This window comes from Conger conger, chromosome 4 (assembly GCF_963514075.1).
Source record: "Conger conger chromosome 4, fConCon1.1, whole genome shotgun sequence".
Lineage (NCBI taxonomy): Eukaryota > Metazoa > Chordata > Actinopteri > Anguilliformes > Congridae > Conger > Conger conger.
The window spans coordinates 59,800,095-59,865,803 of NC_083763.1; the positions used below are offsets into that span (position 1 = coordinate 59,800,095).

At 41.7% G+C, this 65,709-nt stretch overlaps 5 protein-coding genes across 9 annotated transcripts; all 5 read left to right on the top strand.

Annotated features, from left to right (window-relative positions):
• Positions 1–3,418: 3,418 nt before the first annotated feature.
• LOC133126669 (serpin B6-like) lies at positions 3,419–8,283 on the top strand. The gene is made up of 4 exons (XM_061239008.1): positions 3,419–3,800; positions 6,979–7,121; positions 7,533–7,700; positions 7,876–8,283. Exons 1-4 carry the CDS (start codon positions 3,419–3,421, stop codon positions 8,281–8,283), a joined length of 1,101 nt encoding a protein of 366 aa, XP_061094992.1.
• A 1,204-nt stretch (positions 8,284–9,487) lies between these two features.
• LOC133126670 (serpin B6-like) lies at positions 9,488–28,967 on the top strand. The gene is made up of 11 exons (XM_061239009.1): positions 9,488–9,558; positions 10,779–10,956; positions 14,266–14,355; positions 15,056–15,193; positions 17,264–17,381; positions 18,264–18,406; positions 23,719–23,811; positions 24,401–24,538; positions 26,302–26,419; positions 27,142–27,284; positions 27,738–28,967. Exons 2-11 carry the CDS (start codon positions 10,789–10,791, stop codon positions 28,143–28,145), a joined length of 1,557 nt encoding a protein of 518 aa, XP_061094993.1. The 5' UTR covers positions 9,488–9,558; positions 10,779–10,788; the 3' UTR covers positions 28,146–28,967.
• A 226-nt stretch (positions 28,968–29,193) lies between these two features.
• LOC133125902 (leukocyte elastase inhibitor-like) lies at positions 29,194–45,903 on the top strand. 4 transcript variants are annotated; one of them, XM_061237625.1, is made up of 9 exons: positions 29,194–29,704; positions 33,547–33,631; positions 35,139–35,316; positions 40,574–40,663; positions 41,183–41,320; positions 43,377–43,494; positions 44,220–44,362; positions 44,837–45,004; positions 45,180–45,903. In XM_061237625.1, the coding sequence occupies exons 3-9, from the start codon at positions 35,149–35,151 to the stop codon at positions 45,585–45,587; spliced, it is 1,233 nt and encodes a 410-aa protein (XP_061093609.1). In that variant the 5' UTR covers positions 29,194–29,704; positions 33,547–33,631; positions 35,139–35,148; the 3' UTR covers positions 45,588–45,903. The 4 variants fall into 4 exon arrangements, with proteins under 4 accessions (XP_061093609.1, XP_061093607.1, XP_061093608.1 ...); XM_061237623.1 differs by having other exon boundaries at positions 29,194–29,629; XM_061237624.1 differs by lacking the exon at positions 33,547–33,631.
• On the top strand, positions 44,373–55,742 carry LOC133125904 (leukocyte elastase inhibitor A-like). Of its 2 annotated transcripts, none has more exons than XM_061237626.1 (3): positions 44,373–44,728; positions 54,674–54,938; positions 55,115–55,742. In XM_061237626.1, exons 2-3 carry the CDS (start codon positions 54,744–54,746, stop codon positions 55,547–55,549), a joined length of 630 nt encoding a protein of 209 aa, XP_061093610.1. In that variant the 5' UTR covers positions 44,373–44,728; positions 54,674–54,743; the 3' UTR covers positions 55,550–55,742. The 2 variants fall into 2 exon arrangements, with proteins under 2 accessions (XP_061093610.1, XP_061093611.1); XM_061237627.1 differs by lacking the exon at positions 44,373–44,728 and adding an exon at positions 54,271–54,384 and having other exon boundaries at positions 54,771–54,938.
• Positions 55,743–58,278: 2,536 nt separating this feature from the next.
• On the top strand, positions 58,279–59,457 carry LOC133125906 (serpin B6-like). The gene is made up of 2 exons (XM_061237629.1): positions 58,279–58,473; positions 58,864–59,457. Exon 2 carries the CDS (start codon positions 58,879–58,881, stop codon positions 59,269–59,271), a length of 393 nt encoding a protein of 130 aa, XP_061093613.1. The 5' UTR covers positions 58,279–58,473; positions 58,864–58,878; the 3' UTR covers positions 59,272–59,457.
• Positions 59,458–65,709: the final 6,252 nt, after the last annotated feature.

Consider the following 65,709-nt stretch of genomic DNA (forward strand, 5'->3'; position numbering starts at 1 on the left):
GGCGATGAATGGAAGACCGCCTTCAACACCTCTCTCGGACACTTTGAATACCTGGTCATGCCATTCGGCCTCACCAATGCTCCTGCTGTGTTCCAGGCCTTGGTGAATGATGTTCTTCGGGACTTGTTGGGTCGCCATGTGTTCGTCTACCTGGATGACATCTTGATCTACTCCACCAATGCCAAGGATCATGAGCACCACGTCAGGCAAGTTCTACAGAGACTCCTTGAGAACAGATTATTCGTCAAGGCGGAGAAGTGCGTCTTCCACTCCGACACAGTTGAGTTCCTGGGGTTTATCTTAGAGAGGGGATGGATCAGGGCGGATCCCAAGAAGATTCTAGCAGTTACCGACCGGCCCACACCCACCTCACGTAAGCAGCTCCAATGCTTCTTGGGATTCGCCAACTTCTACCGAAGGTTCATCAGATCCTATAGTCAAGTGGTCGCCCCCTTAACCAAGCTCACGTCCCCTGCGGTGCCATTCCGGTGGAGCCCCGAAGCTGAGACGGCCTTCACCAAGGTCAAGAGACTGTTCTCTTCCGCTCCCATCCTGGTACACCCCGACCCTACCCGCCAGTTTGTGGTCGAGACGGATGCTTCCGACACAGGAGTGGGAGCAGTGCTCTCTCAGGTGGCGGCCGCTGACAACCGACTACACCCCTGCGCCTTCTTCTCCAAGAAGCTGTCCCCTGCAGAGAGGAACTATGACGTTGGAAACCGAGAGCTGCTGGCAGTCAAATTGGCGCTGGAGGAGTGGAGACATTGGCTGGAGGGGGCCGAGAAGCCGTTCATCGTTTGGACCGACCACAAGAACCTGGCATACCTCCAGATTCTGGTGGAGCTCCATGATCCCTGACACCAGGCGCTTCATCAAGGCATGTACCACCTGTGCCAGAAGCAAGGCCTCCCACCAAGCCCCGGCTGGTCTACTCCAACCTCTGCCTGTGCCCAGCCGACCCTGGAGCCACATCGGCGTGGACTTCGTTACCGGACTTCCCCCTTCCGAAGGTAACACCACCATCCTCACTGTGGTGGACCGATTCAGTAAGGCGGCCCACTTCATCCCCCTGCCAGGGTTACCCACTGCCCAAGAGACTGCGGATGTACTTATTAAGGAAGTGTTCCGCATCCATGGAATCCCCTCAGACATTGTATCCGACCGGGGCCCACAATTCATTTCTCAAGTGTGGAAAGCTTTCTGCCTGGCCCTCGGTGCCACAGCCAGCCTCTCATCCGGCTACCACCCTCAATCCAATGGGCAAACCGAGAGGGCCAACCAGGATTTGGGAGCCGCGCTACGTTGTGTCTCTGCCCAGAATCCGGCTTCATGGAGCAAGATTCTCACCTGGGTTGAGTACGCACACAACACCTTACCCTGCGCCGCCACCGGGAAATCTCCATTTGAGGTCTCCCTGGGCTACCAACCTCCACTGTTCCCTGACCAAGAAGCCGAGATCGCTGTTCCCTCCCTCGCCATCCACATGAAACGGTGCGCCAAGGTTTGGAGGGATGCCAAGGCTGCGCTGCTAAGCACGGCAGACCGTAATCGGCGTTTTGCTGATCGCCACCACACTCCAGCTCCGGCCTACAAACCAGGTGACTCCGTCTGGCTGTCCACTAAGGACATTCCCCTCCAAGCCACTTCCCACAAACTGCAACCCCGCTTTATTGGTCCCTTTAAAATCCACAAAATCATCAATCCTTCCTCTGTAAAATTGTCACTCCCGGCTTCCCTTAAGATTCACCCCACATTCCATGTCTCCTGTATTAAGCCTGTATCCTCTCACCCCATATGTCCCTCGGATCCCCCACCACCTCCCCCCCGCATTCGTAAGAGGGGCCGTGGGGTTCAATACTTGGTTGATTGGGAGGGCTATGGCCCTGAGGAGCGTTCCTGGGTCGCTCCCAGTCTCATTCTGGACAAATCGCTCATCAAAGACTTCCATCGTGACCACCCTGATAAATTCCAAGGACCGCCAGGAGTCGGTCGTTAAGGGGGGGGTCCTGTCACGTTTCAGGTCTGTCTCGCCATGTTTTATGTTTATTCATTTTGTATTAGTCTTGTATTGTCTCATCATGTATTATGTTAGTCTAGGTTCGTCATGTTGTTTTGTTATGTTTCGTTACGATTTATTTTCTTGTCATGTTTAGTTATGTCTCGTTACGATTTATTTTCTTGTCATGTCTAGTTATGTTTTCGTACGATTATATTACCTGGTTATGTTGAGTGGTCTTAGTTTCTCTTTGTGTTATGTTTTGATGCATGTTTATTGTTACGTTTACTGGTCGTTGTTTATGCATACACTTTTACATGTTTTTCCGCAAACCTTGCGTTCTGCCTTTTCTCTCTCTCTCTCTCTCTCTTTCTGTCATTCACTCCCTAATTGTTTCCATTTGTCTATTTACTAAAACTACTAACACTAGATCAGGATTGGGTAGAAACTAACAAACTAATCATGTGTTCATGTTACCTTACGTTTCTCGTGCATGTCATTTACTAATTTACTAATGCTAGGGCAGGATAGGTTTATAAAAAATTTATTTATTTATTTATTTATTTATTTTTTTTGTTTGTGTCCCCGGTATCTTGGGCAAGCAGTATGATTGATCTGGGTGCCGTGTGTTTTGGGGCCAGTTTGATCTATAACAGGGGAGTATTGGTACCCTTGTATTCTTCCAGAGGTGTCAGATGTTCCCCCTGTTGCTTATTTCATACTTTATTTAGGCATATGGGGATGGGATCTGAGTTGGGGGGGGGGGGGGGTGGAGTAGCAAGTCTTCGTCTTCGTCTTCTTCCCTGAGTAGGCTGTTACTGCTCTCCTCCCCCACGCCACAGATTGAGGGGGGGGGGGGGGGGAGTGGCATAGGAGAGGGGAAGGGAGGGGGACACAAGTGATGGGGAGAGACACCAAACATAACAAGACATACGTTCAAGACAGTACAAAGACAACTACAACACTAAAGACTTGGCTGTAACAAGAGAAGAGGTTAGCATCAAGATGAACCAAATATTCACTAAAGTGGTATGTGTGTATACGCGCATGTAAGTGGGCGTGAGCAGGTTTGTCACTTCCTGTGGAACGTTGGTGGACGTGAGGGGCGCGACAGGGCGCGGCTGGCCCCGCCAACCTGTGGCCCCCAAGCATCGGGCCCCCCGCGCACACCCCGGCCGGGTCCCGGGGCCCCCGCCCCCAGGCGGCCACACGCCCGACCACGCGGGGCCGGCGGGGCAGGCAGACGGAAATGCCACCCCCCAGGGCCCGGCCCAATCCCCAACCACAACAAGCCGGGCCGGTACCCGTCTGACTGACGTGCAATTAAAATTGGGGGGAGTGACCAGGGCAGGGGGCTCCCACCGCGGTTGGGCGACAGAGAGCTAGTCTGCCCCATCCCTCCCCCCGGAGCCCTAGTGACATATGGTGAGTATTGTGTGTTACGCACCCCCACCACCGCAGGACCCAGGGCGCCCCCCCCCCAGGCACCGCAGCGAGCACCGCCCTGCCCTGCCCAGGAGCCGGACCCGAGAAGCGCAGCCCCACCGCAAGCGGGCAGCCACGCCCCCAGGAGCCAACACGGCCACCACAGCCGGCCACAAGGGCGAGACGGGCCCCAAGGCCCCCCGGCCACCCCAACCCACCCTCCCCAAGCCCCCACCCGCCCAAGAGGACAGCGCCCCCAAGGCCACCGACCCCCCCCACGCCACCCCCATAGGGCCGGGCACGCGCCCCCCCGGGGACAAGCGCCCCAGGCCCCAGCCGGAGAGCCCACAAGGAGCCCACGCCCGGAGGCCAGGGAGGGGTACCCCGCCGAGCCCCCCACCCTATGTGATGTAATTAATTATCGGGGCCCAGGTGTCTTCAAATGCTGCCAATTGGTTTTTCCTGCATGCAGACATTCTCTCCATGGAAACGTGTTCTGACAGTAGATTTTTGAATTGCGTTAAATTCAGATTTTCTTTGGACTTCCAGTTCAGGAGGATAGTTTTCTTTGCGATAGTAAGGATTGTGAGGAGCCGGTGGGATTGTTTTGTGTCCATGTTAAGGTTAGTGAGGTCACCAAGTAGGCAAAGGGAGGAGGAGGCCGGGATGGGGTGTTCTAGGTGCAGAGATAGGTCTTCACAGACCCTTCGCCAAAATGCGTTAACAGGTGTGCAGTGCCAAGTGGCATGTAAATAGTTATCTGGCAGTTTGTTTCTGCAGTGTGAGCATATGTTAGTATCACTGATACCCATCTGAAACAGTCTTTGTCCTGTATAGTGTGTTCTGTGAAGAATTTTGTATTGGATTAGCTGTAGGTTTGAGTTTTGGGTCATTCCAAAGGTGTTTTTGCAAATTTGCAACCAAAAGTGAGGGTCAGGGTTAATAAGTAAATCTTTTTCCCATTTATGGGTTGGGAGTGAATGGGATGAATCATACTCAGATAATCTTATATAGATTTTGGAGAGTATTTTTTGTGGTGGGAGTTTTAGAAGGTTTATTATATTTGGCGGGACTCCGAGATCCAAATGTTTAGTTTTGAACCTGGTTTGAATTATAGATTTCAGCTGGAGGTATTCTAAATATTTGTTTTTGTCAATACCATGGGTATCTATTATTTGGGTAAATGGTATGAAGTGGTTACCTTGAAAAATGTGCTCCAGATGTCTAATTCCCTTATCATACCAAGTTGTAAAGTTAATTTTTTTTAAATTTTGTAGTATGTCATGGTTGTTCCAGATGGGTGTGAGTCTGCATGGGACCAATGAGGACCTGTTTAATTTAAGAAGTTCCCACCATGCTGTCAGCGAAGAGCTAATGCTGATACTCTTGAAGCAGCAGTGATGTTTGATGATGGGACTGATGAATGGTAAATCCTGTATTAGGATGTCATTACATAGTGATTGTTCAATATCCAACCAGCCACAATCTTGTTGATTTTGCGTCATCCATTGTACGATATATTTTAGTCTATTGGCCAAAAAATTATTATAGAAATTGGGAAGCTCAAGTCCACCCCTATTTTTTGGCCTTCTGTAATGTTTTTATGCTTATCCGCGGTGGTTTAGAATTCCATAGGAATTTAGTCATTGCGGAGTCTAATGATTTGAACCATTCCCTAGGAGGTTTATTGGGGATCATTGAGAAAATATAGTTGATTTTTGGTAGAATTGTCATTTTGATTGTAGCTACCCTTCCCATGAGTGATATGGGCAGAGAGCTCCAGCGAGTGAGGTCATCTTCTATTGTTTTGAGTTGGGGAGCGTGATTTAAGCCTATTAAATCAGATAGTTTGTCTGAGATGTTGATGCCCAGGTATTTGATGTTCCCAGATTTTAGTGGGATGGCTGCGCTTAAATGGAAGTCGTGAGCAATAGGAAGGGCTATTGATTTGTTCCAATTTATAGAGTAGTCTGAGATAGATGAGAATTTGTCTATGAGTGATAATGTTCCAGGTAGAGAAGTGTGTGCGTTTTGGAGAAAAATGTATACGTCATCTGCATATAAGATAATTTTATGGCTCGTGTTTGCTGTTTGAATCCCTTTAATGTTCACATCCTGTCGAATTGCGGCTGCCAGTGGCTCAATAAATAAGGCAAATAATGAGGGAGAGAGTGGGCATCCTTGCCTGGTGCCCCTCCCAAGGTTGAAGTTTGGAGAGGTTTGGTAATTTGTTTTGATACATGCCCTAGGTGAATTGTATAGTATTTTAATCCAATTTATGAAGTTGTAACCAAACCCGAATTTTTGTAAGGTATTGAAGAGGAAGTTCCAGTTTACTCTATCAAACGCCTTTTCTGCATCCAATGAGACAATTACGGCTTCTGTATTTTTAATGTTGCAGTGGTCTATCAGATCATTAGATTAGTCTCCGTGTGTTGTTAGTAGATTGACGGCCCTTGATAAATCCAGTTTGGTCTTGGTGTATTAAATGAGGTGTTACTTTTTCGATTCTACTTGCCAGTGCCTTGCAAATAATTTTCAGGTCGGCGTTTATGAGTGATATTGGGCGGTAGCTAGATGGGAGTGTAGGGTCTTTGTCTGGCTTAAGGATTTATATTTGCACAGTTCATGTTAGGGGAAAGTCTGGAGGTTTCTTTAACTTTGGTAACCATTCTATGGAAGGTTGGTGCAAGCATAGGCCAGAATGTTTTGTAGAATTCTGCTGGGAAGCCGTCTGGGCCTGGGGCTTTCCCATTGGGCATGTGTTCGAGGGCCTCCTGGAGATCTGTTATTGATACCGGTAATTCCAGCATTATATTTTGCTCATCATTAAGTTTTGGCAAATTGATAGTATTCAAAAATTCTTCTATGTCTGTATTGGAAGGATTGATATTGGAGGATAGGTTTATTACTAACGATTACTAATCTCCTTGTTAAACTTGTCATCCATCGCACCTGTTTTCCATTTCCTTGCTACGCTCTAACTAATTGTCTGCACCTGTCTACACCTGCATTTATAGCCCAGTCGCGCAACTGTTCTTCGCGAAATTGTCTGCCTCTGTTTACCACGCAACTCTTGAGCATTTACCACTATTGATTACACGTTACGATCCAAGCCTGTTTACCGACCATTGATTATTGATTTCTGTTTTGTGACCATCGTTTGTTTTTTGACTACGTCCTCGCCTACCGTTTTTGTACTTTTGCTTCGCTGATTGTTTCATGGTTTCGACTCCCGCTTCGCCCACGACTACGCCTCTGCCTGCCGTCCGTCTGTTCATCTGCCCCGCTGACAGCTCTCCTGCTACCGGACCTCCCTGCACGTCTACCGACTACGAGTTTGCCTCTTCCCTCGGCACCGTGCTTTTTGTTTGTTTACTTTTTGTTTGGCTGGATCTACGTGTATGGACTTTGCTTGTGTTGACTACTCTCCTGGGATTCGTCCCGAATAAAGCCCTGAGGGGTCTTTATATTACTATTGTTTCTGAGTTGTGCATTTTGGGTCCAACCCCCACGCACCCGTCTCAATATTTCCGCTTTATTGCGCTTTCTTGTAGATAAAATCAAGAACCTGCTGTCGAAAGGGGCTGTTAACAATATGACCAGTCTGGTGTTGGTGAATGCTATCTATTTTAATGCTGATTGGGACAAGAAATTCAAAGCAAACTACACATTTGAGCGGCTATTCAAATTGAATAAGGTAACATGGCCTGTGGCCTGTACTGATGCATGGAAGGTTTTTACCCTCTGTGCTGTTCAGTCACACTTTTGTAATCAGTTTATTAGAGCATGATTGCTCTCCTCGTTTGCCCGAGTGTTGCAGTTCGGACAAAGATCCAACTTTGTCTTGAAGTGAAATTCGTCTTTATTTTGTGTTATTTTCTGTGTTTAATTTTAGAAATGTATCTTTTGCAGTGGTATGCAAAAGATTGGGCATCCGTGGTGAAACTTTGTTGTTTTTTTATTAAAGGAGGTTTTAACAACCCCTGTCAGGTACCCACTTACAGTAAGCACAACATACTTCTGTAATAGCGTGAGTATATCACCACTTTAATATTGTACATGGATTGAAACATATATTTAAATGATCTGTCACATCTTTAATTTTCAGAATGAAATTAAGCCAGTTCAGATGATGGAACAGACAGGCAACTTTGGTTTGGCATTCATTCCGGAGGTCGATTGTCAGATTCTAGAGATGCCTTACATTGGTAAAGAGCTGAGCATGCTCATTATTCTGCCTAGTGAGATTGAGGATGACTCCACAGGGCTTGAGAGGGTAAGACAGAATTTGGGGTACAATAATTTAATGGCTTTGTCAACTATAATACTGCCTCCAAGGCAATCGAGACAACACCTACTGGGTTCAAACTTGGCAGAGTATCGTATATATATATGAAAGAGTTGCCTAACTTTTGAGAATCCCACACTTGCAATTTTCTTTTTTCCTACAGTTGGAAAGGGAGCTCACATACGAGAAATTAATTCAGTGGACACAGCCTGACATGATGAAGAGTGTTGAGGTAAATGTGGCTCTGCCCAAGTTTAAGATGGAAGAGACCTATGACCTGAGAGATATTCTGGTCAGTATGGGGATGGAGGATGCCTTCGATGAGTCAAAAAGCGACTTAACTGGCATTTCTTCCAGCACTAACCTAGTGGTGTCCAAAGTGGTGCACAAGGCCTTTGTGGAGGTGAACGAGGAGGGCACAGAGGCTGCTGCTGCCACTGCTGTCACCATGATTCTTCACTGTGGCAGGCTATACCAAAATCATTTCATCGCAAACCATCCCTTCCTGTTCTTCATCAGACACAACCCCACTCAGAGCATCCTCTTCTGTGGCCAGTTCTGCTCCCCTTAAACTCTGCAGTTTCCAGTTATATGCAGGAGTCTAAAGAATGACTGTCTGCGTGTTAAATAGCTCTGCAATGATGTTTTCCTTAAAATAATATTTCATTGTTATCTGCTTCTCAGAGCTTAGACAATCCTGCTGCAGTGCATTGTTTTCATTCATGTCCATTGTATCCTCTTTGAAGATTAATACTGGCTTAAGACCAAAGATGGTTTCTGTTCTGTTCATTATATTTTACTCAACACTGAAATGGCAAAAAACAAGAAGCAGTAACCAAGATCACATTTCTTATTTGTGAAAATAAAAGTGCAAAAGTCTACTCTGTTGGTTGCTTTTTTCACTTCGCTGCTCAGTCATTGCATCAGAGAAGTACATTTCATGCACTGCTGGTACATGCAGAATGCTGGTGCCCAGTCAATCAAATATTTTTTTGTGTGACAATTATTCCAAGGAAAAAGTCTCCATATCTGGTCATCAATTCATCTCATCTGCAGTCAAAAAATAAGTTAAATGGGGCAAACACAAATGACTGATTTCCATACTGGCAGTTTTCCAAGTTTAGTGCATGTACAGATCGTACTGTACACTTTGTGATGTGGGTGTGCCTGGCTAAGAAGTACTCCTTGTGAAGTTGCAGCTTCACTCATTGTCTGTGATTGACTAGACACCACTCCAGTAGGAGAAGAAAATAGGAATAGGAAGAAACAATAAGAAAACTAGGTGAGTACTCAACCAGCTTGCGTGGTATCAACTTTCAGTGAGATATTCTTTAGGCATGTCTTTCACGTAGTATACACTGCACTAATCCTGGAATGGTAATCCTAATATCAATTAGCCTATACGATTAAATGATAGCCGTATTTATGAAGGCTTGTATGTTACAGCCAAGATGATTTTAAGATTTTAAATCGAGTGTGGTAATACTATAATTCTGAAAGTGACTGGCACCAGTAGCACCAATGTACCATCACTCTACCATTAACATACTTTTGGAGGGCAATGTGCTTGAATGCAATTGCTATTCATAAAAAAGTGGAAATTATATATGGGATTCTCATCATAGTGAGCCTTGTCTGGAAATACCAGTTTTGGTAAAGGTATAGCAGCCATAGAAAAGTGAAAAACTGTTTTCCTTCTTAACCAACAAGCAAACGTATGTGTAGAATGTGGGACTTTAGGACCCAGAGGCGAATAGTAAGGGCTTAAATGACGAGGTGTGCATAGGGGCAGGATTCTTGCGTCATCAGTCAGCTGCTTAGCCAGGGGAGCGGAGTGGAAAGTGCGGTAAATTGGAATTGTTTGGCATGCATTATACTAGGCCAGCATTAGCTGCTTTATAATAGAGTACGACGCTTATAAGTATGTGGGTTCTTGTAGATTACCGACGGACGTAGGTAAATAGAACGATTCTTAAATCTCCGCTAGTGATTCCCTCTTAATCGCAGTAAGGGATATATGATAAACAAAGCATCGAAGCGGTGCCCTGCTGTGCGCGCTGAGAATATTCATATTTAATGTCTTTCAACCGATCGTGCTGGTGTTAAGAGCGTTTGCCTAATTGCTGCTGCGTGCGGGGGAGCGGATGGCCTGGAAACCGGCTTGTGAATAAACCCCGCCACTCGTCGTTTTTGCCATTTGGTTTGGACAGCTAGCCACTGTTTTCCCATATGTGAAGTTTGTATATGTTTATTTATATCATGTCTATGAAAATGAGCTCTTAATCATTGATGTTTTACTATTGATGCAACTTGTTGTGTTTGGGCAGTGTGCAGTACCAAGGGTGGGCTGTACTATTGTAATCAACCATTATATGAGAGCAGTGTGCAATATCAAGGCTGGGACAGCTCAATGTGTTACGGGGACCACCCGTGTGGTGTGATTACGATTGCTGTGTATTGACCAAGCCTTTTATGGTTAACCTGGTGTCACCTTGGTTGCAGTGCTTGGGGTGTTGAGTCACTGGGAAGCCCTGTACTTATTGTGGATCAAAAGTGGGTTGCCTGTGAATATTGAGCATTGGGGTGCTGCCCAACATTATTTATTGGAATCTTGCATATAAACTTGTCTTGATGAGAACTCATGTATGTACCCCTAATACACTGCTGTAAGTAAAGGTTGGTCCTTTGCACAACAAATATTTGAATTACTCTGAACGAATGGTATAAATAAAGTATTACTGTGTTGCTTTTGATACATCAGCCTCCAATCCTTTCATTCATTTGAATAACCCTAGCATGGGGAGGGATCTTTACTGTAGAGTATCAGTGGGTTCTCCCATCCCTGTTAAATAGATGGGAGTGGCGTAATCGTAACATATGGTAGTATAATGGAACTGGGTTGTTGTCGCTAACGGCCACATATGTAAAGAGTATTTAAAAGAGTGAGTCAAGTGTGTATAGTTATAGCTTTCTAGAACTGTATATTGTATATTATTCTACTGTTGCAAAAACATATATCATTCCCATTGCATGATGCATTTCTTTCTGAAATGATTGCCCTTCCAGGAGACCAACAATGGAGTCACTGAGTGCTGCAAATACCAAGTTCTCCCTGGACCTGTTTAAGAACATAACTGAACATAAGAAAATGGACAACATCTTCTACTCTCCACTCAGCATCTCCTCAGCTTTGGCCATGGTGTACATGGGCGCCCGGGGGAACACAGCTACACAGATGGCTGAGGTGAGTTCGCCCAGACAGTGTCACTCTCAGACGTCCCAGCACAACACAACTGCATTAATAAGCTACGGAGGGATCATCCATGGAAGACTTACTGAATGTTGTTACAGCCAGGGCTTGTTACTGACCAAACACAGAAAAGTGAGATTGGCGGATCAAAAGTGAAATTAAGATTTATTTTTGGTAAAAGAGATTCACACACAAACTGTATTGAAGAAGCATCAGTACGCCAGTTCCAGTGAGCCATTCTGTACGAGAGAACAAATGTCCCGCTCAGGTGCTGTCAATCACCTTAATCAGTAGGCTACCTGGGAAAAGGACAGGTAAGAAAGTAAGGAGACAATGGCTTTCATAATGGCATGTGCTCCCACCAGGACTGGAGGGGTGTAACATGTCATTATGTACACCTTATGCAAAAACACCTTTTTAAAAATCATATCCACTCTGCCAACTTGTGGTTGAGTCGACGTGTCAAATTATTGCGTTCATATTTATATCATACAGAAAAACTGTATATCATACACAAAATGCCAGATTTGTTAAAAAGACTTCAGTTGCGAAAACAGCAGTTTAGATTCTCATCAGCCATATACTAACAATCTTTGATACCATTTCTCTAGATCAAAGAAATCATGTTCCAATATGACAGTTGAAGTTTACTGAAGTTGAAGTTTATTTTGTTATCTACTTTTTTGTTGAGAACTCTATTTTTGCTGCGACTATACCTAAGCAAATGCCAGCTTGAACTACTTATTCTTTTTGCGTAAATGCATTGCTAAATCATTTCAGTACCTCCTTAAATGGGCCAGTTTCATCAGACCAGCCCTTACGAACTGGGCCCCTACACTGGCCAAAATCAGAGGAGGCAGATTTTTTGAAAGCAGTTCTTCCACTGTCCATATGGTTTTGTGTATCGTCCATGCCCACAACACAGAGACTTAAAAGTGAGTGAAATCAGCTGTGTGTAGGCTCTAGCTCCACTAGGAACAAGTGCAATTCCAGCTCTAGACCTAGTCTCTTTCCAACTGACATCAATTTCATAAAGGAGCCTCCTGTAACCGGAAAGCCATGACACTCTAGGCCCATGAGCCCCTGTACTCCCTCCTGCAGGGGCAGATATAGCACCACTGCCCTAAGCCTGTGCTGCCCTGACCAGAAGAAATGAACCATTGCTCTGAATGGAGGAATCCTTCAGGTGGTGTTGGCCCAGCTAACTGGTGCCACTAGCTGATGCCATTAAGTTATTTCAAATCAACACCCTACCTCTAAAAGATACCTGTGAAGGAAGCCACCTAGACATTCATTTTTGCACAAGCCTTATCAATCACACCTTTCTAATTTATTTTCATGTTTTGCAAAGTACCTAAAAACACGCCCAGCACTTTCAGCTCTTGCTGCTTCCAGACCAGACTACCTAGCAGTTTGCCCTGGCAGTGCAAGCCTGCTGATACAGGTACAGCCAAGGGTAAAACACTTGGGGCTCTGTTTTACAGCCAGCATCTGGCGTGTTTCCAGCTGTTTTGCTGTCGATCTAATATTTTCCAGATGATCCCGACACCTCTGGTAATTTTGAGACTAACTACTCGCCCAAGTGGGAGGAGAGTCACTGCTCGGGGTGTGTCAGTCAAGTGGAAGCAGCTCATTGCCATTTTGGTGCCAGGATTAAGGTGCAAGTCGCAGCCCAGTCTATGGTGTACTGCTAATTTGCTGATGATCAGCCTACTCAAAACCGTTTTCTAATATTTTGGAACCCTTTTATTAATGAAGCCAAATGAGATTCATAATTTCATTTACAATCAATGAAAAAAAAAAAGAAAAAAAAAAAGATAAAACCTTTCTGACCTCTGTTGTGAGGATGTGCCGCCATTGTGTAGGCTGCACAGTCAGTAAACAGAGGCAGGGAAGAAATAATGTTTAATGCAGTGTCTGTTCACTCTGGGAAATGGGAGTAACATATTACACAGGACACAGCTGGGGCATTGCTGGATGTAGGCTGCATTGGCGGTTGTCTTGCAGCCCATCTGTGGGGGACTCCATACAAAGTGAAGAAAGTAAAATTTAAATCCAAGTGGATGCACTGACAAATTCCCCTCTGCAGTCCACAATCACAGCATCAACCACCCCCATCCCCAGTCTGAGATCTCCTCAGCTGAGGGGGACACACCAACATGGCTGCATACATTTACATTTTAGTCATATGGCAGATGCTGTACTTATTGTAATCTCGCCTTCTGATTCTTACTACCGATGAATTGTTTGCATCTTGTGGTATAGCCTTTATATTGCTGCTCTCTAGATCTTCTCCAAACAGTTGATTAAGATACCTTCACCTGATCAACATGTTCGATGTCTGTTGCTTCGTACACCAGCGGTTTCTTTCTTTTTCAGGACATTCCAAGTTGTTGTACAAGCTATCCCCAATGATTTCCCCTCTTTTCTCCCAAAGAGAGTTCTCTAGTCTTCATGTTGGTTCATCTTTTCTAACACAAATGCAGTCTTCACAGGCAAAACCTAAGCCAAAAACCAAGAGTAGATATTGAGAACTATTTATTGTTTAACCCATCAATCTAACAGGACACATCTTGGAAAAAAGAAACGCCTGTTTCACATGTAAAGTCACATGTTCCAATACTTTTACTCACCTAAGAATTGGGTGGTCTGATACAAAAGGTGATATGCACTAAGTTGTTTTACAAAAATACCAGTCAATAAAAGCTGAAACTCAGATCTGTCATCTCATGTACGTATTTTGACCTCAAACTCAATTGTCTTCAGTGTATAGCAAAAACAAAGGAATTGAACATGCTGTTCCAATACTTTTGGACTGTACAGTCTGAGCTTGCTCCAAGAGAGCTATTAAATATGCTGGATTTATACAGTTTCTCAAATATATTTACCTTTATTTGACTAGGAAGTCATATTGAGATTAAAACCTCTTTTACAAATGAGACCAAGACGGGGTCAAATAGCAACATAAAATTATAGAATCGCAATCACCAGTACAATACAGTGCTATCCATAATAATGTAGGTATATACAATTTCAAGTGCATTGCAATACATACAGTATGACAGAACATAACACATGGCGGTGAAATGAACACATCAGTGTTCCAAATGTTAAATGTTCTCTATTGCCAAGTCTTTCCACTATGGCCAATCCACAGTGAAATAAAAAGTTTAAGAGTATGTTGACACAAGGCTTGATATGATGTTCGCAGGATTATAGCCACACTGTCGTTTGATTTTCAGTGTCTCCTAAAGATGTCTATGTGCATGTCATCACAGTGTTAAAATGTTGATGATGCTATAGGTGCTTCGCTTTAGAAAAGAGAAGAAACCTGAAGCTCCTGGACTGCAACAACAACAAGTAAAAAGTCAGCTTCCGCCAGGGGTGCTAAAGGTGAGAACATGTAACTGAAGCTGAATTTACTAACCACAAGGTTGGGATGTCTATAAATTGTGTTAACAATGGGTTTTGGGTGGATGAGTGGTGAGCTGCAGTATCACTGAGGTATCTTGGTCTTTTGCTTTTCCAATTTGCAGAATTTGTCTTTTCCCTTCACAGTACTTATACTTTTGTTTACTTTCTATTGGACATTTAAATACATAAAAATGACATTAGGTCTTTAAATGTAAATCTCAAACCAAAATTCTTGTCTTTTTCAAAATGTATTAATCAGTATTTTTCCTTTTTTTATTACTGTCTTCCTTTTCTTCCTTTGGTTTGTTTAAGGTACCTGGTTTATGTCCTTTATACAAAAAAGTCAATCTTCCCAAGTATTTTAGTATTCTACATAGATCTTATTTAAATTTGTTGATGAATAGGACAAAAAGATGGGACAATTTATTGTCAGGAAAAAGTAGTTTAAAACAAGCTCTTTCAGATTGTACTCCTAAGAGATCATTGTTAAGACAAGCTTTTATATAGTGCTAAATCTTATATAAAATTTAGTTTCATAAATTGTTTTGTTATAATAGAAAGTGCTAATGGGATCATCAAAATGATTCATTAATCAGAAGAAATTGAAGCATGATATGCCTTGCTTGCTTTTCTGTAAGGAAATCTGTGTCACAAAGTGCTTGTCTTTGCCTGTCTTCAGTCTCCCCTTCATGAAGCTGATGATGACATTCATGCTGGATTCAACAAACTAATGTCTGAACTCAACAAAGAGGGTGCACCGTATGCACTGAGCCTGGCAAATCGCCTGTATGGGGAGCAATCTTACGAGTTTGTGGAGGTAATGTTTTGTTGATGAATAGCACAGATTTGCGAATACATTTGCCAATACATGCACATACTTCGAAAGGAATGTATGCACAGTGGACAAAAGACATGGGTAAAATTGATTATTGCGGGATCAAATGAGTTGAGAATGAGACATTATGAGTGTTGAAATCAGGTAGTAATTGCACTGTGATTTGTGATAGGTTCTCAGTAAGAGTTTCTGTGTTCTAAGCCTCCAGCCTGTACTCACTTATGCTGACCTAATGGATCATACTTTTAAGATTGGTTTTATTTATTAGCAAATCTGGCACAGTATCAAAAATAGTTTATTTTATGTTACTAAGGAGGTGAGCATTTAGTGAAAAACTATTGTAATGCAGCATTAGGGCTGAAAAGAGTGTGCAGGTAGCGCTCCAAATCCACTCACCGAACACTTTATGAGGAACATTTTTACTTTATTACACCTGTTACAATGATCTAATCAGCCAATTGTGTGGCAGCAGTGCAATGCATACAATCATGTAGATACGGGTCAGGAGCCTCAATTAATATTCACATCAACCATCAGAATGGGGGAAAAATGTGAGTCAAGCTTTGACTGACTGGTCAAAGCTGACAGGAAGGTGACAGTAATGCAAATAAGTAAGTGGATAGGCTACAGCAGTGGAAGTCTAAAAAATAAGCTCAATAAATACCTAAAAGTGTTTGGTGAGTGTATATGCATTTAAGGAACAAAAATGAATGGCTACAGCGGTTTTGCACCATTTTCTTCCTGCACGTGTATTTCAAACACCCAAGATACCTTGTGTAAATTAGACAATGCACAAAAATGAAAATGTAATTGAACATCTCGTCAGAAAGTCGTGAAAAAGGTATGTTTCCCAAAATGTTGGTGTATTCCTTTAACATTTTTTTTCATTGAAAATACATCTATCAGTTTGTTCAATGATTTGTGAATTTTTGCATCTTGTATGTAGGCTTTTAGTCCCTGTTTCCAGATGGACAAAGTAATCAGTTCTTTCTCTTACTCATAACGCATGTTCACGCATGTGTGTACATGGCAATGTAACATTCAAAGGGTACGCTGTTTTTCCACACAGAAACATGCAAACATAAGGGAGATGGTTGTATCATATTTTTGACTCTGCCATAGGCCCAGTATGTTTTTTATACATTCTTCATTTTTACCAGATTGTAAAATTTTATTCTGTGCCCCTGCCCTAGACCACGCCTTCCAGATTGCTTTTAACACTATGTAATCTGTACTTGAACTTCATATAGCCTTCAATGCAAGGAAAATGAAATGACTGGTGTTTTCAAAGACTTGCTCCATCTATCTCTATATATATATATATATATATATGACTAACTCAGCTCTCTGGTCTACAGCACATCCCATGGATATCACCTTAATTGCAGTGACCTGGTACTTTTTAAAGTCCAGTGACTGCACTGGGCAGTTGGAGGAATGAACAAAAAGACCTTAAACTTGACATGATGATTTCATGTCAATTTGAATATGAACACATAATTCATGACGCAGTGACTGGTGTGCTCCTGCTTTGAATCCCTATTTTATTTTGTATTGTATGTTATTGTCATTTTAATTTTGAGATGTTGACCTCAATTTAAAGATAAAAAATTTAAATTAATTGATTACGGATGGTGCAGTGGGTAGCACTGCCGCCTCACAGCAAGCAGGTCCTGGGTTTGAATCCCAGTTTGCAAGTTTGCAAGTTCTCCCTGTGTTTGCGTGGGTTTCCTCCCTCAGTCCAAAGACATGCAGGTTAGGCTGATTGGAGAGTCTAAATAGCCCGTGGGTATGAGTGTGAGTGAATGTGTGTCCTGTGATGGACTGGTGACCTGTCCAGGGTGTATTCTTGCCTTTAGCCCAATGTTTGCTAGGATAGGCTCCAGCCCACCTGCGACCCTGTTCAGGATAAGCAGGTTAAGATAATGGATGGATGGATGGATGATTTTCTCCCAAACATTGATAAGAACTTGATATATTCCTTTGGAAATAATCATTTTTTCGGTGAAAGCCAGACACAGCTAAGCATTCACTGTCTTTGTAAATCTGTAGAAATACATTCAGGACACAAAGAAGTTCTATCAGGCAGAGCTGGAGACTGTTGACTTCAAATCAAAAGCAGAGGATGAAAGGATGAAGATTAACAGCTGGGTGGAGAAGCAGACTCAAGGTAACCGCAGTTAGACATCTACAGGTTCAGGAGACTCATTTGAAATCTGCAGATCCTCTGTCCTACGTATTCCACTGAAATGATCAAGAAGTGGACAGCTGCTTGCTGTTATCGGTTTCCACTGTTTGGCATCTGATAAATGATTATAATTGTGAATGCTTTACAGCAGTGCTTTTTAAACTGTGACTTGAAACTGAAAATTGGTCGCATGAGTGCAGGCTGCAACGTGGGTCCTGGAATGGATCTGTAGTCCACTAGACTGTGCTAATACATTGGAAGGGCCCCTGAAAGGCACAAAACCTTTAATTTTGGTCCTGATATTAAAACATTGAAGAACCAATCAATTGACCGCAACAATCAATCATTGTGGCGGCCTGTAGCGCAGTGGTTAAGGTAAATGACTGGGACATGCAAGGTCGGTGGTTCTAATCCCCACACAGCCATTGGGCCCTTGAGCAAGGTCCTTAACCCTACATTGTTCCAGGGAGGATTGTCTCCTGCTTAGTTTAATCAACTGTATGTCGCTCTGGATAAGAGTGTCTTCCAATAATGTTCCAGACTAAAGTATCTTCATAATTGCTTGACATGTAGTTTGTTTTGTAATACTCTAAACATTGACTTCACGCATATTTCATGAAGTAATATTTTTTACAGCATATTTGGCACCTGATGCCTTTCTTTGTTGTTAACTTTATGTTCTGCATTTTGTAGGTGTTGAATTTCTGAAGTTCTGTTTCTGCATGTTCCACACCTCTTGAAGATTAATTGCATCTGCATTATTCAAGACATGCCCAGCTACAGATATAATGCAGTATCTTAATTAATGTACTTGTGTGACACCATCCCATCTATACATTTCCGCTTTATTGTGCTTTCTTGTAGATAAAATCAAGAACCTGCTGTCGAAAGGGGCTGTTGACAATATGACCAGTCTGGTGTTGGTGAATGCTATCTATTTTAAGGCTGATTGGGACAAGAAATTCAAAGGGAGAGACACATATGAGCAGCTATTCAAATTGAATAAGGTAACATGCTTACTCACTTTCCAGATTACTCCGTGACTGCAAAATAATTGTGAATAATTGTGTTATCCTCTGTGCTGTTCAGTCACACACTTGTTATTTCTTGACATCAGTTTGCTGACTCGCACTAATAAAGTACGGGGACCAACTAAGGGGGGTCTGCTACTTACAGAACAGAGGCTGCTACAGACGATGCCACATTCAGATGACAGAACCTGGTGAATGCCAGTGAAGAAGTCCAACCAGCTGCTGCACAAATTTCCTCCATGGAAGCACCTCTGCCCAAACTTCCTCCAAGGAAGCACCACTGCACAAACTTCCTCAGGAGGTTGCCATCCCTCTGGTCGAATGAGCCACCACTCCTGTCGAAGGGGGCAACACACCACTACTATTGCACTGATCACCCAGCAAGCCAGTTGCTGCTCAGAAACAGCCTGCCCTTGCACTGAATCCCTGAAACAGACAAAAAGCTGTTTGTTTAATCGAGCAGGTGTAACTCCTCAGTGCCCATAATGGGCAGCCCCCTCTGGTGACCTGTGACGAGGATGATGAAAAGACCAAAACCAAAGTCCAAGCCACAAAGGAGTGAGGCAGAACCCTTGGCTGGAATGCCAGGCTATGGAGGAGAGATGGCCTTAGCCTTCACCTCCCAACTGCAAACATGCTGGATACACAGACAGAGCATGTCATCTTTGGTGGGCATAGCCTCTGTGCACCCATAAGAGGCAGCTGAGAAGGGGCTGACAGCCCAACGTCAGGCCATCAACAAGTTTCTGGCAGCTAGATATAGCCAGGGGGAACCCCTCAGCATCCTACCCGCCATCCTGGACTGATGAGACACAAGCAGCACCCCTTGTTCAATGAGAGGATCAATACTTATGTACAACCCTCAATGACAGCCCTGAGAGAAAAGGCTTGCAAGCCCTCCTGTGAGGAACTGTCTGTCAGGGACCTTGGCAGGTAGTACACCAAAGCCTGAAAATCACCTCCAACTCGAACAGGTTCACGTGAACTCCTCTCCAGGAGGCATCTGTAGTTATTGGAACACTCTGGAAAACACTGGAACATTCTATTGAAGGCCCGCGGCCAAAAGCCATCATTCCATGGCTGGCCAGCAATCTGGGCCCAATGAGAGAAGCCACTGCCCATTCCCCAAGGGTCTCACCCTGAGCTGCGATTATCTAGTCAGTCAATCATATTGCAGCATTGCAATGCATAAAATCATGCAGATATGGGTCAGGAGCTTCAGTTAATGTTCACATAAATCATCAGAATGGGGAAAAATGTGATCTCTGTGATTCCTACTGTGGCATTATTGTTGGTGCAAGATGGGCTGGTTTGAGTATTTCTGACTGCTTATCTCATGGGATTTTCACTCACAAAAGTCTCTAGAGTTTAGTGAGTGGCAGTTCTGTGGATGGAAATGCCTTGTTGATGAGAGACATCAGTGGAGAATGGTCTGATTGGTTCAAGCTGACAGAAAGGCTATGGTAACCACTGCTCACCACAATTGTGTAGAATCCAATGCTTAGCAGGATGGCCTATCTTGCAGTCAAGATTTCTCAACTTTAATTCACAACTGAATATCTCCATATAATTCGAAACTCGAATTTTCCCACTCGAAGGGCAGCCTGTAGCATAGTGGTTAAGGTAAATGACTGGGACACCCAAGGTCGGTGGTTCGTTCCCCAGTAAGACACAATAAGATCTGTACAGCCATTGGGCCCTTGAACAAGGCCCTTAACCCTGCATTGCTCCAGGGGAGGATTGTCTCCTGCTTAGTCTAATCAACTGTATGTCGCTCTGGATAAGAGCGTCTGCCAAATGCCAATAATGTAATGTAATGTAATGTAATGAAACTGATGCATTGACGAACATGGTGCAATCTCCACACCCAATGTGGGAGGAGCATAGACTAGCACACTCTCCTCTGAAATGTGTGGTTGCCTGCTGCTTCTTTCAGATCACCTCTTGAGGCACAGAGATGAAATACAGTTTGACATTCAATAAACATTTACATAAATTCAAGCAGACAACATGCACATCACAGCATTATCTATGTGAGTGATAATGAAGGATTATTACGTACAGTGCCCACCAAAATCATGGGAGGGAAAAAGTCTTTTTTATGTTATTATAAATTTTTACTATATACAGTGTGCCATGACAGAGTATTTGCCCCCTTCTTGATCCCAGAGTTCGACATCAGAGTGACCATTAAACATTTACATACATTCAACCAGATACCATACATATCACAAAATTATTTGTGAGCAATAGTGAAGGATGCCACACTGAATGGTTACAGATTTTTTGATAAGATGTAATATTAGACAAAGGCAACCTGAGTAAACACTAAACACATTTTTGTATTTATTAGCTCATGAATTGATTGAAAAAAGTTTTCAATACCACCAATGTGAAAATGTAATTGCTATTGAGAATTAATTAAATTAATTAATAGATGCACTACCTTTATCAGCAATAATTGCAACCAGACGCTTCCTATCATTTGATATCAGCCTTTCCCATCCCTCTGGACAAATTTTAGCCCACTCTAATCTGCAAAACTGCTTTAATTGGTAGGTTTTGGAGCATGGCCACAACAACTCTATTTCGTTTTTTTTGTTAAATAACCAAAATGAATTTTTTCGGATTACTCTGGTTCCCTTTGTCTAATACATTTTGTCTGGAACCATTCAGTGTGACGAATACAATAGGTGAATGGAGGAAATCAGCAAGGGGGGATTTTTTACGGCACGGTAAAAAATTGTTGTCCTGAATTGAAATTCTTTTCTGTTTAATTTACGTAGGCTAGTACTATTAATACCATTAAATCAATCAATTTTCAAAGGTGGGAAATTACTCATACTGAAAATGTATGTTTCAGGGAAATGGTTGCGTATGTATTTAATATGTACGTATGGACTTAGTATGTATCTTGTGACGGCACTGGTGTATAGGCGAGTGACTATGGGGTGCAGGTATCCTAGGTTGTCTATGTCTGTTAGGACTCTAAACTGCTAAGTGTGCAGTGGTGCGAGCCAAGAGGATGCAGGTTCAATAATACAATTTATTAAACAATGTGCATTGCAGAAATAGAATGGCAATGTGTTACAAGAATTACAAGTTGTAATATGAATGGCTATACGCAAATAGTGCGCAGGAGATCATATTAGCGAGTCTCCTCGAACCATTCCATGTTCCCCTATATACCCAGGGTTTACAGGAAAACAACAAATCATCAAATAAAGAGTCACAAGACGGCGCTAACAATGGTCCTGCTGATGTTATCGCTGTATGTCCAACAAACCTGGTTAACCTTTGTATTACAGCTGGATGCTGACTCACAGGTAACTTACATTACCTGTGGTTTATTCCTACAAGATCTTTATTCAGCAACCAGTGTACTACACCACCAATGACACCAAACTATTTCCTACATCATTCGCTATCTAAAGACACCAAACACTGTATGTGGAAAACCCAAGGTTTATACAGTGCTATTTCAACTCATCAGTTCTGGGAGCATTCCACTGAGGTGGCAGAATTGCGCAGAGGCAGCACAATGATGGGAGCAATAGTCCTGTATTGATGAGCACTGTCTTTTCATCAAACCTTGCTGACCCTGTGTCAACATGGTCAACACTATCTGTTTCCTTTTGGGGGTCTGCAGAAAGGCACACTTATGTAAAATGCCCTACATTTTCCACAAGATATTGAAAACATTCCTTTGAGATTCTGTTCCATGTATATATGATTGCATCACACAAAGGTGTTCTATTGGATTCAGATTCGGTGACTGGTTAGGCCACTGAAGAACATTGGATTAATTTTCATGTTTTGAGATGACTTTCGCTTTGTGACATGCATTATCATGCTGGAAGTAGCCATTAGATGGGTTTATTGTGGCCATGAATGGATGCACATGGTCAGCAACAATACTCAAACAGGCTGTGGCATTCAAGCGATTATTATTATTAATGGGCCAAGCGTCCAGGACACAAAATAATGTCTTTAAATTATTGTACTATTTAGAGATAAATTGGGAAATTCAGTGAGTTTTGACAAATTCAGTAAAAGCAGCAGTGCACTATAAAATAAATTGGGTTATCTTTTTTCCATATGCATTTGTATGTGTTTTACAACAAAATTAATGTTCTTAAATTCCAAAAGTGGCTTGTTAGAGGCAAAATGTGTTACATGTGTCTATGGATGTGTGTATGTTTGGATAGTGCTATGGAACTTTCATAATTGTAAGTCAATTGAAAATGTTTGTTTTTGTTTCTGTTCCTCAGCTAAATGTGTTCTAAACAGAGTTTTAGGTAAATTACTCTATTTCCTGCTTTCATGGTTTGTGTGGGTTGTCTTAGAGTCATTATTATGGTGGTCCGTAGGGCTCTCTCTGAAATATAACCTCGTATAGTAAAAATTATAATAAAGAAATACAGTCTACAGCAGTGGACCTCACTCCCGGTCCTGATCTTGTTGGCACTTATTTTCTTCCATAGCAGTGCAACAGCCAGTTAACTAAAAGTGAAAAATTCTAATATATTAATTTCATAGTTTAAAAATTGAAATCTGTTATGTAATTAGTGTTTAAATTTTGTCTATAAAACTACAGTATAAATTGCTGAAAGAAAATCTAATATATTGAATTAAAATTTTAAAATGTAAACGTTTAAACATTTTTTGAAGCTGACCTTTCCTAGCGTGTCCTATCACGTAACAGCTTAGTATGAAGCAGGCAGATGTAGCCTAAGCTACTAGCAACATAGAGCCGAGGCTTGTTTGGTCCTTCAAACCAATATATTTAGTTTTCACAAAGTTTTCACAAAGTGGCACAATTTAGCTTTTCTAACCACAGACAACCTACTATCACATATTGTTGTGGTTCAACAAAGTAACGGCTTCCTGGATGGATGACAACAAGTTTCAACAACTAGCTGCGCTTCATTCTTCCCATGTGTCGTCACCATGTTACTTGGTGTTGAATGCAGCATATGATTCTTGTCTTGTCAGCGCAGCTTAAGCCTTCCTAAGTCTTCCTAATGTAATGCCTAAGTGCCAGTGTGGAATTCAGGTTATGTGTTCAGGGCTGGGCAGCTATTGTGTTTTGTGCAGTAATGTTTACACAGTAGGCTATGTACATGTACAGATGACCCCTGTACTTGGGGCTTCCACAAAGGCAGCTACTAAATGTCCAAGAATCATACTCTGTCTCTCAAATATTCTCTGTCATTTGAATTTCCAGAAAAAAGCTTTCTCTTCTAGAACTTAATGTCATCACAGTGTTAAAAATGTTGATGCTGTAGGTGCTTGGCTTTACGAAAGAAAAAGAACCCGAAGTTAACTCTGGACAGCAACAACAATTACAGAGACACCAGCTTCCACTGGATGTGTTGAAGGTGATGAAACAAGTTACTGCAGCTGGGGTTACTAATTGGATGCGATGTATTGTATATACAGTATGCTGCATTAACAATGGGTGTTTGTTGGGTGACTGGTGAGCTATGGTGATGGTGTCTTGGTCTTTAACTTTACCAATTTGTTCCAGAGTTTGTCTTTACCCTTCGCCATAGTCATATTTTGTGAAAGTTATATTGAAATTTAAAGACGTTAAAAAAAAATGCTAATCTGAAGGTTTGCTCATAACTATTGTCTGATAAATACAATACACAAAGAAAATGTGTTTTAATACTCAAACAGACTAAAAGAGAAACTCTGGCCTCTTTCCTTTTTATTGTTCTTTCTTGCTTGCTTGTTCAGAAAAGACAAAGATTTACTGCACAATTGTTATATTAAATAAGATACTTCTGTTATAATGGAAAGTGCTTATGGTATAATCAAAGTTTCTTTTCAGTTGGATTTGCACATTTAGATAGTAAGATAAAGGGATTTTTTCTTAATCAGAAGAAACTGAAGCAGTTTTGTGTCTTGCTTGTATTTTCTGTAAGGAAACAAACCCAAAAAGTGTTTGTCTGTACACGTCTCTAGTCTCTCCACTCCCAAACTGATGATGACATTCATGCTGAATTCAGCAAGCTGATGTCTGAACTCAACAAAGAGGGTGCCCCGTATGCACTGAGCCTGGCAAATCGCCTGTACGGGGAGCAGTCTTACGAGTTTGTGGAGGTAATGTTCTTTGTTTAATGACCTTGTGTTTTGTACACATTTGCCAACACTTGTGAATGAATGTATGGCTAGTCAACATAACTTTGTACCAGTTGATTCTTGCATGCTCAGACACTCTGATTAGTGTTGAAATCAGGAATTAATACTGCTATAATGTCTCATTACTGCATGCCTCAGTAATAGTTCCTGTGCTGTAAGCCCCTGGCCTATACTGATGCTGACCAAACAGATCTTAAGTACTTTTCAAGATTGGGTTCATTTGTATACAAATCTGGCACTCCAGCACTCCATATGGCACTCCAGTGTAACCACTATAAATGCTTTCTCAATTTTCTCAACCAAAGCCAAAACCCTCTGCCTGAGTGTGCAGGAAGCATTGAAATGTACACAATAGCAAACCATCCATCTGTTTCAGGAGAGCCCATTAAATAGTTTTACCATTCTGTCGAAAATGTGAAACCCAGCCATGAGGGTTTTGGATGATCATTAACATTGCAGAGACATTCCATGCCAACTCCAGGAGGTTGCACCACACCAGCTCTTGGATCTTTCTCTTTCTCTTGTGTTTTGCTAGACAATTATGAGATGTAAAATTCCTGAAGACTTGAACTTCAACCTCCATTTTGTTTTCCCGGTAGAGTCATTTAAGGTTTGCTGGGGGTTGCAATGAAAAATGGGCAATGGCACAAAATGTGATCTGCCAATCATGTGGCAACAACTGAATGCATAAAAGCATGCAAACATGGTCAAGCGGTTCAGCTGTTTTTTAGACCAAATGTCAGAATGGGGAGGAAATGTGATCTAAGTGACTTTGACTGCGGAATGATTGTTGGTGCCATACAGGGTGGTTTGAGTATTTCAGAAAGTGCTGACCTTGGATTTTTAAGCGCAACAGTTAATTGTTAATGAGAATGGTCAAAGCTGACAGGAAGGTGACAGTAATGCAAATAACCACACATTACAGCAGTGGTATGTAGAAGAGCATCTCTGAACACACAATGCATACAATAAGTATAATACAGTACAGGTGCTATATAAATGCAACAATAAGTCAATGGTCTGCATTTATATAGCACCTTTATCCAAAGCACTGCACAATTGATGCTTCTCACACAATGGTGATTGGCTGCCATGCAAGGCATCATCCAGCTCATCAGGAACAAATGGGGGTTAGGTGTCTTGCTCAGAGACACTTTGACAAACCCAGGGCAGGATCAAACCGACAACCCTCCGACTAATGTACTATTTACGAAGGTTATACACGACCTATAGAATAATTGTATAATATGTTTGAAGTAGCATTTGAGGTGATATTAAAACAATAAGCCAGTTAACAGTTTTTTTTTGCGACAGTTGATCAAGAATGTATGCAGTAAATGATTACACCCCAATTAAAAAGTGGAATAATCCACAGTGGCTATACAGGTAAACATAGTCAGACTCCATTTAAGATAATAGAGGTTTTACAGGTCTGTAAAGATGTTTAAAGTTAGAATGGTTGGAAGTGTTGCATTAATAAAACCAACTTAGAACCAGAGCTAATTATTTCTAGAAAAGTTGATTAGGGATGTAACTTCAACATAGAGTGTCAGGTGACATTTCTCATTGTGGCACCTGCCAAACTTTAAATGGCTCTCCTGGGAAAATGAAGCTCAAGTTTCAGGAATTCTACATCTCTTTGGAAAGCACTTTAAATAAAATTATTATTTATTGTAATTAGTAGTGGTAGTAGTATTAGAATTTCACTGTCTCTGAATCTGTAGAAATTCATTATGGACACAAAGAAGTTCTATCAGGCAGAGCTGGAGACTGTTGACTTCAAATCAAAAGCAGAGGATGAAAGGGTGAAGATTAACAGCTGGGTGGAGAAGCAGACTCAAGGTAATTGCAGTTACAGACACATCTACAGGTTCAGGAGACTTTCATTTGAAATTTGCAGATCCTCTGTCGTACGTATTCCACTGAAATGATCAAGAAGTGGACAGATTGCTGTTATTGGCTTGCATTGTTTGGCCTCGGATAAATGATTATAATTGTGATTGCTTTACTGCAGTGCTTTTTAAACTGTGACTTGAAGCTGAAAATTGGTTGCAGGTGTGTAGCCTGCAAAGTGGGTCCTGGAATGGGTCTATAGTCCACTAGACTGTGCTAGTACATTGGAAGGGTCCCTGAAAGGCACAAAACCTCTAATTTGGGTCCTGATATTAAAACATTGAAGAAGCAGTGCCTTACAGCAACAGTCAATCATTGTATGAACGATGTACCGGAGTGAAATATCTTCAGACTTGCTTGTCATGTAGCATGTTGCTTGTCAACATTGACTTGAATTGAAAAAGATAGATACTATCACATTTCTTTCATTCTTACGATACAGGATATTTGGCACCTGATGCCTTTCTTTGTTGTTTAAAGATTTATGTTCTGCATTTTGCATTGTAGGTGTTGAATTTTCTGTTTGTGCATGTTCCACACCTCTTAAAGATGAATTGCATCTTGATTATTCAAGGCATACTGCATTATATCTGTAGCTGGATATCTTAATTAATGTACTTGTGTGACACCATCAAAACTATATATCTCCGCTTTATTGTGCTTTCTTGTAGATAAAATCAAGAACCTGCTGTCGAAAGGGGCTGTTAACAGTATGACCCGTCTGGTGTTGGTGAATGCTATCTATTTTAAGGCTGATTGGGACAAGAAATTCAAAGGGAGAGACACATATGAGCAGCTATTCAAATTGAATGAGGTAACATGCTTACTCACTTTCCAGATTACTCTAAATAATTATGAACTGTTGCCAACACTGACGCTGGAAAGGTTTTTATCCTCTGTGCTGTTCAGTCACACTTTTGTAATTTCTTGACATCAGTTTGCTAAAGATGGGACTCCAGAGCATAAGTGCTCTCCTCTTTAGTGTTGCAGTTAGGTCACTGATCCAACTTTGTGTTGAAGTGAAATGTTCTCTCCATGACAGTTGAATGATAAATTCTGCTTTATTTTCCTGTGTTCAATTTTAGAAATGTATCTGTTGCAGTGGTATGCAAAAGTTTGGGCACCCCTGGTGAAATTGTATGTTTTGTAGATTTGTTTAAATTAAAGGAAACTTTCTAGAGTATAAGAATGTGTGATAATATGTGGTAAGGAGTGAACAAGCCTTCAGAAATCCACCACTCTCAACTGGATTAATGGCTTCCTGCAGTTGGAAAAGGAGCTCACGTATAACAAGTTCATCGAGTGGACACAGCCTGAGAAGATGAAATATACTCCTTTAGTTTTGGCTGTGCCCAAGTTCAAGATGGAAGAGAGCAATGACCTGGAAGATATTCTGGTCAATATGGAGATGAAGGATGCCTTCGATGTGTCCAAAAGCGATTTCTCTGGCATGTCTCCCAGCAATGACTTGGTGTTGTCCAAAGTGGTGCACAAGGCCTTTGTGGAGGTGAACGAGGAGGGCACAGAGGCTGCTGCCGCCACTGCTGCCACCATGATTGTTGGATGTTCCAGGCCACCCCCAGATCAGTTCATCGCAGACCATCCCTTCCTGTTCTTCATCAGACACAACCCCACTCAGAGCATCCTCTTCTATGGCCGTTTCTGCTCCCCTTGAAGTCTTAAACTCTGCCAGTTTTTAGCAGGAGTCATAAGGAGGAGTTATAAGACTGTCTGCATGTTAAATAGCTCTGAAATGCTGTTTTCCTTAAAATAATATTTCATTTTGATCTGCTTCTCAGAGCTTAGACCGTCCTGCTGCAGTACATTGTATTCATTCATGTCCATTGTATCCTCCTTGAAGATTAATACTAGCTAAAGACCATTGTTTCCTTTTTGTTCATTATATTTTTCTCAATGCTAAAATGACAAAAAACAAGTAATAAAAACAAGAAGCAATAAAATTATTCTTTTATTTTTTTTACCCCCACCCCCTTAATAACTAGCACATTTAGCAGAAATAGTTGGTAGGTTTTCAAGCATGAACAGAGTCCTTGCTGAATAAATGGTTTTGATTTATCTGTCATGGGTGGGTATATGCAATGTATACACATACATGTTAAACACTCATGAGTGTACACAGATATAATTTTAAAAAAATGTATTGGTTGCTTTAAGTTTAAATGTTGAAGAGTGGTTTTAATCTAAGAGCTTTCAGCTGTTGAAGTAGTATGAATCCCTTCTGCTTTTATTGAAGAAAGTAGAGAGGTCTTCGTATTGGTGTGTATGAAAAACTATATGAACCTGCCAGTTGTATTTGTTGAACTTTTTAGGTTTAAAAAACTACTGTATATACAGGGGGTATATTTTCACCTTCCATTGTATTTTTACTGTATTCTTACCAACTGGTCAACTATATTTGAGGAATGAATTTGGACTCCATGCAAATTGTTGATTTGTTTACCTGAAATTAACTGCAATAAATAAAATACACCACCAATGTTGTAATCTGTGCACCACCGACAATATTACTCCAAAGTTTTCTTTCGTGGCATGTTGTTCGATAGATTCACAGTGCGGGGTTGCGAGTGAATAAGAAAGCAATAAAAAAAATTAAAAAAACGTGAAATAGCCTCAATTGTTTAGGCACTAGAAATCTAAATAATAATTATTGGAGTCTTGAGGGTTTCCTTCCTCTTTCCTCTATCCCGGAAACTGGTTTTACAACGGGTCTGGGGGATTTTTTTCTCTGCTCCAACCAATAGCGGAAGCTTGGTCCCTTCTGGTTAAACTATACCTTCTGGTCTATTTGTAGCTAGCTAATCAGAATATAGGAGCTAGCTAAAGTTGGTTACAGTGACTGGCCACCTTAGTGCAGCGTTGCTAACATTAAACGACATCAAGCTTTAGCGAAGTAAACATACCGTAAACGGAGTTCTCAGCCTTGCTGATAAAAATTGTGAATGACGCAGCTTGAATTTGACGTAGCTAGAGAAAAGCAAATGAAAGCGATGTTGTGTTCACTCTCTCCTTTCATGTAGACTACAACTTTTGACTATTTTACTTCAGTCCTTAAGTGTTAGATGCGTTTCGCCTAGATACTATAATTCACCTTAAAGAAGGAGCGTTTTCCTGTCGGTTGCACCAGTTTTGCAATTTAAGGTATGTGAAAACAGTTTTACCACTGGTGTTGAGCATCCTCAGTGGAATCTTCGCATCCGTTGCTTGTGCCAGCAGGTAGGGTTGGGTTTGATTACCCACGAGTTTGCATTGAACAAATGCATCGCTCGTAATGCAATCTCATGTCTCATGTGTTGGTTAACCTTCGATATTCTCATTACTGTGACTAAATGTAACTAGCTAACCTACTGTATGCTTTAGAAGCACATGTTTTATTTTAGCATCTGACTACGTATGTGCATGTGGGAAGAATTCAGTAGAATGTTTGCATGGCTCTGCATTGAAAATGCTTGGAATTGCTGAAAAAAGGAAACGGGTTCTTCCCACCCAATTCTGCAACAGTGTCAACTTTTGGTCCGTAGCTATATTATCAGGTTTGACAGGCAAGGGCAAGCTGTTACCCGCAAAGATGGCATATGTGTCTCAAATTATCTCTTGAGAGGTGTGACTTCTAAATGTTAACTTTGCATTTTTAATATTGCTACTAAACGTTACTAAAATCACTTGAAATGTTACTGAAATAATTTATCCTCATTTGTGTTTGGCGATCTTTGGCTTGCGTTTAAAAGCCGGCTATTAGTCCTGATCTTGTGTCGGTTTTAAATGAACTTACGATAGGGACATGAGAAATATGTTCCTTCTAAAGTAAGTAACAATAAGTCATAATTCTCAAAGAACGCAAGAGAAAAGTGTCATTTATTCTCACTTTGAGCAGATACAAGAAAATAAAGACAAATGTAAAATTTGCCACACGCAGCTAAATTTGCCACTCCAACAGCACTGAAAAGGTGCAACCCAGATAGCAAGCGACTCCGGTCTGGATCTGCACTTGTTCCGCCTGACTTTTGGTCATATTCAGCGCAGATCTGGCCCAGAGATACTTGCTATCTGGGGGAAATAATGAAAAATGTCGTGAATTTAATATGATTCGGTTAATTTCTTAAGGTTCCATGACTTTGTCCACACAGGACAACACACAAAATAAAATGTGACAATTTTCATTAAAATGTAGGTATTTTATTTAACTTTTCTATACCTGTGGTGTTCCTGGTCAAAAATGACTGGACTAGAAATTAAAAGGTAAGACTACATCTAGTGTTTATGGACACACTTCCTCTCGCAGACCCCCATATGCATGTGTGATTTAGCACACACACACACGCATATGCACACACACACACACACACCTCACTCCCCTTCCTGGCTTCCTTGGAAACACCCACAGGATCCTTTCGCCAATAGGATCTTTCCCCCATAGGAACCACACCTGTTGGCATTCTCACATATAATCACAACATTGTTTCAATAATATGTAGAACTTTTCTTGCAGCTCTGGTAAATAAAGCTTTTTTGCGGCCTTGCTCACAATGTGGCAGCACAGTGACCTAACGATAGACTGTATTTATGGGTCTTGATCTTATCTTTGATCAAGACACTGGTGAGGAGGAGAGAGGCCAGGAAACTGACAATGAAAATGCATGAGAGGAGGAAGTGTCAGAGGTTGACGACAATGTAGAATATGATCTAGACCAAGAGACAACCGATGTGGAACAATCCAGTGATGAGGAAGAGGGCCCAGCTGAGTCTATAGAGTAAATGTTGGTACATTCAGTTCAAAGAATGGGGATTTGTCCTGGTCTTCATCCCCACCTGTGAGGAGAGGTTGGCTGTCGGCTGAAAATGTTATCAGGATGACCCCAGGGACAACGAGATATACCATATCTGGGGTTGATGACATAAAATCCTGTTTCAAACTGTTCCTCACAGTCTATCAGAACAATCGTATTCCACATGACCACCTTGGAACAAATGGAAATGCACCAAAAGATGTCAAAATATGTCATAGTCATATTGTATAGTCATATCACCTTTACAAACACAAACAAACACACCTGCACAAATAGGCTACAGGCGCACATGCACAGATGTACACACAAATTCAGTCTCCTCAGACACACAGCCACACACACATGTTCAAACAAGGAGTCTAGTTTTGTAAATGTAATTTGTGTGTTTTCATGTAATTGCTGTTGTGTTAATGTTATTTCAGTATTTTCTTTTGTTAAGCACCCACAGATCCACCATTTATTTATTTATTTTTGCTGTCCAATATCACTGGCCATTTTTAGTGGAACAGGTGGCCCATTTTACCTGATCACAGTACACTTGTATTGGAGGGGAACATCTGATACTTAAAGTTTAAGTATCAGTAGATTTTTATTACATAATTCCAACACAGAATGATAGAGGAGACTTCCTTAATAAATAATAAACATATTTGAAAGTTGAGCATTGTGTCCATAGCTATTTTCCTATCGTCATGTTGTCTGCAGAACAAACCATAGCCTAGTTTAGTGCAAAATAACTCTTATGTGTGTGGAAGGCACATTAGAAGGAAATATCAAGAAAAAAAAACATGCTGTTAGTAAACAGTCATTATATACAAAACCTGCACCATCCTCATGACACTCCCTACTTTTATTCATAATTAATTACAACACATATCACTGGATATATAATATGAATTCTAGACATTAATCAGCATTTGAAGAACTAACCAAAATTAGCGGCACCTAGTGGACTGGGACAAAATTTAAGGTCAATCACGTACAGAGACCCTGACTGAACCGGTAGTTTCACCATGGAGGAGCCTCACAAGAACAACGACAAGCACTAACTAGCACAAACATATAAAAACTGAATGTTCCGAGGACAGGCCAATATGCAGAAATGCGACCCCACCTCATAAAACACTCACCCCCAATTCAAAAGCAATAATTGGCTGGGTTTTCTAGTGGCCTACCATCAGTCCCTAAGGATCTAAATTTATATCACACTCATCTCTCAACCTGCAGTCAGGGCCGTTGCCTCACATCCATTACATCGGCAGTCAAAGTGGAAATGGAACATGGAGAATGCACTGTGGAGGCCGAGAGGCTCCACAGCTCATCTGAGTTCTGGTAGAATATCTTGATGCATGGCATCAATCAAAGAAGACCATAACATGATATTTTCTGAATTGGCACCATGCATATGGGCCACTGCCAATATTTTGCTGCTGTAAAGGCAGCCGATAACCACCGACACTGACTGATGGTCAGTTTCAACCCAGTAATCATTTAATAACAAAATTGCAGGGGAATATGGAACAGCGACTTCCAACACTACAGATGTTCTTCTAGCAACTATACTCCAAAATACTGAAGCTGCCACTCATTCCCAAACAATATGAATAATAACAGCATAATTCACTTTTGGGATAAATTCATCTGAATTAATTTACGGGGAGTACAGTATAGTCTGTGTGCATAGTTGTAATGCATCATTTGATGATTTGGGTTTGGAAAGACTCCAACGGGTCTAAACTTGCAATGGTTTCTCTGCAACAATACAATTGTGGGGTCTCAACTCAGTGATAGGGTGACTTTTGAACCTGAGGACAACAGGAGGATTAATTTTATGATGTTGTAGCATATTCTATCATTTTTTAATGTTTTAATTATTTGCAACTGTTTAATTTCATTATTATTTTCATCTGAATGCATTCTCTTTTTCTTTATCTCCCAGAGTAATTATTCATATTTAATTTTTTTATAGTTACTTAAAAATAATATGTCACATTTTAATAACACTTTTTTTAAAAGTCTGTATTTACCTTTGGTCAGTCACTCCACTTTTTCTGCGCTCTAAATTTTTATGTCACTAGCTCTAATTGGTCTCATTTATTGGACCACTTTATTCAGCTTTTTACTAGACCACAACACTTAATAAAAGAGGGGGACTGATTTTCATCGAGGCAGATTTCCAAGTTTAGTGCATGTACTTCTGTGGACAGATCGTACTGTATGCTTTGTGATGTGGGCGTGTCTGGCTAAGAAGTACTCTTTGTATGGTTGCAGCTTCACACACATCTCTGATTGACTGGAACTTGCCACTCCAGGAGGAGAAGAAAATAGGAATTGGAAGATACCATAAGAACACTAAGCGAGTATTCAACCAACTTGAGTGGCAACTTTCAGTGAGCTATTCTTTATGCAGGTCATTGACGTAGCTGACGCTGCACTAATCCCAAAATGGAAATGATCTATTAGTTAGCCTTAATGCATGCCTTTATGTTACAGCCAAGGGCTGCGTTTCCCGAAGCCTTCTTAACGCTACGTCATTCGTAAATTGTACCTTAAGCTCTACCTTAACGTTTCAGCGTGTTTCCCGAAACGTTCTTAATTAAGTATACCTTCTGTACGTCATACTTTTATAAGGTTGCTCTGGATCACTCTGAGCTATGCCTTATCGATGTTGTCAGCTCACTCCGCTAGTGGCCACCACTTTTACGACTGCGAGCATCTGAAATCAGCTGTTGCTATTCGTTACATCTCAATCTGTTAAGATTCATTCATTATCCTAACCCGCTTGTTTGTGCGCTTTTATTGAAAACCTCAGCTAATAATAGAAAATAGTAATAATGAATTACAGTAATGTGATGGTGCTCCTGGCAAATGAATACTGATTGCAAAGTCATTTAAGGCACCATAACAAAAATATTAAAATAATGTTAAAAAAAAACATGACATGCCAAAGAAGGTGTATTTCTAGGTGGTGTTGCGGGACAGGCGTGATACCACAATCTGATATCACAAACCGTATATATAGTTTGGCAATAATTACATACACGGTTGGATGATTTAGTTTGTAATTTAATATAATAAAATTACAAATTAAAGCTCCCAACAGTCATGAATTCAATATTTTTTTAAGAATACAACTTTAGTAAGGTATACCTTTCGAGTCTTCATAAAATGCAAAGAGACACGATTATCGGTGAACGCAGCCAAGCTCATTTTAAGATAGCATGCCAAATCAAGTGTGGTAATACAATAATACTTGAAGTTACTGGCACTAGCGCCACCAATGTAAAAACTTCTAAGTCTAAAGCCCTGTCACTCTACATTAACATGCTTTTTGAGGGCAATGTGTTTGAATGCAATTGCTATTATATGTGGATAAAGTGGATATTATATGAGGGGTTCTCATCATAGTCAAACTTGTCTGGAAGGCCCAGTTTTGGTAAAGGTATAACAGCCATAGAAAAGTTAAAAACTATTTTTCTTCTAAACTAATAAGAAGTATGTAATTAAAAGTATTTAAAGAGAGTGAGTAAACTGTATGTAGCTTTAGCTTTCTAGAACTGTATATTGTATATACGGCGGCTTGTAGCGTAGTGGTTAAGGTAAATGACTGGGACACACAAGGTCAGTGGTTCGAATCCCGATGTTGCCACGATAAGATCCTCACAGCCGTTGGGCCCTTGAGCAAGGCCCTTAACCCTGCACTGCTCCAGGGGAGGATTGTCTCCTGCTTAGTCTAATCAACTGTACGTTGCTCTGGATAAGAGCGTCTGCCAATAATGTAATGTATATTATTCAACTTTTGCTAAATTAAATATCATTCCTATTGCATGATGCATTTATTTCTGGAATGACTGCCCTACCAGGAGATCAACAATGGAGTCACTGAGTGCTGAAAATACCAAGTTCTCCCTGGACCTGTTTAAGAAGATAAGTGAGAGTAAGAAAACGGACAACATCTTCTACTCTCCACTCAGCATCTCCTCAGCTCTGGCCATGGTGTACATGGGCGCCCGGGGGAACACAGCTACACAGATGGCTGAGGTGAGTTCACCCAGACACAGTGCCACTCTCAGACGTCCCAGCACAACACAACTGCATTAATAAGCTATGGAGGGATCATCCATTGAGAAGACTTACTGAATGTTGTTACAGCCCGGGCTTGTTACTGACACAGAAAAGTGAGGTGGGCGGATCAAAAGTGAAATTAAGATTTATTTTTGGTAAAAGAGATTCACCCACAAACTATTTAAGGAGAATAAGGAGAGGCTTGTGCTCCTACCAGGACTGGAGTGGTGTATTATTATATTATTAGTATTATTATTATTCTTGTATCTTATGCAATAAAACATTTTCTTTTTAACCCTATCCAGTCTGCCCCCATGTGGTTGAGTTGTCAACGTGTCAAATGGTTGTAGCCTTTATATTTATATTTAAAAAACCGTGACATAATAAAACCACAAAACGCCGATGCCAGATTGTTAAAAAAATGGTCCACTAGCTAGAACAGAAGTTTAGATTCTTATCAGCCTCTTATTTGCAAATCAGGGCAAAAAGATTCAGCGCCCCCCTTCCCATGCTCACTGTTTACAACCCACACCTCGCCACAGACAATAAAAGCCTTATACTAACAATCTTTGATACCGTTTCTCTACGTCAGAAAATCATGTTCCAATATGTTTGGTAGAACATGTTCATTATGTTTGGTAGAAATATAAGTTTGTTTTTTGCAAATTATTCAATACAGACATATTTATGGAGCCAAATATGGTTATGAAGCTTTGACTGTTTTCTGACTAGTTTTTTTATCCATTCAACCATTTTTGAGAACTATATTTTTTCTGGGAATATACCTAAGCAAATGCTATCTTGAACTACTTCTTCTGGTTGTGTTAATGCATTGCTGAGTCATTTCAGTACCTCCTTACATAGGCTGGTTTGGTCATGGATCAGAATCTTTCCATAGCATGCAAATCCTGCATATCTGTCATTAATCAACTTAGAGGTTGACTTTGCACAACCTCTAAGTTGTGCAAAAAAACCCAGAGGACCGAGGTTCGATTCCCGGTCCTGCCAAAAGCCAAGTTTGGCCGGCTCACGCGGAGTGGCATAATTGGCTCGCTGCTCCAGAGGGAGGGACTTGGCAGGGTTCGCTGATCGCCACACAATAAGCACCTCGGATGCCTCGGAATCACGGTTACGATTGTGAGACGAGACGGCTTGAAGAACGCGTGTCGTTCTCCCTCGGGCCGCCTAGGGACGGGTGTGGATGGTGTATCTAACACTAACTCTAATTGGCGTAGAAGGGGAACAATTGGCTACCAAATTGGGAGAAAAAGGGAAAAATCTGAAATAAATTCATATTAAAAAAAACAAAACTTAGAGGTTGATTAATGGAGAGGTGAAATACACTTTATTGATCCCACACATGGAAATGTAATTGTCGAATTTGTCAGGAGAATGATGACAATGGAAGCTGTTTTGTTGCCTGTGAAACCACAGATAATACAGAAGTACATGCACTAGGGGCTCTATTTTCCAGCCAGCATCTGGCGTGTTTTGAGCTGGTGTGCTGTCGATTTAATATTTTCCAATGATCCCAATGCCTCTGGTAATTTTGGGACTCACCACTCAGGGTGTGTCAGTCAAGTGGAAGCAGCTCATTGCCATTGTGGTGCCAGGTTTAACCCCTTCCCCGCCAATTATTTTGGGAAAAAAACTGTCATTTTCAGACGATTAAAAAAAAAAAATGTATATAGTATTTTTTATGCTGATTATGAAAAATAACTTGTATTTCATTTTTTTCCCCATTTTTGTGGTTGAAATTTTATTTAGATGTTTAGACTTGTTTACTCGTCTGTGACTGAAAAAAACACATCCGGTTAAAACATACTGTATATAATCGTCTCTGCCGGGGAAGGGGTTAAGGTGCAAGTTGCAGCTCAGTCTATGGCGTACTGCAAATTTGCTAATGATCAGCCTGCTCAAAACCGTTTTCTAATATTTTGGAACCCTTTTATTGATGAAGCCAAATAAGATTAATAATTGTAATATTTTACAATCAAAGGATTCTCTCCTGCTTAGTCTAATCAACTGTACGTCGATAAGAGTGGCTGCCAAATGCCATTAATGTAATGTAATATAATGTAATGCTCCTCAGGTCTGACAATCAGTCTGAGGATTTTAATCCCCGTACCTAACACAGCGGTCAGGGTACCGTTGGCTATGACATGGAGGTCCGTGTGACCCTCCAAGGATATCCCTCCCCAGACCATCACTGAACCACTGCCAAACCGGTCATGTTGGATGATGGCAGCATAACGTTCACCATGGCGTCTCTAGACTCTTTCACGCGCTCAGTGTGAACCTGCTCTCATCAGTGAAGAGAACAGGGCGCCAATGGCAGACCTGCCATTTCTGGTGATCTCTCACGAATGCCAATCAAGCTGCACGGTGCTGGGCTGTGAGCACAATTGTCTGTGGCCACCACATGCAAAACCATGACCTTTTTGGGGGTTGTCTTGCTTTGGCATCTCCATTGCACCTGTTGTCACTCATTTGCACCAAAGCAGGTGAAACTGATTCACAATCACTTCCAAAATGGCCAGATTGACATCCATGAAGTTTAACTGACTTAATTTTTTTGAGCAGTGTATTACACAGAACACGGGTGGGACATTGCTGGGTGTAGGCGACATTGGTGGTTGTCTTGCAGTCCATCTCAGGGGGACGCCAAACAAAGTAAAGAAAGTAGAATAAAAATCCAAGTGAATGCACTCACAAATTCCCTTCTGCATTCCCACGATCACAGCAGCAACCACCCCCATCCCCAGTCTGCAATCTTCACAGCTGAGAGGGACACACCAACATGGTTGCATACATTTTAAGATAAATGTGGCAGTAGTGCATTGACAAGCTCATTTGCTCCATTGACAAGACTAATAGTGAACTTTAAATATTCATGTTCATGATACAGTAAAGATACTTGCCAGTAAAGATAGTTCCTTCCATTTCTCTTCGATATGACTGGTTTAAATTCTTATATCCAGTTATTTGCTATTTTATACACCTTCTAAATCTATGAGATTGAACTAAAATGTTATTGAGCTGGAAGTCAAAGTCAGCTGCGTGCTAGACTGCATGTTGCAACACAGTCATAAGGGGAGTCTTCCAACATGCTAAAAATCTGGTTATGAAATGGGTGTGTTCAGGGTTGGGCCGCTCTTGTCCTGTGCAATAATTGTGCAATAATTTTTACACAGTACTATTTGAGATACAGTCCCCTCCAAAAGCATTGAAATAGCAAGGCCAATTCATTCAATGTGCAATACGGTGAATACATTTGGGGTTGAGATGAACAGGAAGACAAGATTCCAGGATTTCAGCTTTTATTTCCTGGTATTTACACCTAGATCTCTTAAACTACTTAGAACATAGCACCTTTGGTATCAGTCTGCCCATTTTTTAGGTGAGCAAAAGTATTGGAGTATTTAAGTAAATACTCCAAAATAAATAACACTTTATATTTGGTAGCATATCCCTTGCTTGCAATCAAGCCTGCGACCCATTGACAACACCAAACTGTTTCATCATTCTTTTGTGATGCTTTTCCAGATTTTTTTCTGCAGCCTGTTTCAGTTGTTGTTTCGGGTGGTTTTTCCCTTCAATCTCCTCTTGAGAAGATAAAATGAATGAAGGCCTATGTTGTGCTGGCAGTGTGTTTTGGGTCAATGTCTTTCTGCATGATAAAGAAGACTACTGAATTCATCTTGCTGCTACCATCATGAGCAGAAGCAGTCATGCAAGCCTAAGCCATGACACTTTCTCCACCATGCTTCAAAGATGGGCTTGTATGTTTTGGATCATAGCATATCCCTTCTTTCTCCACACTTTGGGCTTTCCATCATTTTGGTAGATCTTGGTCTCATTTGTTCCAGAACTTTTGTGGCTCATTTCTGTACTTCTTTGCTAATTGTAATCTCGCCTTCCGATTCTTACTACCGATGAATTGTTTGCATCTTGTAGTATAGCCTTTATATTGCTGCTCTCTAGATCTTCTCCAAACAGTTGATTAATATACCTTCACCCCTGCCCTGTGGAGATTGTGATGTCACTGGCTGATGTTTTGGGGGGTTTCTTCACAGTTCCCAATGATTTCCCCTCTTGTCTAAGCTCCAAAATGGCTTTTCTCCCAAAGACAGCTCTGGTATTCATGTTGGTTTATCTTTTCAAACACAAATGCAGTCTTCACAGGCAAAACCCAAGACTAAAACCAAGAGTAGACATTCAGAACTATTTATTGTTTAACCCATCAATCTAACAGGACACATCTGGGCAACAACACCTGTTTCACATGTAAAGTCACATGTTCCAATACTTTTACTCACTTAAGAATTGGGTGGTCTGATACAAAAGGTGATATGTCCGAAGTTGTTTTGCAAATCTTTATAAAAATACCAGTTAATAAAAACTGAAATCGGATCTGATACAAAAGGTGATATGTCCTAAGTTGTTTTACAAATCTTTATAAAAATACCAGTTAATAAAAGCTGAAATCAGATCTGTCATCTCATGTACATCTTTTGACCTCAAACTCAGTTGTATTCAGTGTATAGCAAAAACAAAGATATTCAACATGCTGTTTCAATACTTTTGGAGGGGACTTTACATGTACAGTCAGAGCTTGCTCCAAGAGAGCTATTAAATATTAATTAATTCATTCATTATCCTATCCCGCTTATCCTGAACAGGGTCGCAGGGGGGCTGGAGCCTATCCCAGCATACATTGGGCGAAAGGCAGGAATACACCCTGGACAGGTCGCCAGTCCATCGCAGGGCTGGGGACACACATCATTCACTCACACCTACGGGCAATTTAGTGCTACCCACTGCACTATCCTTGCCGCCTCAGTTGTTAAATATGCCGTGCTTACACACTTTCTCAAATATATTAACCTTTATTTGACTAGGAAGTCACATTGAGATTAAAACCTCTTTTACAAATGAGACCAAGCCAAGACAGGGTCAAATAGCAACAATAAATTATAGAATCGCAATCACCAGTACAATCCATTATAATGTAGGTATGTACAATTCCAAGTGCAAATGTTAAATGTTCTCTATTGCCAAGTCTTTCCACTCTGGTCAATCCACACTGAAATTAAAAGTTTAAGAGTATGTTGACGCAAGGCTTGATGTGATGTTCACAGGATTATAGCCACACTGTCGTTTGATTTTCCGTGTCTACTAAAGATGTCTACGTGCACGTCATCACAGTGTTAAAATGTTGATGATGCTATAGGTGCTTCGCTTTAGAAAAGAGAAGAAACATGAAGCTCCTGGACTGCAACAACAAGAAGTAAAAAGACAGCTTCCACCAGAGGTGCTGAAGGTGAGAAAACATGTAACTGCAGCTGAATTTACTAACCACAAGGATGGGATGTCTGTAAATTGTGTTAACAATGGGTTTTGGGTGGGTGAGTGGTGAGCTACATTATCGCTGAGGTGATTTTGCTTTTCCAATTTGCAGAGTTTGTCTTTGCCCTTCACTGTACTTATACTTTTGTATACTTTGTATTGGACATTTAAATACATTAGAAAATGTGTTTAGAAATATTAATTTAAAGACATTAGGTTTTGAAATGTAAATCTCAAGTTACTTGTAGACAAAAACCCGAAAGTCTTGTAGATTTTATTTAAATTTTTTGATGAATAGGACAATTTCTCTTGTCAGGAAAAAGTTAGCTTGAAACAAGCTCTTTCAGATTATATATATTTTTTCGTTATAATAGAAAGTGCTAATGGGATCATAAAAATTCATTAATCAGAATAAATTGAAGCATGATATGCCTTGCTTGCATTTCTGTAAGGAAATGTGTGTCACAAAGTGCTTGTCTGTGCCTGTCTTCAGTCTCCCCTTCATGAAGCTGATGATGACATTCATGCTGGATTCAACAAACTGATGTCTGAGCTCAACAAAGAGGGTGCCCCGTATGCTCTGAGCCTGGCAAATCGCCTGTATGGGGAGCAGTCTTACGAGTTTGTGGAGGTAATGTTTTGTTGATGAATAGCACAGAATTGACAATACATTCGCTAATTCATGCACATACTTGTAAAGGAATGTTTGCACAGTGGACAAAAGACGAAATCTGTGTTGTAAGCCTCCAGCCTGTACTCACTGATGCTGACCAAATGGATCATACTTTTAAGATTTGGATTTATTTATTTTATATTCCTCAGTTGAAGGAGGCGAGCATTTAGTGAAAAAATATTGCAACTATTGTAATGCAGCACTAGGGCTGAAAAGAGTGTGCAGGTAGAGCTCCATATCCACTCACTGAGCACTTTATTAGGAACATTTTTACTTCATTACATCTGTTAAAATGATCTAATCAGCCAATTGTGTGGCAGCAGTGCACTGCATACAGTCATGTAGATACGGGTCAGGAGCCTCCGTTAATGTTCACATCAAGCATCAGAATGGGGAAAAAATGTGAATTAAGTGACTTTGAACAGGGAATGATAGTTGGTGGCAGACAGCTTGGTTTGAGTATTTCAGGAACTGCTGGGATTTTCACAGACACTAGTCAAAGAATGGTGCAAAAAACGAAAAAGAATCCAATGAGTTGCATTTCTGCAGACAGAAACACCTTGTTAATGAGAGACGTCAGAGGAGAATGACCAGACTGGTCAAAGCTGAAAGGAAGGTGACAGTAATGCAAATACCCACACATTACAACAGTGGTATGCAGAAGAGCATGTCTGAACACACAACGCATCATGACTCTTACTGGATAGGCTATAGCAGTAGAAGTCTAAAAAATGAGTCTAATAAAGTGCTTGGTGAGTGTATATGCATTTAAGGAACAAAAATTAATGGCTACAGCAGTTTTGCCCCATTTACTTCTTACTTACTTACTTCACATGTATTTCAAACACCCATGTACCTTGTGTAAATTAGAAAGCTTTGGAGTAACGTGTATTTCTTCACTTTGAAGGAGGTAGGCTTCTGACTGCAATAGGTTTCAAGTCTTTATGATGAGCTAAAACACTATGCTAACATGGAAACTGAGCCAGTGAATGAACAAAAATGAAAATCTAATTGAACATCTCGCCTAAGTCTGGGTAAGTCGGAAAAAAGGTATATTTCCCAAAAAGTGGGTGACATGGCTCAGGCAGTAAGAGCAGTCGGAGGGTTGCCGGTTCGATCCCCCGCCCGGGCTGTGTCGAAGTGTCCCTGAGCAAGACACCTAACCCCCAAATGCCCCTGACGAGCTGGTCGGTACCTTGCATGGCAGCCAATCGCCGTCGGTGTGTGAATGGGTGAATGAGAAGCATCAATTGTACAGCGCTTTGGATAAAGGTGCTATATAAATGCCAACCATTTACAAAATGGTGTATTCCTGTAACTTTTTTTTTCATTGTAAATACATCTATCGGTTTTTTTCAATGATCTGTGAACTCATTTTTGCATCTTATATGTAATCTGTTGTAGTCCCTTTTTCCAGATGGACAAAGTGATCACTTTTCTTTCTCTTTCTTATAATGCATGTTTTCCGCATGTGTGTATATGGCAATATAACATTCAAAGGGTACGCTGTTTGTCCACACAGAAACATGCAAACATAAGGATGGGTTGTTATGTATCATATTTTTGACTGTGCCATAGGCCCAGTATGCTTTTTTATACATTCTTCATTTTTACCAGATTGTAAAATTTAATTCTGTGCCCCTACCCTGGACCACACCTTCCAGATTGCTTTTTACACAATGTAATCTTTACTCCTTGAACTTCATATAGCCTTCAGTGACTCCACTGTGCAGTTGGAGGAATTAACAAAAAGACCTTAAACTTGACATGATGATTTCAGTCATTGAAAATGAACACATAATTCATGACACAATAACTGGTGTGTTCTTGCTTTGAATCCCCATTTAATTTTGTACTGTAGCATGCAGCATTTTACTTAAAAAAGTAAAAATAACTTATTTTCTCCCAAACATGGATAGAAACTTCATATAACCCATTGGAAACAATCAATATTTTTTAATGAAAGCCAGACACAAGGAACAGCTAAGCATTCACTGTCTTTGTAAATCTATAGAAATACATTCAGGACACAAAGAAGTTCTATCAGGCAGAGCTGGAGACTGTTGACTTCAAATCAAAAGCAGAGGATGAAAGGGTGAAGATTAACAGCTGGGTGGAGAAGCAGACTCAAGGTAACTGCAGTTACAGACACATCTACAGGTTCAGGAGACTTGAGCAGATCCTCTGTCGTACATATTCAACTGAAATGATCAAGAAGTGGACAGCTTGCTGTTATTGGTTTGCATTATTTGGCATCTGATAAATGATTATAATTGTGAATTCTTTACAGCAGTGCTTTTTAAACTGTGACTTGAAACTGAAAATTGGCTGCAAAGTGGGTCCTGGAATGGGTCTATAGTCCACTAGACTGTGCTAGTACATTGGAAAGCCTGAAAGGCACAAAACCTCTAATTTGGGTCCTGATATTAAAACATTGAAGAAGCAGTGCCTTACAGCAACAATCAATCATTGTATGAACGATGTACCGGAGTGAAATATCTTCAGACTTGCGTGCCATGTAGTTTATGTTGTGTAATACTCTAAACATTGACTTGAATTGAAAAAGATAGACACTATCACATCGTGCATATTTCATGAAGTAATATTTCTTTAATTCTTACGATACAGGATATTTGGCACCTGATGCCTTTCTTTGTTGTTAAAAGATTTATGTTCTGCATTTTGCGTTGTAGATGTTGAATTTTCTGTTTGTGCATGTTTCAAACCTCTTAAAGATGAATCGCATCTGCATTATTCAAGACATACTGCATTATATCTGTATCTGGATATCTTAATTAATGTACTTGTGTGACACCATCCCATCTATATATCTTCACTTTATTGTGCTTTCTTGTAGATAAAATCAAGAACCTGCTGTCGAAAGGGACTGTTAACAGTATGACCAGTCTGGTGTTGGTGAATGCTATCTATTTTAAGGCTGATTGGGACAATAAATTCAAAGGGAGTGACACACATGGACGGCAATTCAAATTGAATAAGGTAACATGCTTACTTAATTATGAACTGTTGCCAACACTGACGCTGGAAAGGTTGTTATCCTCTGTGCTGTTCAGTCACACTTTTGTAATTTCTTGACATCAGTTTGCTAAAGACGGGACTCCAGGGCATGATTGCTCTCCTCTTTAGTGTTGCAGTTAGGTCACTGGTCCAACTTTGTGTTGAAGTGAAATGTTCTCTCCATGACAGTTGAATGATAAATTCTGCTTTATTTTCCTGTGTTCAATTTTAGAAAAGTATCTTTTGCAGTGGTATCCAAACGTTTGGGCACCCCTAGTGAAATTGTATGTTTTGTATAATTTCTCTAAATTAAAGGAGGTTTTAAAAACCCCTGTCAGGTACCCACTTACAGTAAGCACAACATACTTCTGTAATAGCGTGAGTATATCACCACTTTAATATTGTACATGGATTGAAACATATATTTAAATGATCTGTCACATCTTTAATTTTCAGAATGAAATTAAGCCAGTTCAGATGATGGAACAGACAGGCAACTTTGGTTTGGCATTCATTCCGGAGGTCGATTGTCAGATTCTAGAGATGCCTTACATTGGTAAAGAGCTGAGCATGCTCATTATTCTGCCTAGTGAGATTGAGGATGACTCCACAGGGCTTGAGAGGGTAAGACAGAATTTGGGGTACAATAATTTAATGGCTTTGTCAACTATAATACTGCCTCCAAGGCAATCGAGACAACACCTACTGGGTTCAAACTTGGCAGAGTATCGTATATATATATGAAAGAGTTGCCTAACTTTTGAGAATCCCACACTTGCAATTTTCTTTTTTCCTACAGTTGGAAAGGGAGCTCACATACGAGAAATTAATTCAGTGGACACAGCCTGACATGATGAAGAGTGTTGAGGTAAATGTGGCTCTGCCCAAGTTTAAGATGGAAGAGACCTATGACCTGAGAGATATTCTGGTCAGTATGGGGATGGAGGATGCCTTCGATGAGTCAAAAAGCGACTTAACTGGCATTTCTTCCAGCACTAACCTAGTGGTGTCCAAAGTGGTGCACAAGGCCTTTGTGGAGGTGAACGAGGAGGGCACAGAGGCTGCTGCTGCCACTGCTGTCACCATGATTCTTCACTGTGGCAGGCTATACCAAAATCATTTCATCGCAAACCATCCCTTCCTGTTCTTCATCAGACACAACCCCACTCAGAGCATCCTCTTCTGTGGCCAGTTCTGCTCCCCTTGAAGTCTTAAACTCTGCAGTTTCCAGTTATAAGCAGGAGTCTAAAGAATGACTGTCTGCATGTTAAATGGCTCTACAATGCTGTTTGCCTTAAAATAATATTTCATTGTTATCTGCTTCTCAGAGCTTAGACAATCCTGCTGCAGTGCATTTTTTTCATTCCTGTCCATTGTATCCTCTTTGAAGATTAATACTGGCTTAAGACCATTGCTTCCTTTCTGTTCATTATATTTTACTCAACACTGAAATGTCAAAAAACAAGAAGCAGTTACCAAGATCACATTACTCATTTGTGAAAATAAAAGTGCAAAAAAGTCTACTCTGTTGGTTGCTTTTTTCACTTCGCTGCTCAGTCATTGCATCAGAGAAGTACATTTCATGCACTGCCGGTACATGCAGAATGCTGGTGCCCAGTCAATCAAATATTTTTTTGTGTGACAATTATTCCAAGAAAAAAGTCTCCATATCTGGGGCCTCATTTATAAACGTTGCGTAGGCACAAAAGAATGCGTACGCCACTTTCTAAGCATTTATAAAAAACGAACTTGACGGGAAAATGTGCGGTTCTCCACGGAAACTCTGACCCATGCGTACGCACATTAACTGGAGAAATTAGAAACTGTGCCTTTAATGCTCGTGACGTAAGACCAGGAAAACGGGAAGTGAAACAGGACGTAAAAAGGTATAAAGATTTGCCCGGAGTTGTGGCTGGGTATGGCTGCTGTAAGGACGTGCTGTAAGGACTGTGTACCTAACACAGCGGTCAGGGTACCGTTGGCTATGACATGGAGGTCCGTGTGACCCTCCAAGGATATGCCTCCCCAGACCATCACTGAACCACTGCCAAACCGGTCATGCTGGATGATGTTACGGGCAGCATAACGTTCACCATGGCATCTACAGACTCTTTCATGCGCTCAGTGTGAACCGGCTCTCATCTGTGAAGAGAACAGGGCGCCAATGACAGACCTGCCATTTCTGGTGGTCTCTCACGAATGCCAATCGAGCTGCACGGTGCTGGGCTGTGAGTACAATTGTCTGTGGCCACCACATGCAAAACCATGACCTTTTTGGGGGTTGTCTTGCTTTGGCATCTCCATTGCACCTGTTGTCACTTTCATTTGCACCAAAGCAGGTGAAACTGATTCACAATCACTTGTGCTTCCTAAATGAACATATTGATATTGATGAAGTTTAACTGACTTGGTGTTACACTGTGATGATTAAGTGTTCCCATAATTTTTTTGAGCAGTGTATTACACAGGACACGGGTGGGACATTGGCTGGGTGTAGGCTGCATTGGCGGTTGTCTTGCAGTCCATCTCAGGGGGACGCCAGAAAAGTAAAGAAAGTAAAATAAAAATCCAAGTGAATGCACTCACAAATTCCCTTCAGCATTCCCACGATCACAGCAGCAACCACCCCCATCCCCAGTCTGCAATCTTCACAGCTGAGAGGGACACACCAACATGGCTGCATACATTTTAAGATAAACGTGGCAGTAGTGCATTGACAAGCTCATTTGCTCCATTGACAAGACTAATAGTGAACTTTAAATATTGTTCATGTTCACGATACAGTAAAGATACTTGCCAGTAAAGATAGTTGCTTCCATTTCTCTTCGATATGACTGGTTTAAATTCTTATATCCAGTTATTTGCTATTTTATACACCTTCTAAATCTATGAGATTGAACTAAAATATTATTGAGCTGGAAGTCAAAGTCAGCTGCGTGCTAGACTGCAAGTTGCAACACAGTCATAAGGGGAGTCTTCCAACATGCCTAAAAATCTGGTTATGAGATGGGTGTGTTCAGGGTTGGGCTGCTCTTGTCCTGTGCAATAATTGTGCAATAATTTTTACACAGTACTATTTGAGATACAGTCCCCTCCAAAAGAATTGAAATAGCAAGGCAAATTCATTTGTTGTGCAATATGGTGAATACATTTGGGGTTGAGATGAACAGGAAGACAAGATTTCAGGATTTCAGCTTTTATTTCCTGGTATTTACACCTAGATCTCTTAAACTACTTAGAACATAGCACCTTTGGTATCAGACTGCCCATTTTTTAGGTGAGCAAAAGTATTGGAGTATTTCAGTAAATGAAAATAAATAACACTTAATATTTGGTAGCATATCCCTTGCTTGCAATATCTGCGTCAAGCCTGCGACCCATTGACATCACCAAACTGTTTCATTATTCTTTTGTGATGCTTTTCCAGGTTTTTTCTGCAGCCTGTTTCAGTTGTTGTTTGTTTCGGGTGGTTTTTCCCTTCAATCTCCTCTTCAGAAGATAAAATGAATGAAGGCCTATGTTGTGTTGGCAGTGTGTTTTGGGTCAATGTCTTTCTGCATGATAAAGAAGACTACTGAATTCATCTTGCTGCTACCATCATGAGCAGAAGCAGTCATGCAAGCCTAAGCCATGACACTTTCTCCACCATGCTTCAAAGATGGGCTTGTATGTTTTGGATCATAGCATATCCCTTCTTTCTCCACACTTTGGGCTTTCCATCATTTTGGTAGATCTTGGTCTCATCAGTCCATAAAACTTTGTTCCAGAACTTTTGTGGCTCATTTCTGTACTTCTTTGCTAATTGTAATCTCGCCTTCCGATTCTTACTACCGATGAATTTTTTGCATCTTGTGGTATAGCCTTTATATTGCTGCTCTCTAGATCTTCTCCAAACAGTTGATTAAGATACCTTCACCCCTGCCCTGTGGAGATTGTGATTGTGGCTGATGTTTTGGGGGTTTTCTTCACAGTTCCCAATGATTTCCCCTCTTGTCTAAGCTCCAAAATGGCTTTTTTCCCAAAGACAGCTCTCTGGTATTCATGTTGGTTTATCTTTTCAAACACAAATGCAGTCTTCACAGGCAAAACCCAAGGCTAAACCCAAGGCTAAAACCAAGAGTAGACATTCAGAACTATTTATTGTTTAACCCATCAATCTAACAGGACACATCTGGGCAACAAGAAACACCTGTTTCACATGTAAAGTCACATGTTCCAATACTTTTACTCACTTAAGAATTGGGTGGTCTGATACAAAAGGTGATATGTCCTAAGTTGTTTTACAAATCTTTATAAAAATACCAGTTAATAAAAGCTGAAATCAGTCAGATCTGTCATCTCATGTACATCTTTTGACCTCAAACTCAGTTGTCTTCAGTGTGTAGCAAAAACAAAGATATTCAACATGCTGTTTCAATACTTTTGGAGGGGACTTTACATGTACAGTCAGAGCTTGCTCCAAGAGAACTATTAAATATTCATTCATTCATTATCCTAACCCGGTTATCCTGAACAGGGTCGCAGGGGGGCTGGAGCCTATCCCAGCATACATTGGGCGAAAGGCAGGAATACACCCTGGACAGGTCGCCAGTCCATCGCAGGGCACACACACCATTCACTCACACACTCATACACTCATACCTATGGGCAATTTAGACTCTCCAGTCAGCCTAACCTGCATGTCTTTGGACTGTGGGAGAAAACTGGAGTACCCAGAGGAAACCCACGCAGACACAGGGAGAACATGCAAACTCCACACAGAGGCCCCGGCCCACGGGGATTCGAACCCAGGACCTCCTTGCTGTGAGGTGGCAGTGCTACCCACTGCACTATCCTTGCCGCCTTAGTTGTTAAATATGCCGTGCTTACACACTTTCTCAAATATATTAACCTTTATTTGACTAGGAATTCACATTGAGATTAAAACCTCTTTTACAAATGAGACCAAGCCAAGACAGGGTCAAATAGCAACATAAAATTATAGAATCGCAATCACCAGTACAATCCATTATAATGTAGGTATGTACAATTCCAAGTGCAAATGTTAAATGTTCTCTATTGCCAAGTCTTTCCACTATAGTCAATCCACACTGAAATTAAAAGTTTAAGAGTATGTTGACGCAAGGCTTGATGTGATGTTCACAGGATTATAGCCACACTGTCGTTTGATTTTCAGTGTCTACTAAAGATGTCTACGTGCATGTCATCACAGTGTTAAAATGTTGATGATGCTATAGGTGCTTCGCTTTAGAAAAGAGAAGAAACCTGAAGCTCCTGGACTGCAACAACAAGAAGTAAAAAGACAGCTTCCACCAGAGGTGCCGAAGGTGAGAAAACATGTAACTGCAGCTGAATTTACTAACCACAAGGATGGGATGTCTGTAAGTTGTGTTAACAATGGGTTTTGGGTGGGTGAGTGGTGAGCTACATTATCGCTGAGGTATCTTGGTCTTTTGCTTTTCCAATTTGCAGAGTTTGTCTTTGCCCTTCACTGTACTTATACTTTTGTATACTTTGTATTGGACATTTAAATACATTAGAAAATGTGTTTAGAAATATTAATTTAAAGACATTAGGTTTTTAAATGTAAATCTCAAGTTACTTGTAGACAAAAACCTGAAAGTCTTGTAGATCTTATTTAAATTTTTTGATGAATAGGACAAAAAAGACAATTTATCTTGTCAGGAAAAAGTTAGCTTTTTTGTTAAAATAGAAAGTGCTAATCAAAATGATTCATTAGTCAGAATAAATTGAAGCATGATATGCCTTGCTTGCATTTCTGTAAGGAAATGTGTGTCACAAAGTGCTTGTCTGTGCCTGTCTTCAGTCTCCCCTTCATGAAGCTGATGATGACATTCATGCTGGATTCAACAAACTGATGTCTGAGCTCAACAAAGAGGGTGCCCCATTTGCACTGAGCCTGGCAAATCGCCTGTATGGGGAGCAGTCTTACGAGTTTGTGGAGGTAATGATTTGTTGATGAATAGCACAGATTTGCCAATACATTTGCCAGTTCATGCACACACTTGTAAAGGAATGTATGCACAGTGGACAAAAGACAAAGTCTGTGTTGTAAGCCTCCAGCCTGTACTCACTGATGCTGACCAAATGAATCATACTTTTAAGATTTGGATTCATTTATTTTATATTCCTCAGTTGAAGGAGGCGAGCATTTAGTGAAACAATATTGCAACTATTGTAATGCAGTACTAGGGCTGAAAAGGGTGTGCAGGTAGAGCTCCATATCCACTCACTGAGCACTTTATTAGGAACATTTTTACTTTATTACACCTGTTAAAATGATCTAATCAGCCAATTGTGTGGCAGCAGTGCAATGCATACAGTCATGTAGATACGGGTCAGGAGCCTCAGTTAATGTTCACATCAAGCATCAGAATGGGGAAAAAATGTGATCTAAGTGACTTTGAACGGGGAATGATTGTTGGTGGCAGACAGCTTGGTTTGGTTACCCACACATTACAACAGTGGTATGCAGAAGAGCATGTCTGAACACACAACGCATCATGACTCTTACTGGATAGGCTATAGCAGTAGAAGTCTAAAAAATGAGTCTAATAAAGTGCTTGGGGTGTTTGAAACGAGGTGAGCCAACTGACCACATGGTGCGGAGACAACAATCTCACTCTCAATGTGGAGAAAACAAAGGAGATTGTTGTCGACTTCTGGAGAGCGCACACCCAGCACCCTCCACTGACCATCAACGGTGCGGCTGTGGAGAGAGTGAGCAGCACCAAATTCCTGGGTGTGCACATCACTGAGGACCTCTCCTGGAATACTAATACCACATCACCTTTTCGAACTCTACCTTAGTCCTCCCTCCTGATTTCCCCTGCCCCTCCTTTCTGATATCCCTATCCTTGTCTAACCCCCCCCCCCCCCAAAAAAATATAAAAAAATGCACTTATGATGACAACTATGTTTAGAACAGCATTTCATGTGTATTTTGCTAGTTTCTGGATGTGATGCTTTGACTTATGGTAGAACCTATGCACTTGTAAGTCGCTTTGGATTAAAAGCGTCTGCCAAATGACTAAAATGTAAAATGTAAACATCACTGGCCAAGAAAGCTCAGCAACGCCTCTACTTCCTCCCAAATCTGAGAAGAGCCAAAGCCCCAGCCCCCATCATGCTCTCCTTCTACCGGGGCACCATCGAGAGCATCCTGACCAGCTGCATAACTGTGTGGCACGGTGGTTGCACGGCGTCCTGCCAAAAGACCCTGCAGCGCACAGTGAGAGCTGCTGAGAAAATCGTTGGAGCCCCCCTCCCTTCCCTCCAGGACATTTATAACACACGCCTGTTCCGCAAAGCACTTCGAATCACAGGTGACATTACACATCCCACACACGGCTTCTTCAGTCTCCTGCCGTCAGGGAGAAGACTGAGGAGCCTCCGGGCAAGGACTAGCAGGCTGAGGGATAGCTTTGTCCATCAGGCTGTCAGGAAGCTGAACTCTCTCCCAGCTCTCCGCCCCCCCCCACTGCTCCGCCCCCACTGACTCTGGACTAATGCAACTCCACCTCCCCTCCCCTCCACACACACACACACACACACACACACACACACACACATACGTGCATACATACATGCATAAACATACTTTGGCCACTTTATTTGCTTACAGGGTACATTGTACCATATATTTTAAATCTGGTATTTTTTTTTTTGTTTTTTTTTGTTATTTATTATTTTTATATAGTTTTGTTTTTTTAATCTTGAATTGGACTTGTCGTGTTATGTTGTCATTTGCTGTTTATTTATTATGCACCGTGGATGAGAGGGAAATGCAATTTCAGCCCTTTGTATGTCTACATATATTGGATTGACAATAAAACCGACTTTTGATACCTTGTGTAAATTAGAAAGCTTTGGAGTAAGGTGTATTTCTTTACTTTGAAGGATGTAGGCTTCTGACTGCAATAGGTTTCAAGTCTTTATGATAAGCTAAAACACTATGCTAACATGGAAACTGAGCCAGTGAATGAACAAAAATGAAAATCTAATTGAACATCTCGCCTAAGTCTGGGCAAGTCGGAAAAAAGGTATATTTCCCAAAAAGTGGGTGACATGGCTCAGGCACTAAGAGCAGGCGTCTGGCAGTCGGAGGGTTGCCGGTTCGATCCCCCGCCCGGGCTGTGTTGAAGTGTCCCTGAGCAAGACACTTAACTCCCAAATGCCCCTGACGAGCTGGTCGGTGCCTTGCAATCACCAATCACCGTCGGTGTATGAATGGGTGAATGAGAAACATCAATTGTACAGCGCTTTGGATAAAGGTGCTATATAAATACCAACCATTTACAAAATGGTGTATTCCTGTAACATTTTTTTTTCATTGTAAATACATCTATCGGTTTTTTTCAATGATCTGTGAACTCATTTTTGCATCTTATGTGTAATCTGTTGTAGTCCCTTTTTCCAGATGGACAAAGTGATCACTTTTCTTTCTCTTTCTTATAATGCATGTTTTCCGCAAGTGTGTATATGGCAATATAACATTCAAAGGGTACGCTGTTTGTCCACACAGAAACATGCAAACATAAGGGGGGGTTGTTATGTGTCATATTTTTGACTGTGCCATAGGCCCAGTATGCTTTTTTATACATTCTTCATTTTTTACCAGATTGTAAAATTTAATTCTGTGCCCCTACCCTGGACCACCCCTTCCAGATTGCTTTTAACACAATATAATCTGTACTCCTTGAACTTCATATAGCCTTCAGTGACTCCACTGTGCAGTTGGAGGAATTAACAAAAAGACCTTAAACTTGACATGATGATTTCAGTCATTGAAAATGAACACATAATTCATGACACAATAACTGATGTGTTCTTGCTTTGAATCCCCATTTAATTTTGTACTGTAGCATGCAGCATTTTACTTAAAAAATAAAAAATAACTTATTTTCTCCCAAACATGGATAGAAACTTCATACAATCCATTGGAAACAATCAATATTTTTTTAGTGAAAGCCAGACACAAGAAACAGCTTAGCATTCACTGTCTTTGTAAATCTGTAGAGATACATTCACAAAGAAGTTCTATCAGGCAGAGCTGGAGACTGTTGACTTCAGATCAAAAGCAGAGGTGAAAGGGTGAAGATTAACAGCTGGGTGGAGAAGCAGACTCAAGGTAACTGCAGTTACAGACACATCTACAGGTTCAGGAGACTTTCATTTGAAATTTGCAGATCCTCTGTCGTACATATTCCACTGAAATTATCAAGAAGTGGACAGCTTGCTGTTATTGGTTTGCATTGTTTGGCATCTGATAAATGATTATAATTGTGAATGCTTTACAGCAGTGCTTTTTAAACTGTGACTTGAAACTGAAAATTGGCTGCAAAGTGGGTCCTGGAATGGGTCTATAGTCCATTAGACTGTGCTAGTACATTGGAAGGACTGAAAGGCACAAAACCTCTAATTTGGGTCCTGATATTCAAAGATTGAAGCCTTACAGCAACAATCAATCAATGTATGAACGATGTACCGGAGTGAAATATCTTCAGACTTGCTTGTCATGTAGTTTATGTTGTGTAATACTCTAAACATTGACTTGAATTGAAAAAGACACTATGACATCGTGATATTTCATGAAGTAATATTTCTTTAATTCTTATGATACAGGATATTTGGCACCTGATGCCTTTCTTTGTTGTTAAAAGATTTTTGTTCTGCATTTTGCATTGTAGGTGTTGAATTTTCTGTTTGTGCATGTTTCACACCTCTTAAAGATGAATCGCATCTGCATTTTTCAAGACATACTGCATTATATCTGTAGCTGGATATCTTAATTAATGTACTTGTGTGACACCATCCCATCTATATATCTTCGCTTTATTGTGCTTTCTTGTAGATAAAATCAAGAACCTGCTGTCGAAAGGGATCGTTAACAGTATGACCAGTCTGGTGTTGGTGAATGCTATCTATTTTAAGGCAAATTCAAAGGGACCGACACATATGAACGGCAATTCAAATTGAATAAGGTAACATGCTTACTCAGTTTCCAGATTACTCCGTGACTCCTAAATAATTAAGTCACACTTTTGTAATTTCTTGACATCAGTTTGCTAAAGATGGGACCCCAGAGCATAATTTCTCTCCATGACAGTTGAATGATAAATTCTGCTTTATTTTCCTGTGTTCAATTTTAGAAATGTATCTTTTGCAGTGGTATGCAAAAGTTTGGACACACTAATTGTATGTTTTGTATAATTTGTCTAAATTAACGGAGGTTTTAAAAACCCCTGCCGGGTACCCACTTACAGTAAGCACAACATATTTCTGTAATAGCGTGAGTATATCACCACTTTAATATTGTACATGGATTGAAACATATATTTGAATGATCCGTAACATCTTCAATTTTCAGAATGAAAGTAAGCCAGTACAGATGATGGAACAGACAGGCAACTTTGGTTTGGCGTTCATTCCGGAGGTCGATTGTCAGATTCTGGAGATGCCTTACATTGGTAAAGAGCTGAGCATGCTCATTATTCTGCTCAGAGAGATTGAGGATGACTCCACAGGGCTTGAGAGGGTAAGACAGAATTTGGGGTACAATAATTTAGTGGCTTTGTCAACTATAATACTGCCTCCAAGGCAATCAAGACAACACCTACTGGGTTCAAACTTGGAAGAGTATAGTATATGTGAAAGAGTTGCCTAACCTTTGAGAATCCCACACTTGCAATTTTCTTTTCTTTTTTCCTACAGTTGGAAAGGGAGCTCACATACGAGAAATTAATTCAGTGGACACAGCCTGACATGATGAAGAGTGTTGTGGCAACTGTGGCTTTGCCCAAGTTTAAGATGGAAGAGACCTATGACCTGAGAGATATTCTGGTCAGTATGGGGATGGAGGATGCCTTCGATGAGTCAAAAAGCGACTTAACTGGCATTTCTTCCAGCACTAACCTAGTGTCCAAAGTGGTGCACAAGGCCTTTGTGGAGGTGAACGAGGAGGGCACAGAGGCTACTGCTGCCACTGCTGACATCATTATTGTTGAATGTGACATGCTTTACCAAAATCGTTTCATCGCAAACTATCCCTTCCTGTTCTTCATCAGACACAACCCCACTCAGAGCATCCTCTTCTATGGCCGGTTCTGCTCCCCTTGCAGTCTTAAACTCTGCAGTTTCCAGTTATAAGCAGGAGTCTAAAGAATGACTGTCTGCATGTTAAATGGCTCTGCAATGCTGTTTGCCTTAAAATAATATTTCATTGTTATCTGCTTCTCAGAGCTTAGACAATCCTGCTGCAGTGCATTTCTTTCATTCCTGTCCATTGTATCCTCTTTGAAGATTAATACTGGCTTAAGACCATTGCTTCCTTTCTGTTCATTATATTTTACTCAACACTGAAATGTCAAGAAACAAGAAGCAGTAACCAAGATCACATTACTCATTTGTGAAAATAAAAGTGCAAAAAAGTCTACTCTGTTGTTTGCTTTTTTCACTTCACTGCTCAGTCATTGCATCAGAGAGGTACATTTCATGCACTGCCGATACATGCAGAATGCTGGTGCCCTGTCAATCAAATATTTTTTTGTGTGACAATTATTCCAAGAAAGAAGTCTCCATATCTGGTCATCAATTCATCTCATCTACAGTCAAAAAATAAGTTAAACGGGGCAAACACGAATGACTGATTTCCATACTGGCAGTTTTCCAAGTTTAGTGCATGTACAGATCGTACTGTACACTTTGTGATGTAGGCGTGCCTGGCTTGTTACTGAACGAACACAGAAAAGTGAGGTTGGCGGATCAAAAGTGAAATTAAGATTTATTTTTGGTAAAAGAGATTCACAAACAAACTCTATTGAAGAAGCATCAGCACACTAGTTCCAGTGAGCCATTCTGTGAGAGAGAGCATGACTGGAATCAGCCTCCATTAAAATGTCTCACTCAAGTGCTGTCAATCACCTAAATCAGTAGGCTACCTGGGAAAAGGACAGGTAAGAAAGTAAGGAGACAATGGCTTTCATAATGGCATGTGCTCCCACCAGGACTGGAGGGGTGTAACAAATGTATCATTTTTATGTACACCTTATGCAAAAACACCTTTTTAAAAATCCTATCCACTCTGCCAACTTGTGGTTGAGTCGATGTGTCAAATTATTGTTGCGTTCAAATTTATATCATACAGAAAAACTATATCATACACAAAATGCCAGATTGTTAAAAAGACTTCAGTTGCGAAAACAGCAGTTTAGATTCTCATCAGCCATATACTAACAATCTTTGATACCATTTCTTTACATGAAAAAAATCATGTTCCAACATGACAGTTGAAGTTTACTGAAGTTTATTTTGTAATCTGCTTTTGTCGAGAACTAGCTATATTTTTGCTGCGACTATACCTAAGCAAATGCCAGCTTGAACTACTTATTCTTTTTGCATATATGCATTGCTAAGTCATTTCAGTGCCTCCTTAAATGGGCCAGTTTCATCAGACCAGCCCTTACGAACTGGGCCCCTACACTGGCCAAAATTAGAGGAGGCGGATTTTTTGAAAGCAGTTCTTCCATTGTCCATATGGTCTCGCACAGAGTGCATCGATCCATGCCCACAACACAGAGACTTAATAGTGAGTGAAACCAGCTGTGTGTAGGCTCTAGCTCCATCAGGAACAAGTGCCATTCCAGCTCTAGACCTAGACTATTTCCAACTCACATCAATTTCATACAGGAGCCTCCTGTAACCAGAAAGCCATGACTCTCTAGGCCCATGAGCCCCTGTACTCCCTCCTGCAGGGGCAGATACAGCACCACTGCCCTGAGCCAGTGCTGCCCTGACCAGAAGAAATGAACCATTACTCTGAATGGAGGAATCCTTCAGGTGGTGTCGGCCCAGCCAACTTGTGCCACTAGCTGATGCCATTAAGTTATTTCAAATTCACAGGTCTCACTATGTTTCTGTCATCAACTGCTGTTGTTTTCCTTGATCAACATGTTCGATGTCTGTTGCTCAGTACGCCAGCGGTTTCTTTCTTTTTCAGGACATTCCAAGTTGTTGTACAAGCTATCCCCAATGATTTCCCCTCTTGTCTAAGCTTCAAAATGGTTTATTTTTCTCCCAAAGACAGTTCTCTGGTCTTCATGTTGGTTCATCTTTTCTAACACAAATGCAGTCTTCACAGGCAAAACCTAAGCCTAAAACCAAGAGTAGACATTCAGAACTATTTATTGTTTAACCCATCAATCTAACAGGACACATCTTGGAAAAAAGAAACACCTGTTTCACATGTAAAGTCACATGTTCCAATACTTTTACTCACCTAAGAATTGGGTGTTCTGATACAAAAGGTGATAGGTCGTAAGTTTTTTTTTTTAATCTTTATAAAAATACCAGTCAATAAAAGCTGAAACTCGGATCTGTCATCTCATGTACATCTTTTGACCTCAAACTCAATTGTCTTCAGTGTATAGCAAAAACAAAAGAATTGAACATGCTGTTCCAATACTTTTGGAGGGGACTGGACATGTACAGTCGGAGCTTGCTCCAAGAGAGCTATTAAATATGCCGGATTTATACAGTTTCTCAAATATATTAACCTTTATTTGACTAGGAAGTCACATTGAGATTAAAACCTCTTTTACAAATGAGACCAAGCCAAGGCAGGGTCAAATAGCAACATAAAATTATAGAATCGCAATAACCAGTACAATACAGTACTATCCATAATAATGTAGGTATATACAATTTCAAGTGCATTGCAATACATACAGTATGACAGAACATAACACATGGCGGTGAAATGAACACATCAGCGTTCCAAATTTTAAATGTTCTCTTTTGCCAAGTTTTTTCCCGATGAATATGGTCAATCCAGAGTGAAATAAAAAGCTTGTTAAGAGTATGTTGACGCAAGGGTTGATATGATGTTCACAGGATTATAGCCACACTGTCGTTTGATTTTCAGTGTCTACTAAAGATGTCTACGTGCATGTCATCACAGTGTTAAAATGTTGATGATGCTATAGGTGCTTCGCTTTAGAAAAGAGAAGAAACCTGAAGCTCCTGGACTGCAACAACAAGAAGTAAAAAGACAGCTTCCACCAGGGGTGCTGAAGGTGAGAAAACATGTAACTGCAGCTGAATTTACTAACCACAAGGATGGGATGTCTGTAAATTGTGTTAACAATGGGTTTTGGGTGAGTGACTGGCTACATTATCGCTGAGGTATCTTGGTCTTTTGCTTCACCAATATTGTCTTTTCCCTTCACAGTACTTATACTTTTGTATACTTTGTATTGGACATTTAAATACATGAGAAAATATCTGTAAGACAGATTTTGGTGTACAATTCAATTATAATGATGCCGACAAAGGGATTGAGGCAATACCCAGTGGTTTCAAACTTGGCAGAGTATAAGAATGTGTGATAATATGTGGTAAGGAGTGAACAAGCCTTCAGAAATGCACCACTCTCAACTGGATCAATGGCTTCTCTTCTCCTGCAGTTGGAAAGGGAACTCATGTACAACGAGCTCATCGAGTGGATACAGCCTGAGAAGATGAAATATACTCGTTTAGTTTTGGCTGTGCCCAAGTTCAAGATGGAAGAGAGCTATGACCTGAAAGATATTCTGATCAATATGGAGATGAAGGATGCCTTCGATGTGTCCAAAAGCGATTTCTCTGGCATGTCTCCCAGCAATGACCTGGTGGTGTCCAAAGTGGTGCACAAGGCCTTTGTGGAGGTGAACGAGGAGGGCACAGAGGCTGCTGCCGCCACTGCTGCCATCATGATGGTTGGATGTTCCAGGCCACCCCCAGATCGGTTCATCGCAGACCATCCCTTCCTGTTCTTCATCAGACACAACCTCACTCAGAGCATCCTCTTCTATGGCCGTTTCTGCTCCCCTTGAAGTCTTAAACTCAGCCATTTCCAGTTTTTAGCAGGAGTCTAAAGAAAGACTGTCTGCATGTTAAATGGCTCTGCAATGCTGTTTGCCTTAAAATAATATTTCATTTTTATCTGCTTCTCAGAGCTTAGACAATCCTGCTGCAGTACATTGTATTCATTCATGTCCATTGTATCCTCTTTGAAGATTAATACTGGCTTAAGACCATTGCTTCCTTTCTGTTCATTATATTTATCTCAATGCTAAAATGACAAAAAACAAGTAATAAAAACAAGAAGCAATAACCAAGATCACATTTCTCATTTGTGAAAATAAAAGTGCACAAAAGTTTACTTTGTTGGTTGCTTTTTTCACTTTGCTGCTCAGTCATTGCATCAGATGAGTACATTTCATGCACTGCTGGTACATGCAGAATGCTGGTGCCCAGTCAATCAGATTTTTTTGTGTGACAATCATTCCAAGAAAAAAGTCTCCATTTCTGGCTAAATCTATGACTAATTATGTGCCACATGAATCACAGAAATCCACAATTGAATGTCTCCATTTGCTTGATTTTCCCACTTGACAATGATGCAGAGACAGTCATGCTGCAAACTCTACAGCCAATTTGGGAGGAGCATAGATTAGCACTCATGGAATTCGGCAGTATCTTCCTATTTTGAAAAAGGTTCATTCAGAAGCATTTGCCACTTGATACAATGTGAAATGCGTGCTAAGACGTTATTAATCATCATGTCTGTCATGTCATTACGTTAAACGCTGCTGTATTTTATTTTTATTTGGCAACATGCCCTATAGCAACCAGGAGTTCTGAAGTCCGTAAGTGCACTGAGGCAGAATGGACAGAGCTTGAGACACATTGACATTCTTTTCTATTGCTGTCTAATCAGTGGAAATGATGCACTGCACCAGGTGGTGCCAATTTCAGCATTCAGGCATTCAGTCGCTCCTTGAGGTAGATCTCTGTCTATAAGCATTTTGACCTGCCTGTACTAGCCATGATGGAAGAAACTTTCATGGAGAATTTTTCTTTGGTTTATGCAGCACTGATATTTGACTGCATTATGCGTGTTTGTGTACATATGTACCTGCACAAATGGTGGAAATTCTCAGCCAATGCATGATATACAACCAAATTTGAAACAAAATCGAAACATGAATGAGATAATAACATTGAACCTTGGGTTTTCTATTGTTCAGTTGAAGATGGTGGGGTTTGCAAGCCATTTTTTCAGCCGAGTCCTTGCTGAATAAATGGTTTCGATTTATCTGTAGTGGGTGGGTATGTGCAATGTATACACATACATGTTAAACACTCATGAGTGTACACGGATATAAAAATGTATGTTTTTTATTGGTTGCTTAAATTTAAATGTTGAAGAGTGGTTTTAATCTAAGCGCTTTCAACTGCTGTTGAAAAGTAGTATGAATCCTTTCTGCTTGTATTGAAGAAAGTAGAGAGGTCTTTGTATTGGTGTATATGAAAAACTTGGGATGACATGGAATTAATTTAGGTAAATCGGAAAACAAGATTGGAAAAAAAAAGTTGAGTAAATTGAGTTGGTGGAGAACGATGTGTTCTATTTCTTTATTAGCTTCACTTTAAGCTCTATGGGAATTGGATTTCATCCAATCTCGAGACTGAAAAACGATCTACGCAACGCCATCTTGATGGCCAGTCAGGGCAAGCCCCGGTAGTGTCTTTTTCACCTTTCACAGTGGTGTCGGGCCGACAAAAGCTTCAGACGGAAGGGGTTCCGTGACTCGAAGATTCCTTGGCTACTCATCTCCTCGCCCCCACAGCAAGGTGGAGCGCAAGGAAGCCTAACCTTCCCACTCGGTCTGGGCAGATATCAGCTGCCTTGTCTGAACGTTCGTTTATCTGCAGTTCCCAAGGCGCTGATGCAACGAACAATCTTGTTATCCTAGCGATAGCACAGACGAACTTGATCGAGTCCCTTACTTCCTCCCTCGCAGATGATGTTTCTGCCGAGCTGAGGAAGAACGCGGGCGCAATCCTGCACCTCACCCAGGTGTTGGTACAGGATTTTGGACGGATTATACGGCACTTATGGCTAGCGAACTCGGCACTCCCCAAAGCGGACAAGGTCCCCCTCCTTGATGCCCCAGTCTCTCTCGATGGTCTCTTCGGTCCAGCTGTGACCGAAGCGATAGCGAGGTTTAAACGACTGGATGAGGAGAGACCCACAGAAGCACCTGCCTCTTGCTTCAGATGCAAGATGCCAGGATCGCCGTTCATGGTCTAAGACTCGCCGCACTCCTGTGTCGTCATCCCGACGCTCAACTGAGGAGCAGCCCTGTGGCCGTAGAGACGCTACCGCTATTGCTAGCGGCAAGGCTTGGACGAAGCCGTTCAACCCTGCTGCACCCAGGGCCCACCCGCCTCAATCGAAAGCCCAGAAGCGTTCCTGAATTTCCGCGGGAGAGTGTCATAGAGGCAATCCGGTCGAGTGGACCGGACACCCCTCCTGTATCACAAACTTTACTAGCGCCTACTCGGGAGCGAGTTTCGCCCTTACAGTCACAAAGCACACTCCCCCTATTGTTACACAAACATTTCCCTTGCCCTCTGCCTCAAAGCTGGCATCAGCGCTTGGTGATTTCCCAGTCAAAAGGGGCCTTTTTCCCCTGCCTTTTTCAGGTAGTATTGGAGTCCTGGCCGGCCAGGACTCTACGTCAGCCTATCCCAGATAAACACCAGGTCGCTGGCTCGAATTCGACCCCGCCCCCACTTAAGAGCCGGGCTTCTGCAAATTCAGAAGCCCGCGGTACAGTCTGCACTGCTTTCAACCAGGTCCGCGTTCAACCTTTGTGCTTGGACTCGGAAGTGCAAGCTGACGCCATGGCTCAGGACTGTAATCAGAGCGGGCTACACGTTACAGTTCGCTGTCCCCCCTCCTCCTTTTGTAGGAGTAAGGGAAACGAATATGCCCCTGCATCTAAGCAGCGCACTTTCCCAAGAGATAGAGACTCTCTTGGCAAAAAGCGTGATCCGCCTAGTCCGCAAACACGAAATAAATTCCCTTTATTTCCTCGTTCCAAAGAAAGACGACGGTGTGAGACCTATATTGGACCTGCGAGCACTGAACCGTCATTTGGTGAAACGACGTTTTCAGATGCTAACGCACAAGCGCGTAATGAGCTCAATCAGCCAAGGGGACTGGTTCACGCTCGTAGATTTAAAAGATGCTTACTTCCATGTGAATATTGTACAGCACCATTGGCAGTACCTTCGTTTCGCTTTTCTGGGAAGAGTGTACGAATTTACCAAACTCCCATTCGGTCTGTCCCTGGCACCTCGCACCTTCGAAATGGTGGCGCGGGCTGCTATCGCCCCGTTGCGACAACAGGGCATACGTGTTTTAACGTATCTGGATGACTGACTTGTGTTAGCCCCTTCCAGGGAGTTGGCTGCGAAACACACAGAGATGCTGATAACCCGCATCGAAGGATTGGGTTTCACCATCAATCGCGACAACAGTGTTTTCACCCCGAGCCAGTGTGTTCAGTACCTAGGGCTCCGGCTGAACTCATTGTCAATGATGGCGCATCTCTCTCAGGAGAGAATTGCTTCCCTGAGAGACCACGCTTGCTGATTTCTCCCAGGTCGCTGCATCAGTGGAATCACGATTATGCGCCTGTTGGGTTTAATGGCGGCAGCAATAGCCGTGGTTCCGTTGGGATTGCTACGCATGAGACCGGTGCAATTCTGGCTCAAGCGAATGCATTTCGAGCCAATGAGAGACCGCGCAAAGCTGCTTCGCATTCCGCAGTCGGTTGTGAGAGCACTCTCGCACTGGCGAAATGGGCGAATGCTGAGTGTCAGTGTGCCAATGGTCACTATCTCCACTCATGTCCCTGTATACACAGACGCCTCCACCAAGGGGTGGGGGGCGGTCTGCAATGGAATGATGGCGAGCGGGTTGTGGAACCCTCCTCTGCCCCATAGCAATGTGCTGGAGATCACAGCAGTATGGCTTGCATTACAACGTTTCGAACCCCTTCTTCGGGGCAGACATGTTCTAATCAGAAGCGACAACAAAGCGACAGTCGCTTACCTAAACCGACAGGGCGGCACCAAATGTCCACATCTACACTACACACTGGCGGTGAGGATCTGGACTTGGGCATACCCGCTAGTTTGCTCCTTACGGGCGCTCTACGTCCCGAGGCAGCTGAACTGCGGCGCAGACCTCTTGTCTCGGGGCGGTCCCTCCCCCCTAGAGTGGTGTCTTCACCCACTCGTGGTAGCGGAGGTGTGGTCACGCTTTGGGAAAGCGAGAGTGGATTTATTCGCCTCCCGACAGAATGCGCATTGCCCATTATGGTTTGCGATGACAGCAACCGGCTCGCCCCCACTGGGAGTGGACGCGCTAGCCCATCGCTGGCCCAAGGGCCTCCTCTATGCCTTCCCTCCCTTTGGTCTGATACCGCAGGTAGTAGCCAAAGCGAGAGAGGAGAAGAAACCCCTGATTTTGATCGTGCCAGATTGGCCGCACAAACAGTGGATGGCCGATATAGCCCTGCTGCTGACCGGCGTCCCGTGGCGACTTCCCCAGCGCCGGGACCTCCTGTCACAGGGGGCGGGGACCATTTTTCATCCCCACCCAAGCAGGCTGCGCCTCACGGCTTGGCCTCTGTTAGGAGCAGGCTCGTGAACATGGGTTTGAGCGAGGCAGCTGTAAATACTATACAGCATGCTTGCGCTATCTCAACTACAATGGCTTATAAAGGCAGATGGGAGGCCTTCGAGACTTGGTGTCTCGAACGCTCTCAGGACCCCCTGGTGTTATCTTTGTCCACGTTAAAGGGGTATGTCTTCGCAATTTCTGCGTGCCATACTGGCTATAGTGGCTCTACGGTGGCTGCCCACCCCCTGGTAAAGTGTTTTATCCAGGGCGTCCGGCGTCTGAAACCCGTGGCTCCACCCCGTGTTCCGCAGTGGGACTTAACGGTGGTACTAAAAGCCTTGTGTAGCTCTCCTTTCGAACCGCTGGAGAGCGTTGAGTGGAGAGCTTTGTCCCTTAAGGTGGCGCTGCTTACTGCTCTAGTTTCTGCTAAGCGAGTAAGCGATTCATGCGCCTTGTCTGTGCACCCGGACTGTCTCTCCTTTCCATGATCTGACAGAGTTGTGCTGAGACCGAACCCTGCGTTTACCCCGAAGGTTATCACCACGTCCTTCCGCTCACGGGTATTGGACCTGGTGGCTTTCAAGCCTCCTCCTCATGACGATGAGGAGGATGCTATGCTGCATAAACTTTGCCCAGTGCGTGCTCTGTCGATATACGCACGACGGTCGCAGCCTATTCGACAAGCAGATCAGCTGTTTGTCTGTTATGGTGCTGCTGCTAGAGGAAAACCTGTTACGGCACAGAGATTTTCCCATTGGCTTACTGACGCAATCAACTGGGCGTATGAGTGTATGGGCTTGCCCCCTCTGTCGGGGGTTCGCGCCCACTCTACTTGAGGCATGGCAGCTTCTCGGGCACTTTTTAAAGGGGTCAGTGTGCAGGACATTTGTACAGCGGCGTCATGGAGTTTGCCATGCGCCTTTGTACGTTTCTATCTGCTGGATGCATCGACACCGTCGGTTGCATATGCTGTCCTGAGCTCAGCGTCCAATCGGACATAGCTGCTGCTCAAACACATTATGTGCGACGCCTCTATGCAGTGGCTAGAAGCGTGCATGTTTATATTGACCATCTCCCGGCTTGGGTATTCCGTAGCTGGTTTACATGAACCGAGCGCTGGGGGTGGTTGTGGCTCCTCGGTTTATACAGTCCCCCCTTTTTTTCATGCATGAAAAAGGGCTGGCTATTGAGGGGAGCCCCTCTTGATTGGCTATCACTGCCATCGTTGTTCTGCATCAGGGGGCTGATGTTGACGACAGGGCGTGGGCTATAGGGTTCCCATAGAGCTTAAAGTGAAGCTAATAAAGAAATAGAACTTCCGGGTACAGCGGTACCCATTGTTCTATGAGTTATTAGCGAGCTTTAAGCTTCACAGGCCCTGTCTCTTTCCTTCGCTGAAAATTTGTCTCGAAGAAAGAACGACGGCCTGCGTTGTCGCTTATATAGCCACCGTATGTAAACAGAACAATGGGTACCGCTGTACCCGGAAGATCCTTTATGCATGTTGTATATATGAACCTGCCAGTTGTATTTGTTTTTAAGGTTGAAAAAACTGTACTGTATATACAGGGGGTATATTTTTACCTTCCATTGTATGTTTACTGTATTCTTTGATATCTAAATGTTACTGGAAAGGTCAAATATATTTCTAGAAAGAATTTGGATTTTATGCAAATTGTTGATTTGTTTTCCTGGAATTAACAGCAATAAATAAAATACACCACCAATGTTGTAATCTGTGCACCACCTACAATATTACACCAAAGTTTTCTTTAGTGGCATGTTGTCC

Bases quoted from the DNA above. Each gene is read 5' to 3' on its own strand.
- LOC133126669 (XM_061239008.1), top strand. From the start codon at position 3,419: ATGGTGAGTATTGTGTGTTACGCACCCCCACCACCGCAGGACCCAGGG. The intron at 3,801-6,978 runs GTACCCCGCCGA...GCTTTCTTGTAG, and splicing joins CGCCCGGAGGCCAGGGAGGG to ATAAAATCAAGAACCTGCTG. The intron at 7,701-7,875 runs GTAAGACAGAAT...TTTTTCCTACAG, and splicing joins ACTCCACAGGGCTTGAGAGG to TTGGAAAGGGAGCTCACATA.
- LOC133126670 (XM_061239009.1), top strand. From the start codon at position 10,789: ATGGAGTCACTGAGTGCTGCAAATACCAAGTTCTCCCTGGACCTGTTT. The intron at 17,382-18,263 runs GTAACCGCAGTT...GCTTTCTTGTAG, and splicing joins GGTGGAGAAGCAGACTCAAG to ATAAAATCAAGAACCTGCTG. The intron at 27,285-27,737 runs GTAACATGCTTA...GGCTTCCTGCAG, and splicing joins AGCTATTCAAATTGAATGAG to TTGGAAAAGGAGCTCACGTA.
- LOC133125902 (XM_061237625.1), top strand. From the start codon at position 35,149: ATGGAGTCACTGAGTGCTGAAAATACCAAGTTCTCCCTGGACCTGTTT. The intron at 40,664-41,182 runs GTGAGAAAACAT...GCCTGTCTTCAG, and splicing joins TTCCACCAGAGGTGCTGAAG to TCTCCCCTTCATGAAGCTGA. The intron at 43,495-44,219 runs GTAACTGCAGTT...GCTTTCTTGTAG, and splicing joins GGTGGAGAAGCAGACTCAAG to ATAAAATCAAGAACCTGCTG.
- LOC133125904 (XM_061237626.1), top strand. From the start codon at position 54,744: ATGATCCGTAACATCTTCAATTTTCAGAATGAAAGTAAGCCAGTACAG. The intron at 54,939-55,114 runs GTAAGACAGAAT...TTTTTCCTACAG, and splicing joins ACTCCACAGGGCTTGAGAGG to TTGGAAAGGGAGCTCACATA.
- LOC133125906 (XM_061237629.1), top strand. From the start codon at position 58,879: ATGTACAACGAGCTCATCGAGTGGATACAGCCTGAGAAGATGAAATAT.